The 72,089-nt window shown below is 36.0% G+C and overlaps 2 protein-coding genes, 1 long non-coding RNA gene and 1 other non-coding gene across 6 annotated transcripts; 2 read left to right on the forward strand and 2 right to left on the reverse strand.

Annotated features, from left to right (window-relative positions):
• Positions 1–20,367: 20,367 nt before the first annotated feature.
• Positions 20,368–20,473, forward strand: LOC127089641 (small nucleolar RNA R71). The gene has a single exon (XR_007791209.1). It is a non-coding gene; the product is annotated as a small nucleolar RNA R71 (small nucleolar RNA).
• A 12,652-nt stretch (positions 20,474–33,125) lies between these two features.
• On the reverse strand, positions 33,126–37,256 carry LOC127084684 (uncharacterized). 2 transcript variants are annotated; one of them, XM_051025178.1, is made up of 10 exons: positions 37,074–37,256; positions 36,554–36,751; positions 36,063–36,248; positions 35,312–35,438; positions 35,065–35,151; positions 34,770–34,963; positions 34,150–34,245; positions 33,960–34,053; positions 33,651–33,770; positions 33,126–33,480 (listed from the first exon to the last, which is right to left on the reverse strand). In XM_051025178.1, exons 2-10 carry the CDS (start codon positions 36,713–36,715, stop codon positions 33,377–33,379), a joined length of 1,170 nt encoding a protein of 389 aa, XP_050881135.1. In that variant the 5' UTR covers positions 36,716–36,751; positions 37,074–37,256; the 3' UTR covers positions 33,126–33,376. The 2 variants fall into 2 exon arrangements, with proteins under 2 accessions (XP_050881135.1, XP_050881134.1); XM_051025177.1 differs by having other exon boundaries at positions 36,554–36,723; positions 37,074–37,254.
• A 1,633-nt stretch (positions 37,257–38,889) lies between these two features.
• LOC127084687 (uncharacterized) lies at positions 38,890–39,987 on the forward strand. Of its 2 annotated transcripts, none has more exons than XR_007788771.1 (2): positions 38,890–39,067; positions 39,626–39,987. It is a non-coding gene; the product is annotated as an uncharacterized LOC127084687 (long non-coding RNA). The 2 variants fall into 2 exon arrangements; XR_007788770.1 differs by having other exon boundaries at positions 39,919–39,987.
• LOC127084685 (BTB/POZ domain-containing protein At1g55760) lies at positions 39,934–42,506 on the reverse strand. Its single transcript, XM_051025179.1, has 4 exons — positions 41,876–42,506; positions 41,531–41,679; positions 41,323–41,441; positions 39,934–40,812 (listed from the first exon to the last, which is right to left on the reverse strand). Exons 1-4 carry the CDS (start codon positions 41,992–41,994, stop codon positions 40,207–40,209), a joined length of 993 nt encoding a protein of 330 aa, XP_050881136.1. The 5' UTR covers positions 41,995–42,506; the 3' UTR covers positions 39,934–40,206.
• Between the last annotated feature and the right edge of the window lie 29,583 nt (positions 42,507–72,089).

Below are 72,089 nucleotides of genomic sequence, written 5' to 3' on the forward strand. Positions count from 1 at the left end.
ATCGGATACCAATCAATGGATTTATACCAATCTCCAAAGAATCAAGACATGGATGTCAGATGCCAATCTATCTGGGCTTACTCTAACCTCCAACAGATGATCATGGGAGTACAAATGCCAACAACATGGTCTTACAATTGCATCCTCACATACAACAATCAAACAGAAGCACTAAGCAAAGAAGACATAAGTGGCCAATGAAATGGTCTTACACTCAATCCCTTCCAAATCATAGGAACAGAGGCCAACAACTGGACTTATAACTGATTCCTCAATGGGCAAACTCAAACAAGTCACAAAGATATGAAATGATGATGCAATAGTAAACAATTAATGATGATAAATGCACAAAGGCAAACAGTCAAACATGTACATATGAATCAAGCAATCAATCAACCAAAGTCATTTAGCACACACTATAACCAAGCAATTAGGCTCAAGCAAGGGTTAGACTATAAAGTCAACTGGAATGGGGTAAATGGTGCTCTTAACCTTAACATTGAGAGTTAAGGTGAAGCAGATGAAAGGATATGAGGGGTGTGCCTCATTACTCTTATCCCTGGTCAGGGAGAGCATTGAATATCAGAAGGTGTGGGAGTTCAGAAAGTTGGAACTCTCTCCACAAGTTATTGACTCGATAGATCTTGGGGTAAGATCCACAATGCTTCAACATGTAATGTGAGCAAAGGGAAGACACATAGAATAGTAGGAGATGGACTGTACATCTCTTCTATCTACCAATTGCCTTATTTAAAGGACTTTTCCTGCTTGGGGACAAAGATAAACAATCACAAACATTGCCTTTTAAGGAGGACTTCAGACAGGTGCTTGGCCAAGTAACAAGCCAGGTCTTCTAGACTACATGGAGACAAGAGATTCTACCTCAATGCTAATGCTATCAAGCAAAGCAAAAGCAAGTTCACAAAGGAACTATAGCAACTAAGGTACCTGAAATCAATCAAATATAATCAGTATACCAATCACAAAGTCAAAACAGACAAGATAAGAACCAACAGTCAACACAATCAATCACATGTGCAAAGCACAAACTCAAATCAAATGAGCTAGCATCCTACAAAACAAATCAAGTTAGTCCATAACAATCAAGTAAACCAAACTCAATCAACTTGAATTAATCTCCTTAAAGCAATTGCTTCTTCAACCTGAAAATCAAACTCAAACATGAGAAGTAGACCACTAGGACAAAGCCTAGGGTCACAGGAGGAGAAATAAACCAAAACAGAACATGAAAGTTGATCAAAATCAAGATTAATCAAATAAGAACAAAGTCCAATTGGTCTCATATCAAAACTATTCATCAAACTCATTTCATAAGCAAAACATGTCAAACTAGGCAAGTTGGAAGCTCCATGAGGTAAACAGAATGATCACAAGCATATCAATACCAAAATGGCTCAATAAATTCCAAGAAAAATCATGCTTAAATAGAACACATTCAATGAGCAACACACCAAAATTCATTACATTTGGATAAAGGGAAGCCAATCAATTAAAATCAACAAGTCAAGGCATGTTCAAGCAAGCATATACAAGGCACCAAATCATACATCACCTTCAAGCAAGCATAAAACAGAAATGACATAAGATAAATGAGCCAAATCAAAGCCATATCACACTTCAAGATGTCTATGATACACATGCAAAATTTCAAGTCCATCCAATAAACACCAAGAATTTCACAAATCATATGATATCATGACTCACAAAAGATTCACAATTGGCCAAACAGAGGAGAAATTCTCAAACAAATTGAAATTGCACTCAAAAATTCCAGGAAAAATCACAAGCAAACTTAACATCCATAAGTATCAACATGCAAAAATCCAGATCAATTCAAGTTCAATAGGCATGGCAAAGAAATTCCACAAGTTGGACAAGAAATGGTGTGACATACATTGTCACACCTTCAAAGATCAGATCATATCTCACAATCCAGAAATGAAAAAATCACAAATTGTATACCAAAATGTTCATCAAAGTCTCTAGATTATGCATGTAAATTTCCAAGAACTTTGGATCAACCATCATGATTTCATAAAATAAATGGCAAGCTATATGCAAGAAATGACATGTGAGAACAAACCCTAGGCAATTATTTATTCCAACCATGCACAAATTCATTAAAAATCATCAAAAAATAGAAGACATCATAAGGATCATTGTGGAAAAAATCTCATGTTGATTGGATTATTATTGAGAGAGTTATGATTTTTTAATATGAGGAAAAAAATAAAAATAAAGGTGAAAGGAAACATGTTAACATGGAAGCACAATTGAAAATAAATGCCAAAAAGCAAATATGAAGAAACGCTGGAATCCGGATTCGAACTGCGTGCGTTTTCAAATAGGGCGCCACTTAAGTGAAACGCTGCGTTTCACTTAAGTGCGTGGCATGGCGTAATTGGTCACATGGTTCACAAACACCAAATTCATGCAAAAGCACGGGCAACTAGATCAAAGAAGTTCTGGAAAATAGAAACCTAATGTTCATCATCACCTTCATCCTGTTCATAATCGTCAAGATCCAAACTCCACAGAAATGCATGAAAATTATATGGATCGAATCATCTTGCATCACACATCACTAATCCAGCCTTAATTTCAATTAATTCTAACTATATTAAGAGCATCGATCAAAACAAGTTTCAACATCCAGATTTCAAATCCACATAACTTGCTCAAAACTTAATGAAATTTCACGATTCAAATTACGGAATGATCTACATGCTAGGATCTACAAAAGCCACATGATAATTGCAAGAATTGGAGGATTCGAGTTCTTACCTCTATGAAGATGCAGCAGCTGATTTGTTGGATTCAAAGCCTGGAAGGTGAAAACAGATGATCTATGATGATGAGGAAGATGAATGAGTGATGTACTTTAGCTCAACAATGCTCAGATTCGAAGAAATCTCCAATTGCCATGTGAATGCTCAAGCTTCAACAGTTGTAATCTTCAAGGGTTCTTCCAAGATTTGCTTCAACAGATCTTCAATACTTCCTGCAGATCATGATTAGCACAAGAACAAGCAAAAGGAATGGTGAAATTCGATGGAAAAGTTGAAAAAAGTTTGAGAGAATTTGAGAGAATTTGAGATGAAAATGAGTTTGGATCTGAAATTGTGATGTGTTGATGCAGAATTCTGTTATGATTAACACTTTATACTTCCTGTTAATCCAGTTTGTTAAACATGATTAGCAAAATGTAAATGGATTAGGTGAAATAAGCATGTTATGCCAAAATGTCAAAACCACCCTTATGATCATGTGCCAATGGAACAGTGCGAAATTCAATTGCAGCAAGTCCAAAATTCTGTTTTAAGGCCATTGCAATTGGTTTGGAGTGAAAATTATGCATAGTTTTCAAATTCACTTTTTCCCACCAAAATTCAAAATGAATTCACTTGAAAAATGCACTTTTTGTATGATGATTTTTGATGAAATGTAATGAATGATTTGAATAGAGGGGATTAAAAGAAATTTGCTCAAAAAAGAATCACATGAATTGGCCATTTGATGCAAAAGTTATGCCTTGTTGAAGTTCAAGATTTCTTGACAATGATTTGATCATAACTTACCAACCACAAATGAGAAATGGATGTTCTTGGACTTTTTGGAAAGGTGAGAGCAAGATCTTCAACTTTCATGTTGGACAAAATTTGATTTGAAGCTTTCTTGATGATGTAAAGTTGAGGAGAAGACCTTTCCATTTTTGGCAGTTTGAAATTACAGGTCACCTACTATTTTTGGAAACCTTTTGTCTGACCTCAAATCCTTCAATGATGATCTTTGAAATGTTATATGAGGCTTGTATGGACATGAATGAGACCTCTCAAACCATCTCCCACCTTCAAATCCCTGATTTTATGCACAGTTGACCACAGTTGACTTTGCTAGGGTTTTGGTTGACTGAACAATACTTTGATGAATTTCAAGCCTCTACCACTTGAGATCTTGATTCCAAATGATGTCACAACTCCATTGAACTCTTGATGGATGACCATGGTGCCCAAATTCTCAAGAATGGCCACCATCTATTGCACAATGGATGCATTTGACTGTCTTGACCTAATGTTGCTTCATCTGCAAGTAACAAGGTTAGATGACAATATTTTTGTACTTTTGGTTAGTAAACAAATGAAAAGCAATGATATACAAATGCAAAACATGCTTGGTGATCAAGAACCACTCTCAAAAGACAACCCACCCACAAGGAAGCAGGCAAGGTGCACAATGATCCTTGAGACAATGCTATGACATGATATGATGCCATGAGGGATCTTAGGGACAAAATTGGGGTCTTACAGTGTTGACCTAAAATTCCTCACAGAGTTGATGGTGCAGATACTCAGTAGATCTTTTCCTTTTCCCCATCCAGGGTCGAGCCTTTTGAGAAGAATGATTCATGTTCATCCTTTACCTCCCTTTCTCCAGTTGGTTCCCTCTTATGAGGATTGGATGAGTGTTGTATTGGTGATTCAGACCAGTGACATTTGTATCCTTTGCAATCATTTTGTTGGCATAATCATCATATATACATATACATATACATTCATTTCATTATTGCATCATTATTTTCACTTTGTGATTCATTATTTCTCTGATCCTCTGCTATGGGGGTGTCCTTTTCCCCATGCAGATTTAGTATTTATGTCCTCTTTCAATTATAAAGTGCCAGCCCCCTAAGTAGAAAGATTTTAACCTTTCTCATTCCCCGCTAAGTTATTTCCTCGTGGATGATTATTATTTCAGTTTCCTCCCTAGTTGATTATCTGGATGGAGCCACTCCCCCTGAGTTATGTCCTCATTGGGTTGAGTCTTTGATTGACTGTTTCTTTCTAGATCTTGCCTAGATAGATTCTTTTGCCCCCCTTGAAGGTCTATTACCCAGTAACTGGTAATATTCTTCCCAATTTGCAAGTATTTCACTTTTTCCCAATACCTGACAAAAGTAACATATTCTCCCCAGCGGATGCTTTTCACATTTCCCCAGGAAGTCTATCCTTGATATGTTCATCCTAACCGATGACAGATATTTTCTTCCCCTGCTTTAAGTCTATCCTTGATATGTTCATCTTAGCTGGTGACGGATATTCTCTTTTTGGTATTCTACCCAGTAAAAAGGTAGTTGTAATCCCTGTTTCATTCCCTAGAGGGTTAATCCTTGATATGTTCATCCTAACCGATGACGAATTTCCTCTTCCTTGCGATCTTCTTCCCAGTAACCGATTGTTGTAAATCCTACTTCCCCTTGCTGAGTCTATCCTTGATATGTTCATCTTAACCGGTGATGGATATTCTCTTTTTCGGTATTCTATCCAGTAGCTGATAGATGTCATCCCCACTTTTTCTGGCAGTTTATCCTTGATATGTTCATCCTAACCGATGAAGGATATTCTTCCGTTTAAGTCTATCCTTGATATGTTCACTTTAACCAGTGATAGATATTCTCTCTCTTTGGTCTTCTGCCCAGTAACCGGTAGTTGTAAACCATATTTTGGCTTTTCCCATCAGTTTATTCTTACCCAGTAACTGGTAATGAATACACCTTTTGTTTCCCTCATTGAGTCATCCTTGATATGTTTACCCTAACCGGTGACGGATGTCCTCCCTTCCAGATTTGTTATTACCTTATCCAATAACCAATAGTGGATAATACATTTTTGTTGCTCCTGTGTTGAAGATTATTTCTTCCCCTGTTGAGTTTGAGTGTGTATTTCCTCAGTGAGATCGCTTTTTCCTGCTTGGCTCGAGTATTTCATCTTTGTTTTGATCTACCCTTTTCCCCTGCAGGTGTTCTTTTCTTCCCCGGCTGAGTCTTTCCATTGATTTATTTTCATGGAATCTCTCGTGTCCCCCGGCAGTGTTAAGTCGTAGCCTGGCCTACGCACAACCTTTTATCCCCCCAGAGTCTCTGTCTCCCTAGTGAGTTTTCCTTATGGAATGTATTATGCTCCTGCGGACTTTCAATCTCTCCAGATTCTTTTCTCTCGTGGCAAAATTTTCCCCACAGAGGTTATTTTTAGCATTCATATCATATACATCATGAGGCCTCTTAGGGACCAAAATTCATTTCTATGTTATTAGTTAAGCCCATTCTACTGAGTCGATACGAAGATTTTAACCTTCATCTCCTCAGCTAGAACGTCCTTAAATAGGGGCAGCTGTAAGACCCTAATTTTGACCCTAAGATCCCTCATGTTATCTCATCATATGCATTAGCATTGGGATCACAACTTGGCATCCTCCTTACCCCTTATTCATTGGGTTTGCATTGGGAGAGATCACCAAGCACATTTGATTGTATTATACTTCTTTTTTCTTTATTTTACTAACCAAAATACCAAAGTATGTCATTGTATAGTTTAACTCTTTTGTAGGTAGTGTGTATGTTCATCTATGCTTTATCAAGCTCATATCTAGGGTTTAAGACCCTCAATGAAAGGAGCTCAATCAAGAATTGGTTTACTTTGGCTCTAAGTATCATATATTGATCCCCATGATCTTCACATGTTATTTTGATCAGGAAATCATCAAGAGTTTGGAGTTTGTTTGCCTTGGAAACCCTAATTTATCTGGGTATCTTGTGTGACTTCTTCAACAAGTTTCTTCAACAAATTGATCAAATATTTAAAGGGATATTCCAAATTTCATCATCTTATGCATATATGATCCTCCATGAGTCCCAAAAGTCAAGAGAATGACAAGCTAGCAAGATGGTTCATGGTGGTTGATCAGAGGAAGTCAACTGGTCAAAACAGGGGTTCCCTAGACCCTATATCCTACAAATTTTGTCATATGAAAATGATTCCAAGAGAAAAGGTACTCTAAATGATTTTACAAACAACTTTCATGTTGAGTTCAAGAGCTAATTTTGCTTGTAAAGTCACTTTTTATGGTGAAAGATCATAGGTCATTTTGTCTAAACCCTAGTTTGGAGGTCAACTTCCCAAGGCCATAACTTGCTCAATTTTTATGAGATGAAAGCCATTAAAATTTAATGATCCATTTTAAGATAACTACTTCAACTTTGATGTTTGGAGGAAGTTCAAATTCAATTTGCGAATGCATGTGCCAAAAGGAAACATTATAGGTCATTTTGGACCATTACCATTGAACATTCCTCAATTTCTAAAATGCATAACTCCTTCATGCCAAATCCAAATGAGGTAAAATTGGTGACCCAATTTAAGATATTTGAAAGAGCTACAACTTTGATGAAGGAACGTTTCTTATTTGAATCCCATAGAAAAAGTTATTCAAGCTGAAAGAAGTGAACATTTGACTTGGGACTTCGAAAATTTTCAAATATGTTTGATTTCCCAAACTTCCACCTCAAAATTAATCATGATCCAAGCTTCAAATGAAAAAGTGTTCAACATGAAAGTTGTTCCCCTTGATCTTACATTTCCTAAACATCCAAGATCATCTCATTTGGACCAAAACTGTAGGACTTGTGTGTGGCTTCATTATGGGAAGTGTTTTGGCAAGTTTTAACTTCAAATGATCATTTGCTTTTGCATGCTTGCACATTATGAGTTCAGTAGACTTTGTGCATGATTTGGAGTTAGATTACATCACTCTCAAGGCCCAAATGATTGCCCATGCACCCATGCAAGTGAATTACTATTTTTGTCAAATTTTCAAGTGGTGTAAATATCAAACACAATGCATATTTAAACAAGCTTAAGGCTTCAGATTCATCATCAACACCTTGCCCAAGCTTTACTAGACCTCTGCAAACCCTCACTGCCATAGAATTTTCTTAGACTTCTTTGAAATCGAGCTTGAACTTCACCATCTGTTTGGAAGTTCAAACTCCAGAAATTCACTTCCATTTTCAGTTCATATAGTTTCTGCAAGCAAGAGAAGGAGAAAGCAATCAAATCCATATCAAGATCAAGTCAAATTCGATCAACTCGAAGGTGAATTTTCAGAAACTTCCACTCTTCGATTCTCTCTTATTTCTCCACTATTCTTGTTGATTTTTGGTTGTCTAAAGTCTTACCAATGTAGGCAACGAGATTGAGTTGCTTTGAGGTCAAATCGAAGAAACTCAGATCATGATCCTCAAAATTCAACTCCTTGTATCTTTTCATATGCTTGGAGTTAGACAAAATTGAGGGCAGATTTGAGCTACTGGGCATTTTTTTCTTTAAATCCATGTCTTGCTTTTTCATTTTGGTGATGGTTGAAGGTGGACCAGTGCGGTAAGGTCCACCGGAGAAGAAGACCGGAGCTCTGGCTCCGACGATGTGTTGACAAGCTTCCCAACCACATGATCCATTCATTTTGTTTTAATCTTGAGTGTTGGTTGTGATTACCACACGTGTTACGCAATTGACTGATGACCACATGGAACGCGCGCTTTGGACCATTTGATCTGCCACCTCAATTAATGAGGGAGATCAAATGGTCCACGTATTTCGTAATATCTGAATTTTTATTTTATTTGCCTTATTTTCATTAATTTATATTAATTTTAATATTGATCCAAAAAATATGGGACTTTCACCAAAAAAATTCAAATATTTTTCTCTTTCATTTTCTGAATTAAAATTATTTTTTGGATCAATATTAATATTTTTCATGATTTAATTGTTTTTGTGCATATTTTTAATTGTTTAAAAATACTTCTGACTTTTCAAAAATAGTGAAAAAAATTCTCCAAGGTCATTTGTCCTTGTTTGAACTATGATAAATCTCTTGACCATTTATTTGGTGTTTTGAAGAGGTTTTAGGTTTTTGATAAAACATAATTTAATTTAATGTATTTTTAATTGATTTTTAATTTGGTTAATTGAAAATAAATTGTGTTGAGTCATTTTTATTGACGTGTGGAGTTTGACTATTGTATTTGGGCCTTGGTCAAGGTTGATTTGACTTTTGTTGGATTAAAATCTTTGGATTTAGGGGATTGATGAAATGTATATTTCATCTCCCAAAATGAATGAATGATTTTAATTTGATGAAATTCCTCCCATGACCAATTTGTGTTTGTCTCTTTTCCCATCCCTCTTCATCTTCAATCCCTTTCTATCCCACTCCTCTCATTGGCCAATGACATCTCAATATCCTAAGGCTAATTGGTTCATGAACTAATACAAGTATGGATGAGATTAGGTCCACCCTTTGATCATTTTCTTTTTGTGTGTGGTATGTTTTAGGAGTATGGTTCATTATACCATATCTCTAACATGCATTAACACCAAAAATTTGATTACCCGACCTCAGATAGTTGTGACTTCTATGTAAGTTCAATTACGATTGCTTAACATAGCGCTAAATTTTGACACAAAAGGCATAGCATTCTAGTAAGTGAGATTATAAGTCTCCCTCCTTTCATGGTATTGTGTGGAAACTTGGCCTTTTTTCCTTCCTTTGGAAGATGTCTTGGTTCAAGGATCCATGCTTGTGAATAGAGGGTTGAGTGTTCTCCAAAGAATGACTTAAAAAGTTGAAAAGCAAAACTCCACTAACTTCTAATCAACTAACACTTGACTAACTTTTAATTTCAAGTCATTTACTTTATGCAATTTAAATTCAAGTCATTTATCATTTGTCATTATACATACCATTTAACTTGTTTACTTTAATGTCATTTTCTCTTTTCTCACTTGAGCCATGAATTGTGATTGTATATACTTGTTTATGTATTTTGTTTGTGTTTGTGGTCTTAGGATCTTAAAGTACATGATAAACAACAAAAACCCTAAAAAATATTTGTGTGGACTGTTGGATAATGATCTGAGCTTTTGACTTAGAATTAGACAACACTCCCTATGCAAAAGGACTTGGCCAATGCCAACTTTTCTGAAACCAAGTCATTGTGAATTGAACTTTCATGTTTTACAAGTATTGAGATCCCTCTGAGTTCATATGCTACAAGGTCTTGATGCAAATGTTACTTTCAAACTGTGTCTAATGCCTTATTCTGAGTCATTCAAGGAGTATGTCATCTGATACATGGGAGCTTAAGAAAAATACTATGGAGTTGCTAGCTTGAAGGTGACTATCTTTATTTGATGCCTTGCTCTTCATCTTGCTACTTATGTATTGATATTGCTTGATTTAAAAGTCCAAGGGAAAAATGGGTTTCTATATTACATTCTTGTCTATTAGATTGTATCTCATTGGTCAGATCTTTTCAACTCTTAACTTTTAAATTCTTGCTTAGGATTAGTCTCTTCATCTCCTCCCACTTCTTAAATTTCAAATCTCTCCCCCCTTTTTAAAATCTTCTTTGCTTGTGATTTCTAAACTTAGACTTTATTGCAAACTAGAAACTTTGGCCTTATGCCATTGCATTTTTTAGCTCTTTTCTTAAATCAAACTTGTAAATAAAGTTAACCATATTGACTTAAAATTTTAAAAGACAAAAAGAACTAACACTCATCAAACCTTTTTTGGCCTTTTGTGCCTCTCTTAAACTTAAATTTTTGTTAAAATCAATTCACTCACTTAGAAATTGATACCACGAACTATGAGGTTTTGATCCCTCATTTTTATGTTGGTACGTTGGCATAAGTCCGAAGGTCTTGTTAAACACAAAAATATAATTAACGAATTCATTTCTCATCCCCTCACTCTATTTATTGCAAACATCTTTTATACCAAAAAACACATACGCACATAAAAAAGGGCTCCCTAGGAGTACCTAGGACACTTTGGGTGCTAACACCTTCCCTCTGTGTAACCAACCCCCTTACCTGTAATCTCTGGCATTTTATTAGTTTTGATTTGAAAACTTCTTATCTTTGGGTTTTGTTCGTACTTTTCCTTTTTCCTTTGGAAACAATAAAAGCGTGGTGGCGACTCTGGTTTTATTGACGTTAAATTTATCCATAACTTAATAGTCATAAATTTACCGCTACATGGGGGGCTAATGTAGGGTTAATTGTATGTAGTGAGTGAATGGGGAATATGATGATGTTTTTTAAAGTTAAGTTGCTTTAGTGAGAGAATGAGAGGTTGAAAGTGAAGGAAAATCTTAGTTTATGGTAAGTTAATTTGTGTGGGTAGGAGTTTATTTGTGGTTATTGGATGAGCTCCACCACTAATAAGTGGGTGAAATTTTTAAAAATATGATTGTTAGAGAAGTACGACTGTAACCCATAATTACTAGCCGATTGGAAAGGTGTTTTGGGCATTGGGTTATTACAGGTGTAACATCCTATTACTGGCATGTCGTGATAATCCCAGGATTTTGGGTTTTTAGAAAGGCCATAATTATGACCATAATGCTTGTTATAAGTATACCGTAATTCTGAATGTGTTCTTGGTAAAACCGTTTGTCTTTCAAGGTCAGTGGGCTAGTCATTCATTTGTACTCCTCTTCTTCAATTTTTTGCATATGGTGGCTCCGCTTACACACCGTTCCTTGCAAACCTTTGTGATCACTTTTATTTTTCCTACAAAACAAATAAAACACGAAAAATATCAAATAAAAACATCATGGATTGTCTCCCATACAACACTTATTTAGAGTCGTTAGCTCGACTTTACTTTTGCAAATATTTTAAAGGGGTTCTTATATAGTAATGTATTCCCCTTTTTTTATTTCCTTCCTAGTCACCTAGTGTATAATCTTTTTCCATTCACCGTGAACAAACTTTTGGACTCACTTCAAACTTCAACTGTTGCATAAGGTGTCACCTTTATTACTTAAAAAGGTCTTGGCCACTGAGAACGAATTTTTTCTGGGAAGATTGTCAATTTCAAGTTAAACATCATGACAATATCTCCTTCTTTAAAATTCCATTTTATTTTTCTCTTATCATGTCATTTCTTAGTCCTTTACTTATACAACCTAGCGTTTTCATATGTGTCCAGCCTTAGCTCTTCTAACTCGGTCAGTTGTAACTTTCTCTTCTGACTGGAAGCCTTGTAATCTAAATTAAGGGCTTTGATAGCCTAGTAGTCCTTATGTTCTAATTTCACTAGTAATTGACAAGATTTTCCATGCACAAGCCTGAACAAAGTCGTTCCAATTGGCATTTTATTGGTTGTTTAGTACGTCCATAGTGCATCTTTAAGTTTGGTGGCTTGATCCTTCCTAGAGAAGGAGACTGTCTTTTCTAAGATGTTTTTTATCTCCCTATTAGAGACTTTAACCTGACCACATATCTGCAAAGGATAAGGTGTTGAAACTCTATGTTTTACCCCTTACTTTTTCAGCAGGCTTTCGAATTATTTTAAGATGAATTATGCCCCTAAATCACTTTTGAGTTATGACCAATTTAGGTACCCCAAACTTTGGAAAAATTATCTTCTTAAACAATTTAATAACTATTCGTGTATCATTTGTAGGAGAGACAAACACCTAAATCCATTTTGAAACATAACCAACCGCCAGTAGAATGTATTGGTCTCCCAACGAGGAAGAGAAGGGTCACGTGAAGTCAATTCCATATAAATCAAATATCTCTACCTCAAGAATGTTATTCAATGACATCTCATTCCTTTTTGAAATATTTCAAGTGCATTGGCACTAGTCACATTTCTTAATAAATGAATGCACTTTCTATAAGAGGTTTGGCCAATAATACCAACCTAGAATATATTTGCAATTGTCTTAGATGTATTGGCATTCTCTCCATAGGCAAAAGCATGGAAATGGATCATGCCATTTTCCATTTCTTCTTCAGGAACACGCTTCCAAAATATTTTGTTGGCGCCTTTCTTAAAAAGCAAAGGTTTATCCCGTTAATAGTGTTTAAGGTTTGAAAAAACTTTTGATTTTATTGATAGTTCATATCCAGAGGTAAGAATACAACTGTAAGGTAGATGATAAAATCAACGTTCCAATTCACTTCATTTTGAATCAGCTCAAACAACTTATCCTCGGGAAGAGTCTTCTAGAGGCAACTCTTCCTTATTTACATCAGTTAACCTAGATGAGTGGTCTGCAACCACATTTTAAGTACCTTTCTTATCCCTAATCTCTAGATAAAACTCTTGAAGCAAAAAAAAAATCCAACTGATTAGTCTGGGCTTCGCATCTTTCATGCTCATAAGATACTTAATATCCGCATGACCAGAATAGACAATTATATTCGAACCTACCAAGTAAGAACATAACTTATCAAACACGAAAACTACAACTAAAAGCTCTTTTCCGTGATTGCATAATTTATTCGTGCTTCATCTAGAGTCCTGATAGTATAGTAGATAGGATGCATCTTTTTGTCCCTCTTTTGTCTTAATATTATGCCTACAACATAGTCGATGGCATTGCACATGATCTCAAATGGGATACTCCAATTTGGAGGTTGCATTATCGGTGAATAATTCAGTGCTTCCTTGAGTTTTTGGAAGGATTCTAAGCAGTGCCCATTGAAACTAAATTCAACTTCTTTCATGATCAGATCAGCTAAGGGTTTTTAAATTTTGGAGAAGTGTTATATAAGTCTGCGATAAAAACCGGCATGGCCCAAGAAGCTTCTTACTTCTCTAATAGATATGGCAAGTGTCACCTTTTCTATAACCTCTTTTTTTACCTTATCCACCTATTCCTTTTTCGAACACTAGATGTAAAAGTACTATGCCTTTCTTCACCATGAAGTGGCATTTCTCCCAATTCAAAACTAGGCTGACCTTATCACGTCTTTTAAGAACTCTCTCTAAATTTGTAAAACAAGTTTCAAAACTTGATCCATAAATAGAAAGGTCATCCATGAAGACTTCTATAATGTCATCTAGGAAGTCAGAAAATATCATCATCATACAGTGTTGAAAAGTAGTAGGCACATTACATGATCCAAAAGGCATTCCTATATAGGCAAACGTTCCATAAGGACAAGTGAAGGACGTAACACCCTGATTTGCATATGTTTATTTTTAATGGAATTAAGATTAATTTTTATTTAATTATTGGTGTGTTTGATGGTTTTTGGGGATTTTTGGAGAATATTGTGAATTAATTAGAATTTTAGTTATTTTTAATGATTAAAATAATAAAGAAAATAGGAAGTTGGAGAGTTTGGGTAGAAATTGAGAATAATGAGTTAATGTGGTAAGGTGGTGAGAGATTAAGGAAATGTTGGACCTAAGTATAATAATTAAAAGATAAATTAGGTTAATACAAACTTTAAGAGAAATAATGGAGATAAGGTTTTAGTTTGACAGTACGTGAAAATTAGAGTTTTAGAGAAAAGAGCATTTGAGAGAGAAGAGTAACAAGGTTTTTGAGGAAGAAGAATAGGCATAGTCATAGAAAGAGCTTGCTTACTGGAAATTTAAGATAAGGGGAAGAATTACTCTAATAATGGGTGTCAAATGCATAAAGGGTAGTGAGAGACCCTTATTCTCCTCTAGGTTTTTATTTCTTTCTATTATTGATAATAGTGTTTTATCGATATGAATTGGTTATGAATTTGTTATGATTGATGATATCAATATGAATTCCGTGTATTGTGGTTGTGTTATTCGTTGTTCATGATAATTTTCCATGAGTATGATTGTTGTTGAAAGTGGTGAATTTTGATTCCACGAACGTAATTTTGGATCAGTGAGTAATTGAAGAATTAAGTTGTTAATTGGTGTGAAATTAACATGTTCAATATGATATAATTGTTGTGTGTCAAATTCTGAGCATTTGGTTTTTTACGGAATCGAAATCGAAGGTCCGAAAGACCTTAAATGGTGAGAAGTTAGCAGAAAAACATTGTAGATTGATTTGATTCGAATCATGGGGTTACACTATGAAGTTTGATTCAAATCATAGCCTCCTGGTGGCCTTTTTCTAATTTTATTTGAATCACAGATTACACATGATTTGAATCATGAAGGCAGATTTTGTTCAAAATATTGTTTTTATCATAACTTGAGTTTCGTGAATCCATTTGAAGCGCGGTTTGAAGCGTTGGAAAGCTAACGTGTAGTGCTATCTCATGGTGATTCCATAAGAGACTGAATATATATTTAATAGCTTGAATAAATTATTTTCCTTAAAGAGTAATATTATGTGACGATTAATGATGATGAAAGAACTTTTAATTATTATGATCGATTGAATTGATGAATACCTCATAAGGAGTGATGTTGATGTTGATGTTGATGCATGAATGATTATTGATAATTGTATGTATAATTATGTAAAGTATTATAATTAATTACATAATTATGATCGGTAAATTATTGTTGTGCATAAATATTAATATGATATGTGAATAAGTATGTTGTTGTCATGCTTGTGTAAATTATGAAATGGTGAGTCATAATGTAATCATGAATATGTTATGTCATGTTGGTGGCCTTATTTGGCGTAATTGTACATTTTTTATGCATCATTTATGTGTGAACTTCAATTTGGTGGTGGATTTTGTTCCAGTGGTGGGATCGAGAGCGAGTAGCTGATTCCCGTATCATGGGAACATTAAAGCGTTGTTTATTCAATGGTGAGCAACACTACTAAAAATAACACATGTCATATCCGACGCAAAATTGATTTCACCTCGGTTACAATGCCGAGGTAACAAAGGATGACATGAAAAATGGGAATTTTACCCCTCGATTTCAAAATAACCGAGAGGTTAGTTTAAATGATCATGAGTTCGAACCCCAGGAATTGCTTTTTTTGTTTTCCAAACTAGCATCATATACCTCTCGATTTTATAACAAAACCGAGTGAAAAGATATATTTTTTTAAATACTCATTAAATTGTTTACACAGAATATTAATAAATTAATTTGTTTACAAACTACATTGTTTACACAAAATATTACATTGTTTACATAGAATATTAAAATAAAAATGTTGTTCTTCATCGTCATCGTTGTTGGTGAAAAAAATGTTGGATGTCTTAGATAAGAGAAAATGTTGGGGATCCTCGTTTTATTGATCTTGAGGAATATCAAATGTTGAATGCAATATATTCTCTATGGCTTTTTCATTAATTTGTTTCTGATATAAAACAAAAGAAAAGTTTGATAAATAAAATAAATATTTAGTTATATGATTATATAAGAACACAAACCTTGAATCCCAAATAATTTTTTGCACTTGCAATCCATCACTTGTAAAGTAAATGCAGTACTCTCACCAACCACATATTAAAAACTTAAACTTTTCTGATCTTGCAATCTATCACATTGATACAATACTCTGATTAAACATAGAGGGTTTCATAAATAAGGCTTTTAGGTTTCACGAGGATCACTAATGGCAGTATCTTGAGCGGTGATACTCATTAAATGAACGACAAAGATTTGTTTAAGGAAGGTGAAGAAACACACTTATATTTTACCTCAATAAAATATGTTCCAATAAAATATTTTACTTCGGTTATTACTAAAAACTGAGGTAAAATCTATTTCTTTTTAGATAAAAAGAATAATAAAATATGTTCCAACTCAAGTGTCACATACCTCTCAGTTTCTGTTAAAAACCGAGGAGAAAGGCTTTTGTTTTATATTTATATCGCTTACACATAGTAATAAAATAAATTGTTCAAATAAATCAAGAGTTTGACAATATTCTTGGAAAATAACATATCTTTTTAAATTTCTGATAAGTTATATGTTCCAACTAAGAGATTTTTTTGTTGTACTTGCAATCAATCCCAAACAGATTTCATTATCTTTAGCAAATGTTTTTCATGAAAAATGCTTTCACATGACAAAGAACATGAAAGAGAACATGAAATAGAAATAGATTATTGTTTTTAGGAATAAATTTCTCAATGTTATCAACCGAGGAAAGCAATAAATTTCTCAATGTTTTCTTTTATTGACAACATAGAAAGTTTATTACAAAAATACAACAACAACATAAACATCAATATGTGAGATAGATTGCAATGGCAGAAAAAATATTTTGTTCAATATTGAAGAAAATTGAACATTTTTTCTGTCTTGCAATCCATCCTAAATAATGATGCGTAAGACTTTGGAGCAGCTACATATAAGTTAGGTGTTGGGTAAAATTTGATTAACGAGTACTTTTATAGTAAAATATAATAATTTAATCCCTCGGTTATTAAATATAACCAAAGGAATAGATCATTAATTTATAAATTAAAAATAAAACAAAAAGAAAAACACCAATTTTAAAGAAATGAAAACATAAATTGTTGATGTATGGATTCGAAGCATGTCCAAAAATATTTTTCCCCTCGGTTTGGTATTTAATAAAAAGTAATATAAATCATGGCGCGTCTTGACCTTTCACCTCAGTTTTTGGTAGGGTTATGTGAAAGCTTTGTCACGAAATGTATTATTTGTAGTAGTGTAATCAGTAACGATTTTGATATGATCTGCTTCAGATGTGGAATTGGGAACGAGTAGCTGAATTCCATAAATAGGGATTCGGTGAATCGTTACTGTTTCTATGGTGATTATCAGTAACAATTTTGGCATGCTCTGATCTAGTGGTGTGATCAGGAGCGAGTTGGGCGTTAAGGTGTTGTCGTATTGCATATATACATGCATTGTGATTGAGTTGATATTGTTGTTATGATGAATGATATCTTTGGATTATGATCGTTGATGATGTGTGGGTGATTTATGGATATGAGGTGTTGTTGTGAATTGATTATATCAATGATTGTGATGTGTGATTTCTACCCTTGCTATGTTTTGCACCGTTAATTTATTTGAGCGTATTCTCACCTCTTTTTGTTTGTTATTGCGTTTGTGCTCCTCTGGGATACAGGCGATCAGGTGCAAGAGTAGATGATTGATGCTAGATGATGGTGATGTGCCTCTTTAGTTATTTATGATATATAACACTGGGGAACGAGTTGTTCTATGTTTTCTTTTGTTGCATGTCTTATTTCTTTTGAGGATTGTTGAACAACTTTCTCATTCATTGTTGTTGAGATTTATATGCTAAACTTATTGGTTTTCCGCTGCTTATTTCTGAAAGTTTTAATTGTGGTCTTATTTTATGATGAAGTATGTGTGACACTCTATTTGTTGAGTTATATCAAATTATTTAATTAAATGTTGAGTCGGGGAAATAGGGTTACAAAGGTTATTTCTCTTGACCACTTAGATGAATAAGAATTTGGAAAACTTGGAATATCCATCTAAATAGAAAAAATGGGAGTGTTTTGCTAAGCCCTTTAGCACATGGTCAGTAAGCAGGAATGGAAAGTGATCTTTTCTTGGAGCTTTGTTTAACTTTCTGTAATCGATATACATCGTTCACCCCGTTATAATTCTAGTAGCAAGTGACTCATCCTTGTCATTTTTAATCACAGTTATTCCCTATTCTTAGGTATTACCTGGACAAAATTGACCACTTGGTGTCTAAGATTATGTATATTACCCCAACATCTAGGAGTTTCATCACCTCATTTTTAACCATCTATATCATGTTGGGACTTAATCTCCTCTAATTCTCTCTATAAGGCTTGTGATACTCCTCTAGCATAATTTTATGCATCCAAATAGAGGGACTTATTCCCTTTAGATCGTCGATGGTGGACCATGTAGCTTTTGGGTATCTTTTTTGGATAACTACCAGTTGTTAAGGCTCACTCTTTCCCAGTTCATCCTTTATGATGACTGGATGGTTTAATTCCTCATCCAAAAACTTGTATATGAGAGTTTAGAGGAGTGGTTTCAACTTTATCCTTGGCTTATCCTTACTTTCAGTATGTGTTTTGAGCAATTTGAAGCATTGGTCTTGCACACCTGGATTTTTATCCAGGAGGATTTCATATGATTTGGCTTCATTATTCATAGGGTTAACTCTCTCAGCCAGACACGCCTCCAACCCATATGTAGAAAGTGGTTCTGACGAATACTTTGTAACACATTCGTTTGTGATATCAAATTGGCAACAGGAATCGATGATAGACAGGTTTTTCATAAATTTGGACAGGATAAATTATATTTTCTCGTCACCTACCTCAAAAGTAAGATTCCACTTCTTCACATCAATTATGGCAGCAACAATGGCCAAAAAGGGTCTTCCTGAAAGGATTGAGATATGAGTATCTTCCTCTATATCCATGACTACGAAATCGGTGGGTATGTACAGTTGACTGATCCTAATAGGGACATCTTCCACTATTCCTACCGAGTATTTTATGGATTTATCGGCCAACTGTATAGACATTTTTGTAGGTTTAACCTCGTCAAGATCTAGTCTTTCACAAATATGCAGGCGCATCAAGCTGACGCTTGTCCTGAGATTGCACAAATCTATGTCTATGATAGTGTTTTTGATGACGCGAGGAATTGAAAAACTTCTCGAGTAATTTAGTTTTTGAGCTAGCTTATTCTGGATGATGGCATTACACTCTTTAGTGAGCATAATTGTTCCATTGTTATCAAACCTGCACTTATTAGATAGGATTTCCTTCAAAAAATTGACATACGAAGGCATCTGAGATAGAGCTTTGGTTAATTTGGATGTTGGTATGGAGCTTCTTCAGCAACTCTACAAATTTCTTAAAATGCTCCTCAATTTACGCTCAGGGAATCTTTGTAGGAATGAGATTGGGGGCTTATACGGAGGAGGAGCTACATATGGCTCTTCTTTTTCTTTCTCAATAAAAACCTCCTTCGTAGGTGGTATTGGATATCTCACATCATCTTCTCATTCATCATTTTTATTATCAGCTAGTTCTAGCTCTTTATCGCTTCACAACATTGCAATGTTTATTTGTTGTGCTACCTAAAAAAATTTGAGTTTCTAACATTTTATTATGGGTAGCGATGGTGTCAACTTTAGACACAAGTTAAAAAAGCATTTCGTTGGTGTAAAGGTTCTGGCTCTTAAAGTCCTATTTTTTGTCGGGTTTAAGTCATAACAATGTTTTCCATCAGCATCTCGAGATTTGACTTTCAGGGAGTGAGGGCACCCTTTTGTCCTTGGAAACCAAGTGGGGGAAGCAGGAACTATAGGATTTTCTATGAATTATGGAGAATTGTTTTAGTATGAGAATTTTGGATGAATTCTTCAACCATGATTGTAGATGTTAGAATATGGATTTCTTAGATAGGAATAATTTGCCATATCTTAGGTGGGTTCGGTTAAGACCATTAATTTACATCTAGTCCCAACATGGCAATTACTCTGAAAATTTCACAATTTAGTGGCAGGAGTTGCAGGGGTGGTGCTTAAATTATAAATCTTCTAGTAAAGGGCATCTACTTTAGCACTTATATGGTCAAAGCCATTGACTTTGTACAAACCACCTTTTTGCATGGTTTTTTCAATAGGAGCATACTTGTTACCCCATTGGTAGTTATTTTATGCAATGTCCTTAATAAGAGCATAAGCATCGTCGTATGAATTATTCGTAAGGGATTATCCTACAACAACATCTAAGGTCATTCTTGTAGAGTAGAATAGATCATATATATAATGTATGGACTATGAGCCATTTTTTTAGCCCATGGTACGAACATTATTTCATTATTTCCTTAAATCGCTCAAATGATTAGAAGAGAAAGTCACCATCATTCTGCTAAAAGCATATAATTTGATTCTTTAGTTATATTAGTCTGCTTGGCATAAAATATTGTGCTAGAAATGCAAATTTTATTTCATTCCATGTCGTTATGGAATTCGATAGCAGGGACTGCAACCACGCTCTTCCTCTATCCCTTAAGGAAAATGGGAAACTCTTAATTGAATGGTGACTGAGTCTACTTCGTTCATTTTTATAGTATCGCAAAATTCAACAAAAACGGGCAGATGCAAATTCAAGTCATTTGTCGGTGCACTAGAAAATTGGTTTTGTTGTACCGTGGATAACAATGAGGGCTTAAACTGGAAGTTGTTAGCCTTTATGACGGGACGAACTATTTTCGAATGTGATTCTTTATTTGATGGATAATGTACTTTTTAAGAGGGTGATTAGTGTTTTCAATCATCGCTTAGATCTTTGTTGTAATCAGTGTCTATCGTGAAAATAGCGCTTGATTTCGTTTAACGATTCAACAAGATTCCCTAAACTATAATAATAATAATATCAAAATATTGTCTATGACAACAGCGTCAAAAACTTGACACGCTGCAATCGTATGACTATAACGAAGTAGTATAAAAAATTATTGTATCTCATAGACTAATTTCGAGTACCGAGTTCTATTATTTTAGTGTTTATCTAAGGCAATCAATAATTTTGTTTAGAATATTATTTTCATTTTAGTAAATAAAAATATTTAAAACATGACTTAGAGTTCATGATTCTTATCTCTAACAAACTCATGTAGACTCAAATCATTACAAAAAAAAATGAACTAAATTTCTAGAAAAATAGAAAAACTAGACAACGTCTACTTTCGTCATTGTGTTGTCTTGTTCTAGCCAAAAGGCTACCTACTTTCGTCAGTATATCATGTTTGTTTAGAATCGATTTTAAGCACATCTATAAAATTAGACTTTTTTTATCGATATTTGAGACATTTTTGTAACATCAACTCAATTGTCTGGTATTTCTCTATTGGATACCAATGCACACTCTTTCAACATGTGAATGGTATCTAAATTATTTTACTTTCATAGAGACATCTATGTTAAAAATCAAAAATCCAGAACAAGTCTTATAAACTTTCTCGTAACGAAATGATTGGAAATCAATAGGATGTATGTCACAAGATAGTTCTCATGACCCTAAACCTTAGAAAAACAACTCATGCATAATCATATTTAAAGCATGCAAACCTATGAATAAAAACATACGCATGATAAGAGATTATAATATAGATGAAATCAAAATCTATATTGCAGTGAAAATAGAGTAACATATGCTTTGGAGAGACTTGTTCAAAGCAACAACAACTTAGAAACTCTTACATGATAGAAATCAAGGAAAATGAAATTTGCTTAAACCTGAAATATGGTATAAAAAAATTGGTATATTGTTTAATGTTACAGCACCATTTTATAGGAATCTCGGACAATAATCTATAATATAAGAAAACTAAGGGATGTGGAGAATCCAATTTTACCCTCATCCTACAGTCTGCCATGTGTCTATAATGAGGACTTTTGATGTCCAAAAATTACTTTATCTAACTAATTGTCTCTCTGGTTCATTCCTTACCAATTGTCTCTTAGGTTCATCAATGTATCTCAATTTTTTCTCTTCTATCACTTCAATTTTACATATTTGCTCTCACTTTTCTCTTTTTTGAATTCAAATCCTTCTTTCCCCATTTTTATTCACTATATATCTTCTCTCATGCTTATAGTTTCGAATTTTATTATCTCTATCTTTTAGAGATGTTTTATCTTCTTATCAATCTTTTCCTAATTTTTCTCTCTTTTTCATATTTGTTTTAACTTACCATTTTTACTCACTTTTTCTAATTTGTTGAAACTATATTTTGACTTATGTTTTACATATCTGTTAATAGGTATTCATCTCCATCCAAAAGAACCAAAAGAACACTAGTAGGTAAAAATTATTCTTCTCTATCTAACTATAAAGAAAAAAAAGTATATAACTCTAATAGTCATTCTTATATTTCTAGATTTATCTTCTTCATGTATTTTTCTTCAACTTCATTACATCGGCAACAACTAAATCAAGGTGAAAACCAATCAACTAAAAAAATATGCAGAGATGGAAAGAAAGATAGGAAGGATGTATCAGAACATCACAATACCAAAATAGTTTGATCATTAGTTAAAGATTATTTTTCATTAATTGAATAACTTCGTCCATGAAAGATAGTTTAGGGTTTTTTGTAAATTTAGGATGTTCTGAGAAGGTTGGTTTTGAGAAGAAGGAGGATCGGAGAGGAAAAGGAGTTTGGTTGGCTTTCATGTATTAAGAGAATTAGTTTTGATGAGTTTCTGGATAAGGGTGGATGGATTTTGCAGATTTGGGTGGTTAAGGAGATGAAGAGAATATGGAGGTATGAACAAGTAATGGATTTTCTGGGAAATTTGTTGTTGATGAAGGAGGTAATTGAAAAATGGGATCATTTAAGTGTTGTTTGAACAATGGATAGAAAGATTGTTGATGAATATCAGGGCTATGTTTTTTTTAGGGATGAAGGTGCGACGAAGGTTTAACCAAATATGGGAGTTGGAGGAATTCTTGGAGAGTTATTGGTTATATATTTGGAGTAATGAAGGTGATATGAAAGTTGAATGGAATCTCGTTTTTGGATTAATTTTTAAGAGTGTTCTTGATTTTTTTTTTAAATGTTTGAAGTTTTTGGTATTTTGCTTTGGTATGTGTGCTTGATTATGGGTTTGGGCGATGAAGGTGGGATGAATTTCTTGATGTTCTAGGTAAAGGGTGGAGGGGTTTTGGTTTAGAAAAACATGAAGAGAAGAAATTTGAGTGAGGAAATGAGGAATCTATGAAGAGTTTTGGTATCTTGAGCAAATGATAGAGAATATGAAATCTAAGAGGGGGAATTTGAGGATGACACGTAGAATTTTGTAAATGAGGAGATAAGGACCCCATTTTAGAATCTGTAGACTGTGGAATAGGCAAGCGGAAATTATAAAGCAAATTTTCAAGATATCACGTGAGGAAGAAGAAGAATTTTTTACCCAAATATCCTTGTTTTTCAAAAAGAATCCTAAAATAGCCTTATTTTTAAAAAAAATCTCAATCTACTCCACTTTGAAGAGGAGGCGCCAGATGAATTGGCGCCAGCTCTTAAACTTAGAGAGGAGGCACCAATTGGATTGGCTAGTGCTCCTTGTGTTGCCAATCCAATTGGCGCCTATGTGTTAAGCTTTAAAGGAGGTGCCAATTGGTTTGAAACCTGTGTGTGTTTTCTATTTTTATTTTTTTTGAAAAACATTGTACATGATAAATAAAGTCGAAATCAAACCAATTCATATTAATATTAATGCCCGTTTACAAAAAAAAAAAGACTAATGTCGATGACCGGAATCACCTAACTGACTTTCGGTCCCACATCCCCTAGCTACCCGAACTCGTGGCCCTAACCCACGTTGATGATTCATCCCAGGTGTTTGAGTATCTGAGGGCCCAGGAACATCACCATCAACTGCAGGAGATTGCCTCAGATAGTCAGACAAATCAGCGTAGTCTTGTGTATGCATTGAAGGGGTATCGCCATAGCTGAGTTCATGACCCATGCCAGAGTAGTTGGGTTGTGTTTGACTTGTTGGAGGGAGACATGGACGATTGAAGGGAAACATTGGTGTGAATGATGCGTCGAGGAAAGGTTGAAATGACTAATGTGGTGTTTGGTAGACATATGGTTGTTGAAGGTTTTAGTTTTAAGATGTTTGGGATTCTTGGCTATGGTAGGAGGATGGACGGTTGGTGTTAAATGATCGTTGAGTGTTTTGCCTAAGGCGACTATGGTAGGGCGATGTGTTGGGTGCATAGCGATGTTGGGTGTCTTGATGATGATCTAGTTATTAGTGTTGGTACAGGGTACGCTCTTGGTATTGTGGTTGGGTGTATGGAATGTTAGGGTTGTATGTTTATGTGTTTGTGGATCGGAAAGTTTGATGGATAAGGGGTTGTGAGTAGTTGGTCTGACAATGTTGTTAGGGGTTAGATGTTGAGTCTTCTGGTATGTAAGTTGCCTGGCGTGGGTCGTATAGGTACATATCCTCGACGATAAACTCAAATTCAACCGATCTGTACCAAGCCATATAATTACGACTTAGTTTTTCTTCAGTTGTCGTCACAGCGTCTATTAAGACATGGTCTTGGCGCTGCTTCCATTTGCGACACTCAGATCTAGCGAAGCTTTGCCATGGGTTAAAGTTCTATTGGTCGTTAACTTTGTGTAGATGCCATTCTCCTAGGTTTTCTGGGGGATCTGAGATGTGTTAAAGCATAACGAACTGCAAATTAACACGATCAGTATTGTGCATCTCCACAATGGTGAATCTTATGATCGATGTGCATGCAGTCCAAACGGTTGCGTCTTGTTCGTTGATTTCATGGTCATGATCCAAATTTAGATATGGAAGCCAAATGAAATGAAATGAAATGTGAACATATGTTAGATTATAAATTTGGTAGAAGAAATTAACAAATTATTACGAAATAGTTAGGTTAATGGCCATACATCTGTCAGTCGAAGGTGATCCAAGAGATTGTGATACTAGGTAATAAGTGTCTAGGACATCTGTTATAACTCATACCATGTGCCGACCATCTGCACCATAAAGGTAAAAAATATTATTTAGAGATAATAATCGGTAAAGTAAGTAAATATATTCCATTTTTAAGAACTTACTTTTGTGCATACGGGAATGTGAAAGGGTTGTTGTTGATGGGCACTAGGGACGGTAGTCTAGACCAACCCCATGCTTGGAGCAAAACAACACATCCAGAAAAGGTAGATGTGTCTTTGTGTGAATTTTTACACAAAGAGCTATAAAGATAAGTCAAACAAGCGGATCCCCAACTGTAACTTCATATTCTATCTACATGTCTTAGTAAAGGTAAATACATAACATGCATACTAGAACCACTACCTTCGGGAAATAAAAATGAACCAATTAAAAGCATAATGTAACACCTAGTTTTTATTATTCAAGCCTTTTCGGTAGAATTCTCATCTAACTGTAAGTTGTTATAATATGCCTTAAGACATGAAAGGAGTATACATTGACCTCTCGAGTTATCATCTAACAAATCAGCATCCAAGAGATACATGCAAATTGAATTCACATAGTTGGTTTTACCGTTTACTGCCTTACCTTCGATAGGCAGTCACAATGACATGTAGACGTCCTCTAACGTCATTGTACATTCACCGGTTGGAAACCAGAATATGTGTGTCTCGGGACGCCATATTTCACATAACGCAAGAATGAATTTATTATCCACCGACCAACACATTATTTTGCTTATATGTCCAAAACCGGCGAGTTTGACATACGGTTGAATCATCGGGTCCATGTGTACAAATTCGTGGACCCAAGTTCGAAACCTAGAAACATCCTATAAAAGAAACAACAAAATACGTTATTTTATAAAAGATAAACAACAAATTAAGTATCGTTATTAAAAATTATTCTAGACAAATAATAGAAGAATTAAACGCTTACATAAGTTGTTATGTTTGCAACTGTGCCTTTGTGCGATTCACCCATTGTAAGGAGAGACATCTTGTCAGAGTAAATGCTGAAAAAGTGGTTGTTACAGATGAAACAGTTGTTGTTATTGAGGAAGAAGTGAGTGTTGGTGAGGAAAAAATGTGAGACTTTCTTGGCTATTTATAAGGTGTGACATGCAAAAGTATGAATGCATGGATAATGGTGATTGCATGTGTATGTCAAATGGTTTTGCGCCCATGTGAAATTGTCACATGCTAACGCCAATCAAAGTAGTGCTTCCCCTAGGCTTTCATGCATGCTACATGTTAACCTAGCTTGGCGCGTGCATGACTCTGCATGCTTAGTTACGAGGTCTACATGGAAGACAAGGTGGCGCAAATTGGACTGACACCCATGTATAAGCATTACAGGCTAGCGCCAATTGGACTGGTGTTAGGGCTTGCACGATTGACACATGACTTCCCTCTAGCTTGCATGTTTGACACATCACTTATGTCTTGCTTGCATGCTTGACACATCACTTACCTCTAGCTTTGCATGTTTGACACATCACTTACCTATTTAAGTGTCTTACTATCTACATCCAATAATCAACACAAATCCATTTGCACCAAAAAATTACTTTGCGTCTGCACAAGAAATATTACAATGTCATTTGCACCAAAATATACTATCAATGTTCACTGCAATGGTGAGACATATGAGTCTGAGTTATACGGGTTTTATTTTCGAAACACCGATATTATCCGACTTACGATTAAGAGAAAAATCAAATTTCTTGCATTTGAAAAAATGAATTGAATCATGCTTAGGATCTGGTCTTGTGTTACAGATCACGTATCAAAATCCAATTTTTTTTAGAACAGTCAATACAAATTTTTCCCGCTGAAGGTATGGGATGATGAAGATGTTGAATATATGTTTGTTAGTCACCAACATTCTGGTTGCAACTCTATTGAGTTATATATTACTATTCAACCAAGTATACCATCTCAGCAATCTCAGATAACTAATCAAGTTGAATCTGATGAATTTGATTCAGGAAACTCAGATGACGCCAACCCAGAAGCAGAAACAGAAGTCAACATCGTTGATGAAGAAGAAGAAGAGACTGAGACACAAATCGATCATATGTTGAAAACAACATTGAAGATGATGATCAACCAACGCCATTACCTCCAAGTCATGTATATAATTCGCCTCAACATATGACAAACATGGATCTGCATGACGATGAAACATCCAACAGTATTTTTTATAACCCTTATCCACGATCAGAGGGTGAGTTAAAAGTGGGAGACATGTTCCGCACTAAAGAAGAATGTGTGCGAGCTATCAAAAAATTTAACATGAATAACTCTGTAGATTTCACTGTGAAACGCACTGATTCGAGAAGGTATGTCATCGATGTCGTAACATCCTTTGCAAGTTTTGGTTGGCTGCGTCTCACAAAAAGAGAAGTGAATCTTGGGAGATAGCTTCTATAGACCCACATCACAGTTGCATTGCAACTAATGTTGAACAAGATCACCATAAATTAAGCTTTGCATTGATATGTCAAAACATTTTGTCGCTAGTTAACAAAGACCCGTCAGTGAAGGTGAGTATAATAATATCTCATATCGTCACAAGATATAATTATACTCCATCTTACAAGAAAGTGTGGGTTGTGAGGACAAAGGTTGTTGAACAGGTATTCGGCAACTGGGAGGATTCATACAAAGAATTGTCACGGTTTTTATGGGTCCTAAAAACATACGTACCAGGAACTGTTGCAATTATGGAGACATTGCCAGCATTTACGCCAGACGGAACCTGTGTTGCTGGAAATAGAATCTTTCACCGCCTCTTTTGGGCGTTTGAACCGTGCATCAAAGGTTTTGCATTCTGCAAACCTATGATTCAAATTGATGGAACATGGTTATACGGAAAATACAAGGGTACTTTGCTTATGGCTGTTGCACAAGACGGCAACAACAAAATCTTTCCCATTGCCTTTGCTCTGGTTGAAGGTGAAACCGCTGGTAGTTTGGATTTCTTTCTTCGACATCTCAGAACACATGTCGCTCCACAAGCATATCTCTGTTTGCCATTGAGAGTGCTTACAATAATCATTATAACGGATGGCATGCTTCTCCTTCTACCCATGTCTATTGCATTAGACATATCGCACAAAACTTCATGTGTGCAATCAAAGATAAGAACATTCGCAAAAAAGGGGTTAATGATGGGTATGCTCTAACTCATTCGTCATTTCAATATTACCGTGATGAAATTAGATTGTCTAATGCAGATGCAGGAAGATGGGTGGATAACATATCAGTAGAGCAGTGGACAAGAGCATTTGGTGGAGGTTGTCGATGGGACCACATGACAACAAACCTTGTGGAATGCATGAACAGCATATTCAAAGGCATTAGGAATCTACCAATAACCGCTTTAGTCAGAACAGCCTATTATAGATTGGCTTCTACCTTCGCAACCAGAGGTGAAAGATGGAGTGCAATGTTAATGTCGGGTCAAATATTCAGTGAATGTTGTATGAAAGTGATGAAAGAGGAAAGTATCAAAGTTAGCACACACGCGGTTATAGTCTTTGACCGTCATAGGCAAAATTTCAGTGTACAGGAAACAATGGACCACAATGAGAGGAGGCCAAATTTATCCTATGTTGTCAAACTAAACAGAAGTTGATGCGATTGTGGAAAGCTCCAGGTCTTCCGTATTCCTTGCTCCTGTGTCATTGTGGCATGCGCACATACTTGCCAGGACGCTTACAACCATCTATCTGATGTTTACAAGGCCGTTAACATCATGAATGTGTATAATAAAAGCTTCTCAGTGCTACCAATGGAGGAGTACTGGCCTCCATATAAAGGTGAAATAGTTTGGCACAACGATGAGATGCGAAGAAAGAAAAAAGGACGTCCAAACAGCACGCGTATTAGAACATAAATGGATACGAATGATAAAATGATAAGACTATGTAGTATATATCGTCAACCAGGACACAATAAGAACAATTGTCCCAATCTAGGAGCAACATCTGCATCATAAGATAGTATCTCCTTTTAATTTTTGTAACCTTGGATTTGTATATATCATTATCTTTTTGTTACAACAAGGTTAACAACAAACATCACTACAATATAAGCAAACTTAAAACGGAACATTTCTAACTGATTACAACAATCAAACTGATGTCATCTCGTCCAAACATCATTTCCCTAGCATCCTTATCAGTTTTGACTCGTACCCAACCAAATATACTACCGAGTCTCTCAATACTTCTAATTTTTTTCCCTTCTGGTATTTTTCCATCTAACCAACGAACCATCTCCCTCTTCAGTTGATCGAAACTACAAATGTTCTAGAAGAGCATCAACATCGGAGGTTTGTCTCTCGAATAAATCATTTTTCCATAGCGGCGACGAACACTAAACATGTTTGCAATATGATGAAATGAGATGTGAAAAAATGATTCACACAACACCTCTATTTATAACACAAAATATTGCACATTACAATAAGGCGGCAGACTAATTGGCGCATCATCTTCCAAATAACACATGGGCACCAATTGGATTGGAAGCACCATGTGTTGTAGTCATTCCAATTGGCGCCTCCACTAAATGTTTAAGGGTGGGTGTCAATTGGTCTGGCGCTTATGCCTTACATTTTTTTTTTAAACTGGGGTAGTTTGGGAATTATTTTAAAAATTGGGTAATTTTGGATTTTTTTTTTAAAAACTGGGGTATTTGAGTAAAAATTTCGAAGAAGAAGATGGATGAAGAAAAGGAGATTATTTTTCATTAATAAAGGAAAGAAAATAAATATATTTAAAAAATAAAATAAAATATTAAAAGAATTATTTTTAATATATTAATTTTCTTATAACTTATAATTTAAAAAATAAAATTTATAACTTAAATTTTTTTTTTCCAAATCAGAAGAAAGAGAGAATTTAATGGTGTTTGGTTTTGTTGCACTCTTTTATATATTTTTTTTTGTTTGTTTGTTAAAATTATATGAAACGAGAAAAATAAAACTATTAATTAAAATATTGAAAACGGAAAAGTTATAATTAATTTAAATATTTAATCGGTGTTGTTTTTATAAACAAAAATAATTTATTATTGATTCAAATATTTTTTAAATAATGTCAAATATAAAATAATAGGATTTAATGGTGATCCACTGACAGTGTAAAAAAGTTTTACACTGTCATCCAATAAAAATATATCATTTTGTCATGTCATACAAGTATTTTAAAATTTTCAATCTGACTTGACGGGATGCATGGTCGTCATTGGTTGACAGTGTAAAATAAATTTACACGGTAAGTTCATCACTCATTTTCTCAAAATAATATGGGCTTTAAATGCACTTTTGATACTCTTAATTTGTAAGTTTTAAACTATTGTTTTCAATTACAAAATCAGCTATTCAAGTCCCTTAATTTTGATAGCCTTTGAATTTTTTGATTCCCTTCAATTTTGCATACGTGGTAATGATTAGAATAAAAAAATTATTTTAATCAAATTAAATAATAACTTTAATTAATTTTAGAAATTAAGTTAAATTAAAAAAAAATTGAGCATAAAATACCTAATGACAAAGAATTTGGTATTGATAAGCTATATATACATTTAGTTTATGTTTTAAAAAATCGATGTGGGATTTAATATAAAACATTGCTCCTTCTTCTTAATATAATCTCTCTTACTTTTTTTCTATATATTTTTTCTAAGCACTAGAAAGACTTCACTTCTTTTTCAACTTTCTATACAAACACAACACAGTAATTGCGTTATCAACATATGTTTGGATTCGTGGGTAATGGCTGCACTTTTGAGAAATATGCATTCATATTTTTCTCATGTTTTCTGCAGTGTCACTCTACTTTCTCTTCTGTGTTCTGTCTCATGAACTACAACTAACACTGCTACATTGAATCCAAGTTGAAAAAAATGTGGCACTGCTACCTTAAAGGTCTTTGGGATACATTGACAATCACAATAAGTAATACCCCTTGCATACTTCAATTGAAATCAAATCAATCTTGATTTTGAATTTGAAACTGATTTTTATTAGCTCAGATTTCTATTTAAAACTTACTCCTTTGTTCTTCCTATATCACTTACCTTGTTTTAATTGATTAACATGAATTTTTGTTTTAAATGTATTGCATTAGTGGAAGAAATGTCCTAGCAAATCAGAACTGAAGTCTAGCTTATTCTATCTTTTAGTTTTTTTCATTGATCTCCAAATGCTTTCAAAAGCACATCATGAACGCTTTTGTATTTGATGTACTATTTATACAGAAAAACAATCACAAGATATTTGATCAGTGTAATCAGGTTTTGATGCCTATGAGTTGTGCATAACTATTATTCATTTACCATAGGATACTTGTGCAAAATTTTGCAAAAGAAAAATAGCTGAAAGTGATAACATGAACAAAGGACTCTCATGAATTATAAGAACACTTATTATCAAAATAAAAGAACTAAAACCATATGGTTAAGAGAATCCCACATACACAAGTTAACAATAATTAGTCAATTTCCATGCCTCACATTGTAGTTACATAAGATAAATAAATGTATATATAGTTTTTCAATATCAAACATCAAACTCTTTGAGATCACATCAAAATTAAGTGAGCGATCAATTGTTTAAAACACAAAGGATTAAAAATGCATTTGTCAATAATATATTTATATACGAAATAAAAATTGACGATTGATTCAAATAATTTAATGACTTAATATTTAATTTTTATTTGTCAAGTTATTGATATTTTTGAAGATGATCAATTATAGAAAACAAATTTTGACCAAATCATAATTTATCATTATTTTTAAAATATCAAATCTTAACTTATTATTTTTATTCACATTTTTTAAAATTTGATGTTTACTTGAAGTTTTAATAGTTAATTAAAAAGATAATATTTATTTAAAAATTTAATAAATTTTGTTTTATCCTAATATGACAATTATATGAAATGAAAAAAATAAAAGTATTGATTAATAATTTTAAAAAGTTTAATATTGATTCAATTATATAAAAAAAATTATATTTGTTGATTCAAATATCTCTATATATAGAAAAAATTATATTTGTTGATTCAAATATTTCATATATAGAAAAAATTATAGACATGATTTATTATCTCTTTTAAAAATAATCAAATTTTTTAATTAAACAATTTTGTCTTTCTATCATTTCAGTTTTATTATATTTTAAAAATAAATACGCAAAATATATAAACCGGGAATAATAAAGTTATTGATCAAAAGTTAAATAATAACTGGAATAAATTTACTATTTTTTTAATTATTTTTTTAAACAATGCTAAAACAAAATTAACAATTATATAAGAAAAAGATATATTATTATTTCAAATATTTTTATTTACAGAAACAATTATAGAAAACGATTTATTATCTCTTTTAACATATCATATCACTACATGCGTAGACCCGGATATTTTATTAATTAACACTAAAATGACTTAATCACAAAACAAAACGATTTTAAAAAAACGGATGAACTCCAAAAGTTACCACGAATCAGGGGAAATTATGGATTATTGGCCGGCCACTTCATCTCAACCAACAATCCTTATGCCATGAACTACAAACTCATAGCAACTGATTCACTTCAAAAACCTAATCATCTCAAACATCCTATTCATTTGGTATAGATTGATATTGTTCCTTTTTTATAGTACAGGGGTGCTAGGATTCTCATTGGTGAACAGTTTCCCGTTACAACAGGTTCTATTATATCTTTCAAAGTTGATTCTGATGTTCTTTCTTGGGATGGTAAAGAGCCTATTCAAACTGAAGCTGAGGTTGGCGAAGATGCTAAATTTCATGTTAAAGTAAGAAAATCAACTAGTTCAAGTAGTAAGATTTTTTCTAGGTGTTAACTCTGGTGTTTCTTTAACACCAAGAGGGTCTAGATTTAATCATACTGATTTTTATTCAATGGTAAATTGAAGGTACGAGAGTCCTAGATAATATAACTTGGGAAGTTTGGGTTGACTTTTGATGAGGAAAATGGTATTGGTAGAGTAAATGGTGGAACTGGGTGCCCTATCCTCACAGTGCTGGAATTGCTTCTCAAACTGGGGTCATTCAATGCATTCATTCCCTTATCATAAAATCAATCATGTTAGGCCAATAAGTTTTGGACGGTACAAACAAAACTGATCATGCCTGTGCAGACATGTCACATGCACATCCAAACTACTTGAGTTCATATCACAAGTTATATGTTTGTTCATAGAAAATCAAATAATAACTGAATTGATCATGTACAACATCTTAATTTTTCATTCATTTAAGAACATTGCAAAAAGAATAATCAAGAAAGCTCTGTAATAACTCGTTCACACTTATCTTCCAGAATCTTCACGGCTTCGGTAAATAGCACATCAGGGGGTAATGCTCCAGTTGATTCAATAGTAACTAGAAAAACAAGTAGAAAAAAACAGGTGTAAGATATTTCAAAGATTATATAAAACAATAACCCATAACAGAACTCTGTCAAAACCCAAGATTTAAGGTTGCCGAAAATTTGATGTCCAGAAAACTTCAAAGTTCTAATGCCAATAGTTCGTATACGACATAACACTTACAAATAAAATGATCTTTGACACGACGCAGTGCTACGCGATCCTCCCATTCTTGCCCTCCTCTGATACATTCCCTACACAAAGTGCATGCTCGTGCATTGACTACAGTAGCCCTTCTTCTACCTATGCACACAACAGCAAAATCAATCAATAGAAAGCAAGCCAAAAGAAATAGGAGCTTGAGATCCAAGTGATCAACATAATTCAAAAATCATTTGGACATAATCAATCTCTAACCGTTAGGGTTCAGAACAGAAAGATATAAAAATCTAATAGTAATACTAGGAACGTAAACAAAAAACACTGAATTACCTTTTCCAATATCTTCAATATCAAAGACTTTAGCTGGACATTTACTTACTAGTTCTTCAGCCAGGTCATCCTTAACATCTTTCGTGAGTACAACCTAGAGAAGAAAAACCAAGCACACAAATGTCAGATTTTGTCACTTCTTCAGTCTGTTTATGTGTGAGTAGCAAACAATATCAATGATATTTCCTACCTCAGGAAGCATCCGATACCAAGCAGTGGCAACCGGAGACCATTTTGCATGTGTCTTGCCAACGCCTTTAACAGCATGAGCTTCAAGTTCAATTTCCTAGAAAAGCATGTGTTTAATAACTAGTAAGTACAATAACTAATTAAATGACTGAAAAATCAAATATAACTCATACTGAGGTTGTCAAATTCATTAGACCACGTAAATTCATGGAATTTCCATAAGCCCGGCTTGTAAATCCGTGAGAGTACGTAACACAAATGATGTTTGAACAACTAACATAGTATAAACACATTGTGTGCATAGTAAATATTCATCCAGCTGTACCATCCCAATACCATAACATATAGCAGAGTACATACAAAGTATCACTATTCAAAATTAAGGGAATTAACGGAAAAATACATGTTGGAGTTGGATTAAGCTTGGTAGAGTTAGGTTCCAACTCAACAGAATTTGGTTCATTAACCTTGATGGCGTATTGGGTTAATAGCAAATTTTATTCCTTTTTTCTAGTTCTCAAGTTCAACAGAGCTACAGCTTAGTTCTTGGTATCAGTTTCTTCATCACCAAAGTAGACGATGCAAGGTGGTGTTAGGAAAGAAAGAAGAGGGAGGGGTTACCTGACCAGGTCCAAGTTTAGCTAATATAATATCCAAATTATTAGGAGCAATTGGTTTTTTGGAGAATCCAGGAAGTGAGCTTTGACTGCAACTAAAAGATGTAAATGTTTTTGCCTTTGAATCGGCATTTGTTTTGGTATTATCAGCGATAAGCTCACTTCCGTTAGGCAACCACTTCAGTGCATCTGATTTCACTGCATTTATATTGTAATACCATCAAACAGGGAGTTAACTAGCTGAAAAAGATATCAGTAACAGCACAAACACTATCAACCAAGAGTTTCAGGTCATTTACCGGTAATACGGGGATGACCCTTTTTACAACTAACATGAAGTTTGAAAACGATGGTGTTCTTTTCACTGTTTTCACCTCCCGCATTGTCTATTTATAAGAAAAAGAAAGAAAATAATAAATATTCAACCTTACCATATAAGGTATGATGTCCACCAAACAACATGCATAATATTTCCAATCATCACACAAGAAAGTCATATAAACAATGAGAAATACAATACTGTAAGTGTTAGCGTAGATATAAGACCTGGATATTCAAATAGCTTGGGATCAGCATCAATTGGAATGAGACCCAATCTATGGGAAAGAACTTCATCTTGTATAAGTGATGTATTGTTCGCAATATATACTCTTTCAATAGCCATTGTTGGAACCTAGATTTGAAAAGAAATAAAATTTAAGGAGAAAATCAAAATTGACTACCTCCATTATTGGTTGGGAATACACCCTTGTTAAAAACTAATAACCAACTCAAAGCCAAAGTACAAAGAGCAACACAAAGATGAAAATGCAATTACTATAAGATGTTATGCATAGCCGGAGTAGTTCTAGGCTGCAAGCTTTCAGATTTTGAGCAAATCATCAGACCTAAATGACTTCACCCCACGTTTTTCCATACAGTGTGCCTTCTATGACTTACGACAAATTTAATTTTAAAGAGAATTTTCTTCTTGTTAAAGGTGGCACATCCGGTTAAAAATAATTGCATAAGCAACCATCTCCACAAAATAGTATTTGATAAACAATGCAAATTCATTTGGTCATCTCTAAACAGCCCGTTGGAAAAACCCTTCGGAATCAAATATCAAATACTCTTCCATCTACTTTGGAATCAAATATCAAATACTCGATACAAAATGAACATTCACAAAAAATAGAAACAAACTAGTGTTTGATGTTATGCTAAAGCAATTAAACTTAATAGATTCCACTGTATATTCAAAACCAAATATGACATCACATTATTGTAAATAATGGGGGAAGGAGAAATATATCACCTCTGCTATAAGAATTCTTCGAAAAGCATTGGCAATTGCTGGATCAATACCAATCATGTCAAACTCAATGTCATCGTCTGTAAACCGCTTCACTTCAACCTTGAAGTTATTACAGAAATTATCCAATCGTACACTGTTATCAACTCCTAATGCTGCATAAACACCAGAATATTGTAGGGTATCTGTCTGCATACACCAAAACAAAACAAAAAAAGTTAAGTAACAAATACCAAACAAAACAAAATATCCAACCATTTATAAAAAAAACAAAAAAAAAGCCCTTAATTAAGTCGAATAACAAAACATGTATAGCTACTATAAATTTTACCAATACTAAACCTTATAAGAGTGAAATTACAAATCCTACCTTTTAAGTCATTAGAAGTTATGCAAACTGAGTGTCCGGGATTATGAAAAAAAGGTAAAATTCAAAGGAAGAAAAGAGAGTTGAATAGTAGTAATAATATTAAAAGGGAAAGATAGATAGATACATGCTGAGGAGCATCCATATTGCAAATAACGCGGGTTTTGAGAAGTTCAAGATGTGTAGGGAGCTTTGATGGAACATTTTCCAAGTTCATTATGTAATCAGGTATTCCTCCATTATGTTCTTGATCTTCAATCTCCGACATTGAGTCCTCTTCGTCCGACATGGTTATCTCTGTGGTTTGGCAACTTTGGTTAAAAATCTAGAGATGTAACATAAAAAAAGAAATGTCAATTCATTGTATATGGAACAAAGTTAATAAACCTACAAAAGTAACTCTAGTCAGTTGTTAACTGTTACTACTCCTAATACAATCTATGAGCATAAAGTTTAGTCAGAAAATCAGCAATTGATGAGTGAAAACCTAAATCTATATTTCTATACTAAAATTGAGAAAAACATGAAAACCCCTATCATCAAATTAGAATCATAAACACCAATAAAAGGCATTATATATATTCAGTTACGAAAAATTGGAATGGTGAAGGTTTGAAATCGAAGGATAGAGAAACCGGAAGAATTACCGTATACGGAGGAGGGATGAGGATGAACCGGCGGCGAGGTTGAAATTTGCAAGGTTGAGCGAAAATAAAACTCAGACTTTGCTCGGTTTTGTTTTGATTTTGGTTGAAACTTTGTTAGGTTAAAACCCTTAAACCCTAGTCTGTGAAAATGTTTGGACATGTACATGGCTTTAGCTCAATCTCACCCGTTAGATCAATCGCACGCTGTAAATCTTGCCATGTGTCTATTTTTGTTATTATTATTAAAATTAATTTTTAAATAAAAAGTTTATTTGCAGTTTATATAGCATAATAGTTTATTAAAATAAATATTTATGAATGAAATTTATAAATTATTTTTATATGTGTTATAAGATGGTTGGAGAGTTCATATGTATAAGATTACTACATACTCCCAAAGAGACAAATATGATTATATTATGAATTATTGGATAAAAAGGTTTAAATTTTTGGATTTCTGAATTTTTAGAGTATGGATTGTTATTATGTATGAATAAGTATAACTTGTGTTTATTTGTTTAGGTTTTTGATTTGGGGAAGAGATTCTTGATAAGGTTCTGAACATACTCTATGCTAATTTGGAATACCTCAAAGTTCAGGGTGATCTGCTTGCTATATCAACTATAGTGAGATTGAGACTTATTGTAAGTTCATATTTCATTTTAATATGATTTTGTTTTAATTAACATTAAAAGTTTTTTTGATTTTTGTGGTTGTTGCAATCGCAATAGATCGTGATTGTGAAATTCAGTTGCTTGGAGCAAAGGAGTACCAAACTTGTGTGTATAATATTGACACTATTGATTTGAAGTAATCATATACATGAAATTTCCAGTTATAAAAATATACATGATACTTTGGGTAACTACAAGACTTATTGTTAAACTTGTTTTTTTTTCCAACTTCACGGAATATTTATTTGTTGCATATGGAATAACATGGACTATTTATTTGTTGCTCTTTGGATTGGATTTTGTGATGGTATGTGAACATTAACTGTTCTATCAAGTAAGATATTAACAAAAAAAAAATAATGTTTCGTATCTAACTTGCTCAGACAATTACTATGCAAATGAGACCTTTGTAGTAATTTTATTGATCTATCTTACATTTTTTTTTTGTGCATAATCACAATATTGCATAGGAGCAAAATAATGGATTGATTATTGATATGTTTATGTATTTATGAGTAATTGACTGTACGATCTTTATAGATATTGTGGATATATATATATATATATATATATATATATATATATATATATATATATATATATAATATAAAGTTTTATAAATTACTAAACACAAAAGGTAATATTGCAAAAATTACGGAATAAATAATCCATGGTCAAAAATTACTAATTACATAAACATTGAGACACAAAAGATGATGCTACCCCATAAGCCATGTTGAATCCATTTTTCTTTTATTTCTTCCATAGATGACAAATAAATGAGTAAGTACAGAGATATTAAAGACCAAGATATTGTATGGAGATGTATTTTTAAATTTCAAAAATATATTTTTAAATATTTTTTAGGTAAAATAGAGACGTCTTATCTGCAACGTGTAGTTGTGTGATTTTAGGTCCGTTCTGAGAAGTATTTCCGAAATTTAAAGGATATTTTTACATGTTTATAAGATGTTTTTATCTTATAAGATACTGTTAGAAATTCCCTAAATTTTTTAGAATTTTATGATATTATACAAGTGAAGAAGCATAAAATTATTTTAATTGACAAGTTTTAATAATTCAAAAAAAGACCAAAGTAATAGTAATAATTAAATAAGTGTCACGTATCATATCATAAAGATCCTAGTAATATTCCATATTCTTGCCAGAGCATATATCAGATAAAGCATAATGCAATTGCTTGTAAAATTCACATGTTCCTTCTCTTTTCTCTTCCAAGTTCTAGCTAAACTACTTCTATTGAAAACATGGATTGATTTGATCATTTGATGACCCTTTCCAATACTCTTACTGTTAAAGGTAAATTGTTCATCAATTTTATTGTTTTATGTACTGTTTTGTTCTTCCAAGTTTCAAGTTCATCACAATTCACACCCCTTTTGCCTCTCTTTTTTTCATGTGTTATACTTGCTGATTTTTGTTTTTGATGCTAAACTTTATGTGTAATTCAAATTAAAATATGTTGCGTTTTGTTTCATGTTATGTGACCAAAAGGTCACGGTTGAAGTTACCATGTTAATTACAAGGCAAGAAACTTTATATTTAAATCAAAGTGGAGGTATCTTTCTTCTTTGCCATTATATGTGTTTAGTTTTGTGGGAGACAATGGAATGGTTTTTCTTGCCTTTGATATCAAGAGATATTTCTTTCTCCTTTATGTCTGATGAATTAAGAAAAAGTCATCTTCTCATCATTCCCTTCAATTCAATTTGTCTCACATTCTAAGGATACTATTAAGACCTCTGAGAATTATATTATAGGGTAGTATATGTTTATAAGTGAAATACAATTTTCATTTTATAAATCGGTTTTATAGGATTGAGTTAGTCTCACTCACAATTTTTAAAATGATATCAGAGTCTATTCAAGATCTATTGGACTACCTACTAGACCGCTACCAGGTTGTTTCCAATATCAGTTCACCTGTCTTGAGGTTTCACAGCGATGTAACTTGGAAGACAAGTTTCAAATTGCTTTTATATTATGTTCAAATCAGAAGACAGTTTTAGTGCAGGTTTGGATTCACTTTAGAGTTTCGACACGATTAAGTTAAAATCGGTATACAGATGGTCAATTACACCTACAAGTAATCAAGAGAATGATATTTGATTATATCAGAATGTACTAACTTCTAAATATTGTTCTGTTAGGTACAATACTACAAATGTAAGAACTCATAATCATTTCCATTCACAAATATATGTGCTTTTTTTGTTTAATTTACATGTTTTTTTTTTAAACAATACACTTGTGGTATATATTTAACAGCATGATATAAATATGTACAAGGAAATAAGGAAAAAAAATACAATTGAGCAAAAGAATTAAGTTCATCAAAGCAAATCCTTCACATTTTCACAACAATTTCAAATAATCTATTTCTTTGGTATATTTAATAAGACAAATCCTTCTTGTTCTTCTTCGAAGTTGCAAGATCTTCAATATCCTTTCCATGCTCCAAGAACTTCGGCGAAGACTTCAGAAATGAGATCCCTGTCTGCATTTTGGAGGAACGTATTGAAATCATCCCGAATTTCGAATATTTTACCAAATTTAACAAGATACTGAATGCAGCTCATCTTCAGTTTCGTCAACCGATATAGCGACGCGTTTTGGAGCCTCTCGAGTACATTCTTCGTATCAATATCTTCAAGAAGACTCTCGTGGATGGCCTCTCTCAAATCAGATATGTCGTACTTATCAGCTGCGTGTAGAAGGGCCAGCCTATGAGTCAGAAATTCTTCGTTTTTGATGATCCCGTAAAGATAGTTGAAAAAAGCCTGACATGTTTCGATTGACATGTCTGTGATGTTTATGGTCGACAACTCTTTCTCTTTAAGATCATGCGAGAACATGCTTTGGAAGACAGGTGATCGAGATGCGAGAACAGCTCTATGAACTCCTATACTTCCATCAGAAGCATTGATGGTTATGTCCGTGTGGATTCCTTTTCTTAGCATTTTACCAAGCGACCCTAGCGCTTTTGCATTCGATCTCTCTTGCGTAAATCCTTCACCACCCCATATAGAGCATGGTTCTCCACCCTATAATACATTGATTGAAAAATAACATTTCAAATAAGGTAATTGTGTCTAATGTCTATTACACACATGTACTGACACGTGTAGTTACATTCAACTATTCTCATTTTTACAATGTTGCGATCCTTATGAGTAATTAAAACCTCCCCTACTAGGTGTACTAATCTATTATCACTAATCATTTTGCTTTATCAATGGTGATTATGCACAAAGGAATTAATTAAATGCTCATGGTTATAAAAAGTGGATAACTAAATCCAATTATTACTCCAAAGTGATTATAGCTAAACTGTCTCATTCCAATTGTTTCTAAATGATTATCATTTTCAATGAATACCATAGAAAAAGCACTGATATCCGAAACACGACCCCGGCATTGATATGATGGGCACAAATGAAAAAATTAAATGTAATCAATCACAAGTGTCAGTGCACCGACACCGACACGTTTTTTTTCCAGAGATGTCAATGCTATGAAAATCAATAAGAAAGAAATAGGTATTGAGCACATACATCTGGGGATGCAATCTTCAAATCAAGGAAATCAACATCAATGATGAATTTTCCAGACAGTGGAACCTCAAGTGACCAAACAAAATCCTCGTTGCTCTTGATCACTTTGTCCTTTATCTCTGCATCATATCAAAAAAGAGAAATGAATCAACACAAGAAACTGTTGAAACAACAAAAAAATTGCAAAACACAGAATCTAAAACACTACCTGGATGTGTGAGAGCTTTGCGATCTCCAAGAGCAGAACTAATCACACGCATGATAAAAGATGCAATTGGAGGATTGTCTCTTGTGACATTGGATATTTCAGGAAACAATTTAACAAACACAACCTTGTGTTTCTCCACCGACAAATACCTTAATTTCACACAAAACAAAAACACAACATAATAAGTCACACACTCACAAAACTCATAAAGGGTCTTGCAAAAAACCAAACTTTATGACAAATCAAACATGTTATAACATAATCAAATCTATTTAGCCATGTGGGCTGTTTCAAATTTTTCATTACTATGATTAAAAATGAAAACTTTTAGAGAGAGAGAGAGACCAGTTCCAGTTTCCAATCTTGAAAGGATCTGATTTGCGATAACTGCAAGAAGCCAAGTTTTCGATTCTCCATTGAGCAAGACGTGGTGTTGTATCAACTTTGTAAAGAGAATCACTCATTCTATTGGGAAAGGAAAGTGCAACTGTGATTTCATGGATGCAATCCAATATACCTTCCAACAAAAACTCTCCCGGCTTTCCCAGGTTGACTCTTTCTTCCACAATACTCGTTACTCTTCATATGAATCGCTCTCTCTCCCTCTCTCGCTCTCTCTCTCTCTTACTTCCACTTCATCACTACTATACTATATTAAAGTTTTAAAAATGAAAACTTTCAATATGGGGTTTGATTGTTTTGTACTTTCCTTCAAGGGTTTTCAACAAGCAACAATTTTGGACTTGCTTTTACTCTTTAGATATTGAAGAAAAAGAAAACATTTTTTTTGTGAGAGAAAGAGAGAGAGTGGTTTTGTTTTGTTGGTTATGTTTTGGTTTATAGAGAAAGCACTTTTATTGGTATGGGATGGTGATGGGCCATAGGAAAGAATTCTATTGGTTGGTTTGGTTATAGCAATTCTCTTACATTAGATTGCTTGTGTCAATAGGGAACAAGAAGGTGTATGTGTTTGGTTTTTGTGTAGATTCATCATGACTTTTATGGTTATGTCTTTTGGAAGGGAAAGAATATTCAATTTCATTTTTTGTGCTTTGAAGCAAAGTATATGTTCCTTGCAAAATTTGTTTAATTTTCATAAACTATACTCTCTCTATGTCACAATTCACAATATCAATGTTTCTTAACTATATTTTAGATATATTGATTCTTTAACTATTATTATTTTTATATCAAGAATTAAAGGGAGTATTAGTTATTAATTATAGTTAAAAGAAAAAGAATGATTGAAGAAATCCAAGGTTAATACACTTCATATTTTCAACTTGATTTTTGATTGAAAAAAAAAGATAATTTGGTTTAGCCTATAAATGGCTAAATGTTATTTGTTAATGATATTTCCCAAAGTGATCACCTTCTTGTTTATATCCAAGTGTCTAAAGTGTGGTCACTTCATATTGTGATATTTAATTTGTTACTTTTCATTTTGTGATATTGTTTTATGTGTGTATTGACTCTTGTTTAGTTTTAATATCCTTTGTAGGTATGTCATCTACATGGCATGATACATCATTGTGTAGCTAGATTCCATTTGAAGTAACAGTAGTTGCAATTTGCAACATGGGCAAAGGTGTATTGCAGAGTGACTTAAAAAATCATTTTATGGAGAATAAACCCATTCCTTTTCCTTGCTGCTGTTTCAAGTGGAGGCGTGACTCACTTGCAAGTTGACCTACTTACCATTATTATATCTATTAAATGATATATAGACCATTTTTACATTGAGTTGTTATATTTTTTATTTTAAAAAATCAATTATTTATATGAAAAAACTTATAAAATTGCGGGTGTAACTACAATCAAGCGATAAGATACACAAGAGAGTTTGATATATTATGATCTATATTTGACGGGGTATTTATAGACACGGTTACTTGATCCATGAATTATTGTAAAAATCGATTCTCATGTTTGTCAATCTTTTCGCGCCCCTGACTTTGACCTAGTAATAGGAGTGAGTTGGATGAGTCCTCCTCAAAAATAGGAGATGTGGTTAACCTCTGAGTCTTAAAGTTTTTCAGTCATTTCTAAGGTTGTAATAAGTTTGGTTTGCATAGATTTTTTGTCAAAAAAATATTCGAAACAATGATATCTTCGTCAATTTGATTTGATTTGATTTTTAGTACTTTTCAAAAATGGAACTGAACCAAACTAATTGGATGGTTCGATTGATCGCTTTACATCACTTTTTAAGCATTATATTCATATGTGTATTATCCGCTATCATATTTGTCGGTGTATTTTCAGTTATTATCTTTTCAAATAATACATTTCATATAATATATTTCATCTGTTTCATGCTTTCCTTTTCAAACAATTTACAACTTGTACTTAATCTACACAAAATATTGATATGATTGTCTCTGAGTGCAACTTCTGTTAGATGTATTTTGTATGATGTCAAAACTATGATATTTTAGCGTTAACGTATATTGGACAATATCCTCTGATTCTCTATGTGCACCTCAGCATTATGAAGCATAAAATTATTTAGAAACAACTTGGAAAAGGTCGCATACATCAAACATGTATAAAAAATCAATTTTTGTAAAAAAAAATGCATTATAGGTCGATACATGCAATTAAAGGTCGACCTGTGGAAAAAAAATCCTTGTTATAGGTTGACACATGCATTCTATAGGTCAACATGTATGCTGCAGTACTAAAGTATGTAGCTTCTGTCTCACGTGTTGAGTCTTTAGGTCGACACATAGACAGCGCATAACAGTCATAGATCGACACATGACTTTAGACAGGTTGACCTATGCATCCAACAAAACGACACATAACTTTTATAGGTCGACCTATCCAATGTAATTTTTCAAAAAAATCATATTTTTTCAAGTCATTTGCATTCCTTTTTTCCTAAAATCACTCATGCATATAAATACTTCATAAATGCATCATTCTCTAGTAAGGTTTATAGAGTGAGTAAAACCTACATGAATCCAGGATTTCAAAGTATCTCATCATCTTCAATTCAATCTATGCATACTGTAATACCCCGTATTTTCTTAAATACTCAAATTCCTATTAATTGAGATTAACTGAGTTCCTATGGGATCTAAAAGTTATCAGTTGGGATAAATAGAGTAAATAGTGAATTCAGATTTCCTTAATTAATATTATTTAGGGTTGACCTTTTATTAATTGGGACATTGTGGTAACATTACTAATGGGTCAATTGCTCTAGTAGAACAAATATTAAAAATGTAGTATCACTTGGGATATTTGTTATTACTAATAATCTTTTCTAACCACATATTCCTAGTGGCAAATGGTGGCCACATGTTTATATCCTATACCCACCAACCTTGTACCACTCCATTTTTCTCTATGTATCAGAAAAGTTAGTGGAGAGAAGAGGAAGCAATCTAGTGGAGAGAAGAAGGAGGAGAAAAAACTTGGAATCCATCATCATCACCATCTCATCTCACCATCTTCTTCGACCTCCTCTTCCATTCCTAAGGTGGGTTCTAGGTAGAACTTTAGATTTAGAAATTAGGGTTTGATAAACCATGCAATTGATAGTAAGATAGATGATATTATGATGAGTCTCTCCATGAATCATGTGAAACTCCATTGACGATGCTTCTATATGTGTTCTTGTATTTGTTGGATTCTTGGGATATCATGATGTGGTTGTTGCTTTGATGTGTTTTCATGATTATTATAAGAGATTGGTTGCTAGAAATAGAACCATATTATACAGGTTAAAAACAATGTTGTTGTGCAGAAGAAATTTTTGATTTGTGCAGGGACCAATCGATTGGTTCTTGAGTTTTTTCCAGACCAATCGATTGAATGGAGTTTCTGAGTTATGGAGGAGTGAAAAATATTTGGGACCAATCGTTTGGTCCTTAGTGACAATCGATTGTATTGTCTTTCTGTTTTGAAGAAAATGAAATTTTTCTGCAGAGCCAATCGATTGACATTGGACTCCAATCGATTGCATGAACTTACTAACTTTGAAAATTGGAAATTCGTTCAACTGTCAATCGATTGACACTCAGCATTAATCGATTGATCCTTTGCATTCTGTGAAAAACATAAATGTGAGATAGACCAATCGATTGGGCCTCTCTAACCAATCGATCGGTGCATGCCTAAACCTTCAAATTTCATTTCTTTGATGTTCCTAAATGTATTGCATCAACTATTAATCACTTGTCATCTTATACTTGTATTGAATCAATGTTAAATGTGAAAATTACATGTTGAATCAAGTGAATTAACCTAGGGATTATTTTTAGGCTATAAGTTAGACATATAACTTAGATAACAGTAGAAAGCAACATTTATTCGTAGGATACCTATGTGAAAGTCGTAAATGAATGGTTGTTATAGTTGAGAGTGAGACACTTTGTATGGAACATGCATTGTTATTACTTGTATATAGGTGAATGAAGTCATCAGTGATTGATGAATCTAGTTATGTTTTATGGAATTACTCACGTATTCAGAATGTTTTACCCTTGACGGTGTACATCCTTATTTGATATGCTTATATGAGTAAGCAATAGAATGTGACACCAATGATTCGTGCCTCAATTGGGTTTGAGCCCCAACCATGGCGGACATGGGGGATGGGTGGACACTAAAGTAGGTTAGAGGCTCATACGGTAAAAGATACCCTAAGTGGGTTAGAGGCCCATACGGGTGACGGTCGCTTGGATTGAGCTTGAGACTCATAGAGGACCCAATATCCACCGCGAAAGTCAAATCATATGAGCATGCATGAACTAGGCTTGCCCTATACGTAGGTCCGCTCAGGGATTGATGTTTTGTGAATCTGAATAGTGACTTATTTGAGTTGTGAGAACTCAGGAGCATGTTGCCATTTATTGCGAGACTTTTTCCCATCGCTTAAGTTTTCCTTCCCTTGTTGATTTAAGTTGGATATTGATTAGAAAATCCTGTAGAGTCGAGTGGACCCATAAGATAGGGAACCTACTGAGATTATTATCTCACCCCATGTTGTTAATTTTTTCACGTAGTTCTGATCAGGCGAAGGGTAAGGACAAGATATAGTGATGTCCTTGCTTACCTGATGTTTTAGATGGCTTCTCCGCTGTGTAGATTTTTTTTAGATCATTCTACAATGATCTAGTTCCTAGTTTTATGTTGGACACATTTGTGTATACTTAGTGTCATGTAGTGTTTTCTTTTGGGCATGTAATATGTACATTGTTGCCCCTAGGCGCTTATGTATTTCAGTACCAGTATTACATTATGTATAATATGTATTATAGACATATCTTATATGTGGGTGTTACAATTGGTATCAGAGAAGGTCGTATCCTCGACCTAGCCATGAGATATTATAAGTATTCCTTTCTGCCTCATATGTGGGTTGCCATCATTGTCCTTGATGTTATATTCATAGTATTGAGCCTAATCAACTTAATTCTATTTATATGACATCCAGGATCGTGGCTGACAGGCACAGAGGTTGTGGTAGACCCAAAACTCAGAATTTAGATTCAGAACCACCAAGTGGTAGTGAAGGTTTTCAATGGCCTCAGTTTGTGCAATAGATGCAACAACAACAGAACCAATTCATGCATCAGATGATACAACAGTTGAATGGTGGTCTTCATCCTCAAGGGGTTCTACAAGAAGTTGCAGGTGGTAGTTTCCGAGATTTCTTTCGCATGAATCCTCCTGAGTTCCATGGTGGATTAAATTCTATGAAGGCTCGTGAGTGGGTAACCAACATGGAGAGGATTTCTCAGATAGTGCATTGTAGTGAAGAGAATAAAGTTGTGTTTGCTTCTCACATGATGAGGGGTAATGCTATGAGGTGGTGGGAAAGTGCTTCGACTCTTATGACCAATCAAGGAGTATCTAGGGATTGAGAGCATTTTAAGACTACTTTTCTAGATAAGTATTTTCCTAGCTCTTTAAGGACTCGGAAAGAATTTGAGTTTCAATAGCTTAGACAGGGTATTATGTCAGTAGCTATGTATGCTGAAAATTTTGAAGATATGGCTGCTTATTCTAGACAGGTCGTGTACGCACCAGATGAGAAGTGGAAGATCGATCAGTTCCTTTTTGGTTTAAGAGGTGAAATTTCTCATAGTGTTTCTCAGAGAGAATTCACTACTTATGATGAATTGCTAAGGTAATATTATGTGGATGAGAATAGTTTGAAGAAAGTTCAAGAAGAAAGGGATCAATATAGGATTGGACAAAAGGGTTAGGGAAGGACAGGTAACGAGTTTAGGCCTAGACCTCAATCTTTCAAAGGAAAACAAGTGCAACATGCAAGACCTAACCATCCTCCGCAATGTCAAGTATGTAAGAAGTCTCATTTTGGAAGATGTGTTGGAAGTGTAATTAGGTGCTTTACTTGTCAGAGGGAGGGACACATGGCTAGGGATTGTCCTCATAATAAGAATCAGATGCAAGGAAGAAACACTGGTCGAGTTTATACTTTGGATGCAAGGAAGGCTAAGAGCAACAATGCTTTGATTGTTGGTACGTGTCTCGTTAATGATCATCCCTGTTTTGTATTGTTTGATTGTGGGGCAACACACTCTTTTGTATCAATTCAGTGTATGAAGCATTCTGGCTTGTAAGCAATTCCTTTGTCTCCTCATATGGTGGTTACTACCGCCATGGATGATGTGGTTGAGACACCATTAATTTGTGAAAATTGTTCGCTTTTGGTGAATGGTAGAGTTTTCCAGATTGATCTTATTTGTTTACCACTTAAGAAGGTTGTTGTGGTCTTGGGGATGGATTGGCTTTCCGCTAATTCGATGTTTATTGGATGTGAAGAGAAGTTAATCATCATTCCATCTAGTGAAGCTACTCCAAAGGATGTATTAACTATTATCTTATAAGGTACGGCTGGCATGGTTAATTTCTTATTTGAGGAGGAAAAGTCGGTTCTCTTTGTTCTCACCAAGGAACCTATCGACAATTTGAAAGTTACACAAATTCCCATCGTTTCTGAATTTCCAGAAGTTTTCCCGGAGGATGTCACCTCTCTTCCTCCTGAAAGGGAAGTGGAATTCTCTATTGATCTGATACCTGAGACTGCTCCAATCTTCGTTTCTCTGTATCGTATGGCACCACTCGAGTTTAGAGAGTTAAAGGATCAATTAGAAGAGTTATTAACCAAGCATTTCATCTGACCTAGTGTCTCACCATGGGGAGCTCCAGTGTTACTAGTGAAGAAGAAGGATGGTAGTATGCGATTGCGTATTGATTATCGCCAGTTGAATAAAGTCACCATTAAGAACAAGTACCCCCTGCCAAGGATAGAAGATTTGATAGATCATTTGAAAGGAGCATGTGTGTTCTCGAAGATTGATTTACGATCGGGCTATCATCAAATCAGAGTTAAGAATTCGGATGAACCAAAGACTGCATTCAGAACCCGATATGGCCATTATGAGTTTCTTGTAATGCCTTTTGGTGTGACAAATGCCCCTGTTGTTTTCATGGACTATATGAATAAGATATTTCAACCTTACTTGGACCGGTTCATGGTGATCTTTATTGATGACATCCTTATTTATTCTCGTACTCCACAAGAGCACGGAGAACATCTAAGGACCGTTCTGTCAGTACTGCAAGAGAAGCAACTTTTTGCCAAGTTAAGTAAGTGTGAATTTTGGATGAACAAAGTGAAGTTTCTTGGTCATGTCATATCACAAGGATAAGTATCAGTAGATCCATCTAAATTTGAAGTGGTTATTAATTAGGAAAGATCGAAGAATGCTTCCGAAGTTAGAAGTTTCTTAGGTTTGGCAGGTTACTATCAAATATTTATTAAAAGGTTTTCTCAGTTAGCTTTACCAATGACTAGACTTACCCGAAAGGAAATTTATTTTAAATGGGATTCGAAGTGTGGGCAGAGTTTCATGAGTTTGAAGGAAAAGCTAACAACTGTTTCTGTTTTAATCATCCCTGGTCCTAGTAAGTCTTATGCAGTATTTTGTGATGCCTCTAAGAAAGGATTATGAGGGGTGTTAATGCAGAGTGGTCAAGTTGTAGCATATGCCTCTCATAAGTTGAAGACTCATGAAGAGAACTATCTAACTCATGATCTTGAATTAGCTGTTGTTATTTTTACATTGATGGTGTGGCAACATTACTTATATGAAGTACGTTTTGAGATGTCCAGTGACCATAAGAGTTTGAAATACTTATTTGACCAGAAAGAGTTGAACATGAGACAGAGGAGATGGATGGCGTATTTGAAAGATTTTGATTTTGAACTTAAGTATCACCCAGGGCAAGCGAATAAGGTTGTAGATGCCTTAAGTCGGAAAGAGATGCATAAAGCTAAGTTAATGATGTCAGAATATGCATTGTTGGAAAAACTCTGAGATCTTAACCTTCAGTTTAATTGGACGCAGAATGGTGTGATAATGGGAAATTTGAATGTTACTTATAACCTAATGGAAGAAATCCAGCAAGGACAAATGATAGATGAGAAGTTGCAAGAGATGTCGACTCAACCAAGTTTCACTCAATCACCAGATGGATTTGTTATTTTTAATCAAAGGATTTGTGTCCCAAATGATGCCAAACTGAAAAGAAAAGTCTTAGAGGAAGCCCACAAGGGGGCGTTTACCATACATCCAGGTTCATCGAAGATGTATCAAGACTTAAAGAAGGACTACTGGTGCCCTGAAATGAAAAAGGATATTGCAGAGTATGTGTCAGAGTGCATAGTGTGCCAGCAAGTAAATATTGAACATCAGAAACCGGGTGGTTTATTGCGACCTTTAGAGATTCCAGTTTGGAAATGGGATAGTATTTCAATGGATTTTGCAGTAGGGTTACCTCGGACCCAAGGTGGTTATGATTCAATATGGGTGGTTTTGGATTGGTTAACTAAGTCCACACACTTCTTGTCCGTGAAAACTACTTACAAGGCAAGTCATCTTACACGGTTGTTCATTTTAGAAATCGTAAGACTGCATGGTGCCCTAACTAGTATTATGTCTGACAGAGACCTAAAGTTTACTTCAAGATTTTGGAGGGCATTTCAACAAGTTATGGGATTGAAGTTGTGTTTGGGTACGTCTAATCATCCTCAAACAGATGGTCAAACTGAGAGGACGATACAAACACTGGAGGATATGTTAAGAGCTTGTGTACTTGAAAATGGAGGAAATTGGAAGGAGCTCTTACCATTGATTGAATTTGCATACAACAATAGTTATCATGCAAGTATCGGGATGGCTCCTTATGAAGCCTTGTACGGATGGAAATGTAGAACACCTTTGTGTTGCACAGAAGTTGGTGAAGAAAGAATCTTAGGACCGGAGATTATTGAAGAGACTACGAAAAAGATAAGGATGCTTCGTGATAAGATAAAGAAAGCACAAGATCGCCAAAATATCTATGCAGATCACAGAAGAAGACCATTAGAATTTAATGAAGGTGATCATGTATTTCTAAAGGTGACTCCGAGACTGAGACTGAAGGGACTGTTTAAGTCACGGAAGTTAAGTCCGAGATACATAGGACCATACCAGATTATAGAAAGGATTGGTGAAGTAGCTTACAAATTATCCTTACCAACTTTTCTATCAGAAATGCATGATGTTTTTCACGTATCTCAACTTTGAAAGTTCATTCCAGATTCTCTACAGCCTATGCTTCCATATTCAATAGTAGTAGAAGCAGACCTAACTTTCAAACCACTACCAAGTCGTATTGTAGGGTGGGAAATTAAGGTATTGAGGAATAAGGAGATCCCTCTTGTTAAGGTTCAGTGGGATGAATCACATCCGGGAGATGCTACATGGGAACTGGAGTCTGAAATGTGAGAAGTTTACCCTCTTCTCTTCCAGGTAATATTTAAATCCGGGGATGAAATTTATTTAAGGGGGGAGGATGTAATACTCCATATTTCCTCAAATACTCAAATTCCTATTAATTGAGATCAACTGAGTTCCTATGTGCTCTAAAAGTTATCAGTTGGGATAAATAGAGTAAATAATGAATTCAGATTGACTTAATTAATATTATTTGGGGATGACCCTTTATTAATTAGGACATTTTGGTAACACTAATAATGGGTCAATTGCTCTAGTAGAACAAATATTAAAAGTGTAGTATCACTTGGGATATTTATTACTACTAATAATCTTTTCTAACCATATATTCCTAATGGAAAATGGTGGCCACATGTTTATATCCTATACGCACCAACCTTGTACCACTCTATATCTCTCTATGTATCAGAAAAGCTAGTGCAGAGAATAGGAAGCAAGCTAGTGGAGAGAAGAAGGAGGATAAAAACTTGGGATCCATCACCATCTCATCTCACCATCTTCTTCAACCTCCTCTTCCATTCCTAAGGTGGGTTCTGGGTAGAACTTTAGATTTAGAAATTAGGATTTGATAAACCATGGAATTGATAGTAAGATAGATGATATTATAATGAGTTTCTCCATGAATCATGTGAAACTCCGTTGATGATGCTTCTATATGTGTTCTTGTATTTGTTGGATTCTTGGGATATCATGATGTGGTTGTTGCTTTGATGTGTTTTCATGGTTATGATAAGAGATTGGTTGCTAGAAATGGAACCAATATTATGCAGGTTAAAAACTATGTTGTTATACAGAAGAAATTTTTGATTTGTGCAAGGACCAATCGATTGGTTATGGAGTTTTTTCCAGACCAATCGATTGAATGAAGTTTCTGAGTTATGGAGGAGTGAAAAATGTTTGGGACCAATTGATTGGTCCTTAGTGACAATTGATTGTATTGTCTTTCTATTTTGAAGAAAATGAAATTTTTGCAGGGTCAGTCGAATGAGATTGGATTCCAATCGATTGCATGAACTTACTAACTTTGAAAATTAGAAATGCGTTCAGCTGTCAATCGATTGACACTCAGCATCAATCGATTGATCCTTTGTATTCTATGAAAAACAAAAATGTGAGATAGACCAATCGATTAGGCCTCCCTAACCAATCTATTGGCTCATGCCTAAACCTTCAAAATTCATTTCTTTGATGTTCCTAAATGTATTGCATCAACTATTAGTCACTTGTCATCTTATACTTGTATTGAATCAATGTTAAATGTGAAAATTACATGTTGAATCAAGTGAGTTAACCTAAGGATCATTTTTAGGCTATAACTTGGACATATAACTTAGATAACAGTAGAAATCAACATTTATTCGTATGATACCTATGTGAAAGTCATAAATGAATGGTTGTTATAGTTGAGAGTGAGACGCTTTGTATGGAACATGCATTGTTATTGCTTGTATATTGGTGAATGAAGTCATCAGTGATTGATGAATATAGTTATGTTTTATGGAATTAATCACGTATTCATAATGTTTTACCCTTGACCGTGTACACCCTTATTTGATATACTTAGATGAGTAAGAAATAGGATGTGACACCAATGATTCATGCCTCAATTAAGTTTAAGCCCTAACCATGGAGGACATGAGGGATAGGTGGACACCAAAGTGGGTTAGATACCCATACGGCGAAAGATACCCTAAGTGGGTTAGAGGTCCATACGGGTGACGGTCGCTTGGATTGAGCTTGAGACTCATACGAGCATGCATGAACTGGGCTTGCCCTAGATATCTACCGCGAAAGTTGAATCATACGAGCATGCATGAACTAGGCTTTCCCTAGATGTAAGTCTGCTCAGGGATTGATGTTTCGTGAATCTGAATAGTGACTTATTTGAGTTGTGAGAACTTAGGAGCATGTTACCATACATTGCGAGACTTTTTCCCATCGCTTAAGTCTTTCTTCCCTTGTTGACTTAAGTTGGATATTGATTAGAAAACCCTGTAGAGCCGATTGGACCCATAAGATAGGGAACCCACTGGGATTATTATCTCACCACATGTTGTTGATTATGTTTCAGGTAGTTCCGATCAGGCGAAGGGTAAGGACAAGATAGAGTGATGTTTTTGCTTACCTGATATTTTGGATGGCTTCTCCGTTGTGTAGATATATTTTTTTGAGATCATTCTAGAATGATCTAGTTCCTAGTTTTATTTTTGGCACTTTTGTGTATATTTAGTGCCATGTAGTGTTTTCTTTTGGGCATGTAATATGTACACTGTTGCCGCTAGGCGCTTATGTATTTTAGTACCAGTATTACACTAGGTATAATATGTATTTTAGTCATATATTATATGTGGGTGTTACACATACACACAATCAAACTACACATAATCATTTTTTGATTGAGTGTCATTTAGATTAGGATTGATAACGTACAATTAGGTTTGTTGTATCGAGAATATTGGGTTGAGATCTTTGAGGGATTCAAATAAGAAAATTGAGGTGGGGTTTTCCTTCAAGATCTTTAGGGTTTGAAGGTTTTGGACAAGATTGTGCAATTCGGATCTGATCGAGTGAAAGCCTTGGGACTAGGTGTGTCTTGTAAGGGAGTAGCATGAAATGGTGGATCGTGTTGACAAATCTTGGGTTCGACAAGTGTGCGTTTGGGATTAATTCAGCCGGGTAAAAGCCTTGAGACAAGGAGGTCATGTAAGGAAGTAGGAACAACATGTGAATTGAAGCGACATTGTTGGTGACTTGATCAATCTTTGATCAAGGTTTTTTGGAGATGCTAGAGTCAATAGCAAACTTAGGGTTTGTGAGATTTGATTTCTCATCTCTTATATATATATATATATATATATATATATATATATATATATATATATATATATATATATATATATATATATATATATATATATATATATATATATATATATATATATATATATATATATATATATATATATATATATATATATATAGTAAGATTTATTATAATAATATCTCAATTCGAATTCGAATTGAGTGTAGACGTACTCATAGCGAGGTTGATTGGGGAACTGCCTAAACAAATCCTTGTGTACTCTCTCTCTCTCTCTCTCTCTCTCTCTCTCTCTATATATATATATATATATATATATATATATATATATATATATATATATATATATATATATATATATATATATATATTATTACTTTGATCTCTTGATTAACATTGTTTGGATAATAACTTTTGAAGCATTTGTTAAATTTGTGTTGTTGTAGTAATCACATACCATTTGGTAGTGATTAGATTTCCAATAATTACAAATATTATACAAATATCCAAACTTTGTTGATTGTACGCAAAGTGTTTGACAAATTATCTTAACTAGTTTTTTTTGTGCTATTATCATTGGAGATAAATCTTTACTATAGTGGAGCAGTTGCGGAGCCAGATAAAAAATTTTGGGATGACCGCTAACGTAAAATAAAGATTATAAATAAAATGTAAATAGTATTTTAAATAAAACATTAAAGTTAAAATAAATACAAAGTTAATTACTAAAAATTTAAATTACATGACTTAAAACTACCTTAAAGTAATGCTTTACACGTTCCGAGTGACTTGAAATCGTCAATAATTGACTCCGAACTAATGCTTGCACTAATCTCCCTTTCAATATATACTGTCATGCTATCTCCAAGAAACCCATCATCCATCTTGTTTCTCAACTTAGTCTTAATAATTTTCATTGCTGAAAAAGACCTCTCAGTTGTGGCCGTAGAAACGGGAAGAGTCATGATAAGACGAAGTAGTCTATCAATCAAGAAGTAAGTTTCAGCCTGTCCAGATGCAACCAAACATGAACATAGTTCTTGAATAGTTGATAAATTATTCAAGTTTGATGCTTGACGAGCAACAAATAGAAAATGTTGGAGTTGAAATTGCAAATTATTCTTCTATTGATCACTAAAATCCATAGGATAATATTTTTCAACTAAAGAATAAATAGTATCAATGCTAAAAGCTTTATATCCATCCTTAGGAGATAAAGAACAAGAAAGAGTTAACAAATCCATTGTCTGCTCACTGAATCTGCTATTCAACTCTTGTAACTGTTTGTCAATGGTAGTGAAAAAGATTTTAACTTTAAAGTAATGTTGAATTGCGACTTGATTCTCTTCAAGACGGGAGCGTCCAAATCCTGTTGTTGAATGAACATCATTAAGATCAGGAATCTCAATACCATGCTCTTCACAAAAAGATATCAGTTTAGTAAACAATATATTACAACAATTTTCTCTCAAACCTTAAATAAGATGTTTTGTTGAACGAACCAAGTTCATAGCATTAACTACATCTTGATTTTTTTTGTAAGGCTTGACAAAGCATATCTGTTATTCCCATGATTTCTTTCATCAAGTGCAAAATAAATATAAAATCAAATGCCTTCAAGTAATTGTAACAACTATATGCATCCCCACGTGTAGCATAACTCTGTCTATCTTTTGCAAAATTTTTTAAAACTAAACAAGTTGCTTCATACATGTTTATCAAGCTAGAAATTGAATCATAATGTGATCCCTAACGAGTATCTCCAGCTCGTTTCAATGTACCAACTTGATTTGCACCTTTACCAGTTACAATCTCATCAATCTCTAACAAATAAGAAATTTCTTCTAATTGGGCAGCTTGTAACTCATCATGACGCTTTGTAGAAGAACAAACAACATTCACAACAAAGATGAGCTTCTCAAAAAATTTATGAACAGGTTTGACTTCTCTTGATGATGTAAATAATGCAAGTTGCAATTGATGAGCAAAACAATGAACATAGTATGCATAAGGACAATCCTTCATAAAGAATGCTTGTAAACCATTCCATTCTCCTCTCATATTGCTAGCACCATCATACCCTTGGCCACGAATGTTAGAAACATCAAGGTTATGTCGAGAAAGTATATCACATATTGCTTCCTTAAGAGTTAAAGATGTGGTGTCTTTAACATGTGCCACATCAAAAAATCTCTCTTGTATTAAACCAATTTTATCAATAAATCTTAATACAAGAGCCATTTGTTCCTTTTTTGACTCATCACGAGCTTCATCAACAACGATACAAAATTTGGAATCACCAATTTCCTCACGAATACTCTTTTTCACCCTACTAGAAAGAATTTGCAAGAGCTATTTTTGAATTTGATGTGAAGTATACTTGCAATTTTGTGGAGCATTTTCCAACACAACTTTTGCAACTTCATCATTGTAGAATGCTAAAAGTTTCAATAACTCAAGAAAGTTACCTTGATTTCCTTATTTTCTACTTTCGTCGTGACCCCTAAAAGCACAAGCTTGTAGTGTTAACCAACGAACAGTGTCAATTGAAGTCTTGAGTCGTAACCGATTATTCATTCTTTGGCTTGAACTTTGCACTTGAATAACATTTCTAATATGACCATCTTGATTCAACAAGTCTTGACAAGCTTTCATTGCATTGTTGTATGGTGAGCAAGGATCCTTCCCTATGTGTTTAAGAAAGGAACAATGTTTTCCATTTCTAACTTTCTTCAAATTTCTAAAACCCGTAGAAATAAAGACAAGTGATCCGGGACGTCCATTTAGTTTTTTGCTAAAAAGGTAACATGGTAAGCAATATGCGACATCTTCAGATGGTGAATATTCTAACCATGATGGAAATATGCTAAACCAAGTATGTTGAAACCTTCTCGGATGATCCTCGTTACCGGACAAAGGATAGTTTTCTAAATGAATTTGATATGGACCCTATTTTAGATAAGCTCTTCGTATTGCATCCACTTGATTTGGTGGATATTGCCAAATCGGAGGATGCTTTCTAGGATCGCGTTCCAAAGAATTTTCAAAACCATGATGCTCTTCAATTGTTGGATTCTCAAGAACTGTTTCAGATTCGGATGTCGAGATTATATATATCAACTATGTTGATAAGGGTGTATGGGACGTCATCATCAATGGTCCTAATGAAATTACAATGACAATTGGTGAAGGCATCATCGTACCAAAACCAGAAGGTCAATGGAATGATAATGATAGAAAGTTATGGTCACATGATTGGAAAGCACAAAATATTCCCATATCCTCTTTAGGTGTTGATAAGTATTATCGTGTTTCTCATTGTGAAATTGCCAAAGTTATGTGGGACACATTAGAAATTTCCCATGAGGGAATTAATGAGGTCAAACAAGCTAGAATCAACACATTAAACCATGAGTTTGAACTCTTTCGTATGAAGCATGGTGAAACCATTGCCGACATGCAAAAGAGAATCACATATCTTATTAATAGATTGAATGCTCTAGGTAATCATATCTCCAATGCTATTGCTACTAACAAGGTTTTAAGATGTCTTAATAGGTAATGGAAAACCAAGGTCACCGCTATCAAAGAGGCGAATGATCTTAAATTACTTGATCTTACTAATTTGTTTGGTAAATTTGAAGAGCTTGAGCAAGAACTCACTTGCTTGGAAAAACATGAAAAAGAGTATGAAAATATGATGAGGAAAGAGAAAGGTAAAGACAAGGTGGAATAGAAGAAGTCAATTGATTTAAAGACTTATAGTTTCAAGTCCTCAAAGAATGAGCCTAGTGAGTGTGAAGAAAGAGATGACAAGATCTCCGATGATAATGATGTTGGACTATTTGTCAAGAGATACCAAAGGTATATTCGGAAGACTCCGAAGGAAACTTATCCAAATTTAGAAGGGAGTCCAAGTCTTCAAAAGATTGTGAGAATAAGAAAGGTAAGTTTAGAAGCTCTTGTTATAATTGTGGTGAAATTGGTCACTATAGATTGGAATGTCCCATGATTAAGAAAGAAAAAGAAAGAGGGCATCACAAGAAGCCTAGTAAATCTAGAAGAGCGTATGTAGCTTGTGAGAGTGCAAGTGATTCCTCAAGTGATGAAAGCTTAACTTCAAGTGTAGAACTGACCCAGATTTGTCTTATGGAAAATGGAAGGAAGAAGAAACAAGAAAATGCTTCTAAACTTGAGCTTACTAGTGATTTAACTTATTCCCAATTACAAGATGCTTTTGATAATCTTCATTGAGAAACATTAAATTCTTTTAAAAAGCTAGCTTCACATGAAAGTATATTTTTGTAATTAGAAGATAAGGTGTTAGAATACGGAAGTAAGTTGGAAGCTATTAAAAGATCTATGATAGATATTCAAAGTGACAAGAATGAGGGTGAAGAACCTTCTAGGTTTTGTAATACCCCAAAATTTACCCTTCATTTTTCCTAAAAAAAATAATAAAATTTTTTTTAATTAATTAGTTAATTAATTAAATAATTAAAATAAATAAATTATTTTGGACTTGGGTCTCCCTCATTCCAAGCCCACAAGTCCACGAAAATCAGCTATAAATATAAGAGTTTCAGTAGGGTTTCAGACACTTGGAAATTCCCTGAGAAATAGACTTGGAGTTCACGTGGAGTTTCAAACCTAGGAACTACTCTGCAGCAACCTTCGGGCAGCCCTGAGAAGTTCATTCCGCCTCACGCAAACCCTAAACGTTGCTTCGCCAATCCGGCCTTGTCTTCCAATTTTAACAGGTCTCTCATCAGGTATGCCTCTGTTCCTATTACTCTATGCCTCGGGTTGAATACTGAATATATGAAGTAACCTCAGGTTTGGCCCACAGGGTTATATTTGTGTATGAATATGTGATTTATGCCTTGACTGTTTAACAATTTCGTTTATGAGGTGAATGCCATAGGATCTGGAATCTTTAACATCGTGCAGGTACCAATGGGAAATCCAAATCCCGCAGGTGCTCGCTAGCCGCTTCGCTAGGCGAGCACGCAGCGAAGCTTCGCTAGGCTTTCGCTAGGCGAAGCAGTCGCGAATGTGACAGTATCTGCTTTTATTCCGTTTTGTTCTAACCTGTTCTTTGTGTTGCCATGGTCTTGTTATCTTTTGATTTCATCCTGCTTGCCTAACCCCTTTTGTTGAGTTTTTGTGAGGGCTCACATATTCTCGCAGGGATACCCTCCGGAGGTTTATTCCGATTTCCCGTACTGATTGGTTTTCTTTGATGGCATCAGCTTGGGAGAATCTCAGGGTCGCTTATCCTTTAATTGCTGTAACTTCGGATCTTGATCCGTGTGGTATTTTACTTCTTCCCTTTTATTTCTACTGTTTCTTAGCTGGAAGACCTCGATAGGAGGCAATGTTTGAGCCCCTTGGTGGCATTTTTTCTATTTCAAGATATATGTTTTGTGTGATGTGATTGTTTCCCCATAGGATGCGAGGCTTCGCATAGTCTCCCGTTTGCATGCCAATTTAGGTAGCACTGTTCCTCCGCCTAGGACTTCCTTTTTGCATGCGCGTTCCTACAACGCAAACAAAACCTAAAACCCAAAGCAACACGTTTACTCCTTCTACTACAGGCGAGTAAGTCTCCAAAGGTCGAGCATCCGGTAGATTGCGTAGTAACGTTGTTCACCCCGTAACATAATCCATAACCCCATAGTTAGTCGAACTACGGCTTGCTCTGATTCTCATTCCAGATGAGATACGTAGGCATAAGACGCGATGTCTTAGCGAGCACAATTACCCCCAACCCATAGGTCAGCCGAGCTACGAAGACTCTGATTCTCATATTCAGATGAGATACGTATGCAGTGGATGCGACATCCGCGCGAGTCATTTCTCTCAACCTTTTTAGTAAATAGCACATTAGGCAAAACCACACCCTTTAAACAGAAACCGCATAAGTGGATCCCGTAGAGTACTACGGATGCGTAGGGGTGCTAATACCTTCCCTTCGCATAACCGACTCCCGAACCCAAGATTTGGTTGCGAGACCTTGTCTTTTTCTTTCCTATTTTCAGGTTTACTTCGAGCGTTTCCTTTCCCTCCTTTGGGATAAATAACGCACGGTGGCGACTCTCCTGTCTTTTTTCTTCGCCGGTTGTTTTTTTTTTCGCACTGTATTTTTTCAGGTTGCGACAGCTGGCGACTCTGCTGGGGACTTTAGAAGTTGACCTCTTGCTGGTCCATCTTCCCTAAGCGAGTCCCTCCTAGCTTGTGTGTTTTCTTGTTTATTGAGTGTTCATTCTTTTGTGCAGTTACTTATTTGCCTAATTGCATTCATGTACATATGTTTGCTGTATCTGCTGCTGTTTGTTTGTTTGTTGGGATGGGGTGTTCTACGAGAGATAAGCCCATTACCCAGGCTTGAGTGTACACACAGGTTTTAGAGTGGATGTTCATGAGGCTTGCGTGGCATGTTGCTGCGTTAAGTCGTTCGTGAAGAACCACACCCAGACGAGGTTTCTCTTGGATATACTATGTCCTACGGATGTTCCGTAACGACATAATATTCCCCTAGAAATTGTCGACTCTGGTGACCATTTCCCGAGAACTCAGTCGAGGCCTCTCCTCCGAGACGTGATTATGTTAGCTCTGGTGGGCGCATTCTCGCTGATCAATCTGAGGACCCCGAGACTGGGAACTTGCTTTAGGATGTCCTGTTGAGGGGAGTCAGTGGAGGTCTTTTATCCCGTAATAATGCCAAACCTTCAGTGGTAAACGTATTATTCGCGACTGAAGGGCTGAAGTTGACGAACTTCTGTTCTTAGAACCTACCAGTGAGGGGCGGGCTAAATTCAGGAAACCTTAACCTCCAACCAACCCGGTTTTCTGGAGCGGAGCTTTGATCTCGTATTATATTCCTCAGTGGTTTTCTCTTCAGACAGTGCAACCTGACAAATGCTCAAGCAGATACAGCAATCCTGATTGACACGCCGCTGCATTACATTCACATCATCACATCATTCTGCATTCATATCATTTAACACATGTTTATCCATTTCTAGGGGGTTTACATCTTCTTCTTGATTCCGGTCGGGTTTTTTTTCTGGTTCTCTTAAGATGGATATTGGCAGAAAGAGACTCGTCGCCTACAAGTTTCCGGTGGTCTGTTTGGAGCCCATCCAACAACTGATGAAGTTAATGGATCCTGGTTCTCTAGAAGGATTCCGAGAGGATTACGGTTTAATTCTAAGTTTCGTCGCGGTTCTTTCCAAAGATCAACATGATGCTCTCTTCACACTACTGCAGTTCTATGACCCTCCATTAAGGTGCTTCACATTCCCGGATTATGTTTTGGTCCCTACTTTGGAAGAGATTGTCAGTTTTCTCAGAATTCCCATCAAGTCACAGTTGCTATTCTACAGCTCGGAGTGTCTGCCCGATCTCAGCATGGTTGCTTCAACCACATATTTGAGGGAATCAGTTTTGAAGGCTAATATGTGTCAGAAGGGAGAAGTTAACGGTTTTCATCTGAGTTTCTTATTGGGAGAAGCAAAGAAGAAGCTTGAAGATGGTGACCAGAGGGGTTTCAATGCTGTGTTGGCTCTTTGTGTGTATGGGATTGTCTTGTTCCCTAATGTCGCCAAATTTATAGACGTAGATGCCATACGCCTCTTCGTGTTGGGAAATCCAGTGCCGACCTTGCTGGGAGATTTCTTTCATTCAGTGCACCACAGGAATAAGAATAGAAAAGGAGGATTGTTGAATTGTTGTGCGCCTTTGTTTTATAAGTGGTTCAGTTCTCACCTACCCAAGTCAGGAGCATTCATTGATGTCAAGGACTCGTTGAGTTGGTCAAAGAGATTGATGGGGTTGAGAGCTGAAGATATTTCTTGGTGGTCTGACCGGAGTTTGCTTCGGGCAGATATTATTCACAGTTGTGGGAACTTCCCGAATGTTCCGTTGGTAGGAAGAAAAGGAGGAATCAACTATAATCCTTCTCTTGCAGTTAGACAGTTTGGATATGCCTTAAGAACTCCGCCGGTGGAAAAGGATGTGGAAGAGTCTCTGTTTTTCCATTCTTCGCCTGATTTGACGGTATCCCGTAAGGCAGCTGAGGCCTGGCTCAAGGTGATCAAGAAAGGAAGAATTGTTCTTGGGAAAGGAGATTGTAGAGCTTACCCTCAGTATGGAGAATGGCTTCAAGGAAGAATCGAAGAGTTTGGTCTACCGTTTCCTATTGAAGAACCCTTGTATTCACCTACTCTCGAGCAGTCAGCAACGGTGAGCCGAGAGGAGTATGACAAGTTGAAGAACACCACGGAAGGACTTCAAATCGAGAACTCGGAGTTAAGGGAGAAATTGCAAGACTGTATGCATCGATTCCATGAGTCAGAATATCAGAAGGAGGAAGCCGTCAAATTGCAAGAGGAAGCCGAAAGGAAATTTGCTGTGGAGGTGAATTTCTTCAGGAAGACAGACGAAGCCTTGAGATCATCCAGTTCTGAGTTGAGGCGAGTCAAGCAGCAGTTAATGGATGCTCATGGTAAATTAGCTGGGTGGCAAGAGCGATGGGATGCATTTTCAACTTCTCGGAAGACAAAGGAGGAAGAGACGGTGGCTGAACTGACTGGTCAGATAGAGAAATTGAAGACTTTGCTGAAGGGGAAGAACCATGAGCTGCTGTGTACCCGATCAACTAATGGTTATATCACAGATCAACTCAATGAGGCTCAAGGATATATCGAAGAACTCAAGACGCTGGCAAGTTTGAAGAAATCCAGACTTGAAGAGGTATTTGGAGAAGATGATGGGAATTACTACAGAGAACACATCAACGAACTGGATAGGATCATTCGCAAGAGGAATCTGCTTATCCGGCGTTTGACAGAATCTCCAGAGCATCCTGACACGGTGGCGCTACTGGATGAAGTGAGGAACGGTCCTTATGGGTTGCATACAGGAGGCTGATTTCTGATTTGCTTGTTCCTCTCTTTACTTACTGCTTTGGTGTTATGTAGTGATGATCCACAGGCTTGTTGTGGAGATCCTCCTTTGATGTATTTTTGGCTAAGACCCTTTCCTTGAACTCATTTGTATGATGGTTTCCCTTTATTACATCTTGATCTCAGAAGTTTATCCATGACTCGGCCTTCTTGCACTACCCACCTGATGTGAGACTGGAATCAAGGGGGTAGAATACCTTTTGGAATTGATAAACATGTCATTACATTTACATATTCATTGTCATATCTTGCATAACAGGTACCGCTGCGGTGTTCTCATATTGTTTGGTGTTCCATTAGCAGGATAGCTGACTCAGGCATTCACCGATACGGTACCCGGAGGAATCAACAGAGAGCAATGGAAGGTGTACAAGCAGAGCTCGCTGAGATGAGGGCCCGCATGACCCAATTCATGGATGTGGTTCAAGGGGTGGCTCAGGGACAACAAGAGCTCAGGCAGATAATACAAGGGAATCCCCCTGCTCAACCAGAGACAGTGACTGATCCTCCAGCTGGAGAGGTTAACGGACCCAGTGGACCAGGGCCTATCCCGATCCCGCACGCCAACCCCGGTCAACAACCCGTTCATGATGATCAGGACGATCAGTTTCCCCCACTTCAGGAAGACTTTGGCATGGGTCATGGTGTAGACCCCATGTTCAGGAGATTGGAAGAGAGGTTGAAGGCAGTGGAAGGACAGAATCCTTTGGGAGTAGACGTTGCTGACTTAGGGCTGGTCCCAGGTGTGAGAGTGCCACCGAAATTCAAAGTCCCGGTCTTTGACAAGTACAAGGGCAACTCTTGCCCCAAGACTCACGTGCAAGCCTATTTCCGTAAAATGGTTGCATACTCTGATGACGAGAAGCTACTTATGTACTTCTACCAGGACAGCCTAGCTGGGGCATCCTTGGAATGGTATATGAGGCTGGACAGAGCCCACATCCGTTGCTGGAGGGATTTGGCGGAGGCCTTCGTGAAGCAGTATCAGTATAATGCAGACATGGCTCCGGACAGAACTCAACTTCAGAATCTGTCTCTTAAAAGCAATGAGTGCTTCAGGGAATACGCTCAACGCTGGAGGGAGACAGCTTCCCGTGTTCAGCCCCCTATGTTGGAGAAAGAAATGGCCAACATGTTCATGAATACGTTGCCTGGACCTTATCTGGAGCGTCTGGTGGGGTGCAATGCTTCCAACTTTGCTGATGTGGTCTCTACCGGAGAGAGGGTGGAGAATTACCTGAAGACCTGCAAGATCCAAAGTGGAGGAGGATCCTCATCAGGGGTAAAAAAGTCGTTCGTTGGAGGGCATAAGCAGAGAGAGGGGGGAGTGAATTCTTTGGCTTCCTATCAGAACAGAGGTGTTAGAAGGAATAATTTTCAGAATTATCATCAACAACCGTATGTTGCGGCGGTGACCATTCCAGCTGCAGTGCCACAACAACCACAACCACCGCAGCGTCAACCAGCTCAGTACCAACAGCAGCAACAACCGGGTAACAGACCCGCTTATCAACAGAGACAAAGGATGATGGATCGGCGTTTCGACACCATTCCAATGTCGTACGCCCAGTTGCTTTCTAGTCTTCAACAACTACAGCTTGTGCAATTGCGCACTCTGGCTCCTCCTGTTGGTAGACTTCCGGTGGGTTACGACGCCAACGCTAGGTGTAGCTTCCACTCTGGGGCACCCGGCCACAACATTGGGAACTGCAAAGCTTTTAAGCACGTAGTTCAAGACCTCATAGATTCAAAGGCCATCGACCTTGCACCGGCTCCGAATGTCGTTAACAATCCCATGCCGCAGCATGGTGGTGCGAATGTTAATTTGGTAGAAGGAGAAGCCAAGTCCATTAAGGATGTGTTGAAGTTGAAGACTCCAGTGTCGGATATCAAAGGATGCTTGCTGAAGGCCGATGTTTTCCCCGGTTGTGGGAAGGGTTGTTTGGATTGTGCTACTCAGGGCGAAGGTTGTTTGAAGCTACAGCAGGGTATCCAGGCCTTGCTCGACAAGGGTATCCTCCAGGTTGAAGATTTGTCTGTCCGAGAGTCTATGGAAGGGGTTGAGGAAGAAGGGTTTGAAGGTGCTACTGAAGAGTTCCTAGATGTTGTTCCTGCTGATTCTGCAGTCCATGATGATGTATTTACTCTTTCCAATACGGTTGACTCTTTTGTATTTGAACTTGATTCCGATGTTTCGGATGTTTATGCTCCAACAAATGAGGTTTCTGAGTACGACTGTGACATTGCAACTATAACTATTTTCTATCCAACTAATCAGATCAGTGTGCCAGAAGCGCAACCCGCGCCACCAGTGCGACGACCTACTATGACCATCACAACCCCTGGTCCTTTACCCTTCACCAGTGAAAGGGCCATTCCGTGGCATTATGGGGGGAGCGTGTATACGCACGATCATAAGGTGGAACGGCCACTAAAAGTAGAAGAGGGTCAGAAGCCTGAACTTGAAGGTCCCGCAGTGGATAATGTTGGTGGAATCTGGCGATTCACCAGGAGTGGTAGATTGCTCTCACCACCGGTTACCCAAGCTGATAATGCTGATGCTGTGGCGAAAACCAAAGGCAAGCAATTCGTGAATGAGGGTACCTCTGCACCCCAAGATGGTTCTGAGCCCACTTTTGCAAAGGACGTGGACGAGTTTCTAAGAATCATAAAGAAAAGCGATTACAAGGTAGTCGATCAGTTGATTCAGACTCCGTCCAAGATATCCATTCTCTCACTCCTATTGTGTTCGGAGGCACACATGGAGGCACTTCTGAAGGTTCTTAATGCTGCATATGTACCTCAGGAGATCTCAGTGAACCAACTAGAAGGGATCGTTGCCAATGTCCATACAAGCAACGGGTTGGGTTTTACTGATTCTGACTTAACACCAGCTGGACGCAATCATAACAAGGCTCTGCACATCTCATTGGAATGCAGAGACACCATGTTATCTCATGTTCTGGTGGATACAGGTTCCTCTCTCAATGTGCTACCCAAGAGGGCCCTGTCGAGGTTAGAAGTAGAGGGTTTGGTCTTGAAACCTTCAGATCTTATGGTGAGAGCCTTCGATGGTTCTAAGAGATCGGTGTTTGGAGAGGTGGAATTGCCAATTCTGATTGGATCACAAACCTTCAACACTGTCTTCTACATGATGGATATCAGTCCTTCCTACAGTTGCCTGCTGGGTCGGCCTTGGATCCATAATGCTGGGGCAGTCTCTTCAACTCTACATCAGAAGATTAAGTTTCCGGTCAACGGACGAATTATCACCGTCTGTGGTGAGGAGGACATCCTGGTCAGTAACCTGTCTACATTCAAGTATGTAGAAGTAGAAGGTGAAATTCATGAGACTCTATGTCAGGCTTTTGAGTCAGTTCAAATCAAGGATGCAGCTCCGGTGGAAGAGGTTAAAGCGGGTGCCTCTATCTCATCCTTTAAGCAGGCACAGGCCGTGGTGGATTCAGGTGTTGCTCCCGGTTGGGGACGTCTGTTGGAATTACCAGTTAAGGAAGATAAGTTCGGGATTGGATACCAGCTGTCATACCCCAAAATTTGCCCATTAATATTTCAAGACATTTCAGGGCACTCCGACTCACTTTATGACACTTAAAGGAACAAAGACCCAGCTCGCGAATGACCCAAATTGGCCTACTCGCTACACGCTCACCTAGTGATAATATGAAAGTGGTTTATTTGGAAGCGGAGGAAAAGGGGTGCAAAAAGAAAGAAAACGAACCAAACAGCAAAGCCCAACCCAAAGTACAAGAACACGGGTGTGGCATCTGTGACGAGCGTCACAGAGGCTGTGACGAGCGTCACGCCTACCCCTGTGACGGGCGTCACACATGGTGTGACGAACGTCACACCGTTCCCCTACTTTTTGGGCGCAGATAATGCTTCGGAGACTTGAAGGTCCGTTGGGCCCTAGATCCACGCGCGCGTTGAAGACCTTTTTGGCAGCAGGCATGACCTAATGACAACAATATAAATAGCCACCTTGAAAACCTAAAAGGGGAGCTTTTTCCGAGATTCTTTTTCCTTTGCCGTTTTCGCCTTTGCCTTTTTTTCTTCTTTTCCAGCAGCTTAGGCATTGTGTTTTACAAGTGCTACGCTATTTCTTTTGCAATTCCGGATTCCCTTTTGGTATTTAGTTAATTCTTTTCGTACAATAGTTTCTACAACGGAAACTATTGTGTGCCTTTTACCGAATCTAATCTTACGGCGGCAGCAAGGTCACCTCCGCTCAATTCTATCCGATCGGCCAATTCAAGGTTGCGACTCAAGTGCAAACAGGTTTGCGTTACTATTATCACTTTATGTTCCTAATTCACATGTGATATCATAATTGAGATTCATAAATATATTTGAGGCTTTGCATGTAACTTAAGTCTGCCTGGATACTCTGAATTGTTGTAATGGATGCCGCTGTTTTATCATAACCATGCTTTGTTTACCTATTACTTTGGTGCAACTCTCGATTGCACCCTGATTTGGTATTCTAACCTGTTTGCTGAATTTTGCAAAGGTTCATATGTCCCAGGAAAAGATTGCTGTTTAGGTCTCCCACTTTATTTGTGGGATACCTTTGTGGAGACTCACCCTAAGTGGTCTAATTAATTTTAATGTGTTCATTTTAATGTCTTAATTTTAATGTATTAATTTTAATGTATTAATTGTAATGCATTGATTTTAGTATGGACTTAATTACTTAATTGACTTTAAAATATGACCTTTAAATAAGTGATCTTGGACCTCTCTTTGCTGCCTTACGGTATTACGGTATAATGGTCATGTCCCGCGAATATGGGGATACCCTTAGCAAAGACCCTTCGATTAAATCATCATAAAATAAATCATGGTCCCTCGGATGTTGCCTTCGAAAATACGATTTTGTCCCTCGATGTCCCTTCGGAGTAGCCTACGGTTAAATGATGATCGTCCCTTCGAATGCTAAGGTATCCTTACAACTGTTGCCTTCAATGACCGATCGATGACCCTACGATGACCCTTCAACATCCCCAGGATAAAACCACTTACTTCTCAATAGTAAGGACAGTTTTACCCTCATGAGGATGGGAAATGCCCGGAAAGACCTCGGACAGGTATAACCTTAATTGCTCAGTCATAACCTAAAAAATATACTTTTCGCACCTCGCACCTTTCAAACGTCTTCTTTTGGAAAATCACCACTTAGCATACATCCGTACTAGGATCATTGCCGAGTTATATTTTTCTAAACTATTTTCTAAATTAAACGAGATAACCACTTTGTATACATTCATGCAAGAATCATTACAAAGTTAAATTCTCATTTTCAAAACATTTTTCATACATTTCTCAACCACTTTTTTCAAACAAAGAAAACATAAATGATTGAGCAATTAAGAGCCCATGGATAACCATGGATACGAAGGGTGCCTAACACCTTCCCTTTGTATAAAGTACCTCCCGAACCTAAGAATCTAAATTAAGGTCTTTCCTGTTCTTTTCCGCCTTTCCTTATGGGATAAAAGAAAAGTCGGTGGCGACTCTTGCTAACCGCGACATTGCGATTACAAATCCAATAAAGTCAGTTCACCGTATGACAGAACTGGCGACTCTGCTGGGGACTACAAAGAGAGGTCCATCTTAAAAAAAAAAAAAAAAAAAAAAAAAAAAAAAAAAAATCATTTATGTTTTATTATTCCTTCTTTTAAGGGGGGCTTTGAGTGAAAGATCCTACACCCGGATCTAGTGTACCTTAGGTAAGTAGCAATAGATCATCGCGACTATCCGGCGTATACTGGAATGGTTAAAATGATAGCTACGGTTAATGTGACACTTTGGTTGTCCTGATGGTCCTCATGTTATTTGAGGAAAAATTTGGCTTCCGCGTGGTGTCATCAAAGCATTAACCAGACCTTTAGAACCCTAATTGACTTATCCTAGCCATTAGAAAGTAGTGAGATAACTGACTTCGGTTCCGATTGAGGTTGGTTGATACTCGATACTACACTCTTTGAGATTGGACTTTAGGGAAGCTTCGGTCAACCACTTGGTGTTGCACTGAAGTGGACCTAAAGAAAGGTCGATGATCTGAGATCCTTCTAGAACCCGGTTACTATTCTAGGACAGGTTGAACCAACCAAACTTCAGTGGGGAGGGTACTTACCTATGGAACTCATGCAAGCCTTAAAACCTAGGAATGATGGTTGTGTGACTTGCTTGTGCTTGTTATTTATTTAACCTCATAACATCATAACATCATAACCTCATGACATCATAACATCATCATACTAACCATTTCAAGGACTTAGGAATTTAGCTTTGCTCTTTGAACAGGTTATGGCTTCCAGGAAGACTATCCGGATCAATCTTGTAGCAATCTCTCCTCAACTCAAGGATTTGGTGTCAGAACTCCCCGATCATGCTCAGTTCAACAAGAAACATGGTCATCTCCTCAATCTGGTTACCACTGGTTTCAAAGAAGATATGATGAGAGTCCTATTCCAGTTCTTCGATCCTAAGCATCATTGCTTCACTTTCCCAGATTATCAGTTGGTACCCACGTTAGAAGAATTCTCCCAGCTGCTTGGGATACCTATCCTGGATCAAATACCCTTCAGCGGTTTAGAAAAGATGCCAAAGTCTGAAGAAGTTGCCGCAGCTTTACACATGACGAAATCTGACATTGAGACCAATTGGGTAACAAGAAGGGGAATTAAAGGTTTACTCGCCAAATTTCTGATAAGTAAGGCCCGAGAATTCCTAAAAGTTATGAATGTTCATGCTTTTGAAGATGTTCTAGCATTGTTAATCTATGGTTTGGCGCTATTCCCTAATCCAGACCAATTCATAGACATGAATGCTATTAAGATATTCCTCACTCATAACCCTGTGCCTACCTTGCTTGGAGATGTCTTGCATTCCCTTCACACTCGTACTATGAAGAAGCAAGGGACTCTCATGTGCTGCGTACCATTGTTGTCTAGGTGGTTTATTTCGCACCTCCCTCAATCAGTCTTGAAGAATGATCAAAATCTGAAATGGTCTCAAAGGATAATGACACTCTCCCATTCAGACATCCGGTGGTGTTCTAACCTCAGAGAAAATGTTATCATCATCGACCGTTGTGGAGAATTCCCTAATGTACCCCTCATGGGGATAAGAGGAGGTATTACTTATAATCCTGCCTTAGCCCTACGTCAGTTTGGGTATGCCCGAAGAGATGGTCCACATGAAATGATTATTCAAGGTACAGTGTTCGACTATGACAATGACCCTCAAAATCTCCGTCAAAAGTTTGTACGAGCTTGGGGCATGGTGAAAAGAAGCAATTTAGGCAAGAAAAATTCTATTCCTATGGAGCCTTATCTCAGATGGGTCCGCGCCAGAGCTCGTGAACTTGTCATGCCATATCTTGCAGTCGGACCATTGATTGTTGAATCGGAGGTCGAAGGAGGTACTTCCCAGATCATTTCTTACCCAGATATGCCTACTGATGCTGAGGAATTGAAAAGATCCTGGACCCAGTTGAGAGAGGAGAGAGATACTTTCGAAGCTCAGTTCAATGCAGAAAGGAAGAAAGTATTAGAGCTCACCAGTCAGCTTAATGAGGAACGAAGACTCAATGCATATCTTCGCCCAAAAAGAAGTCGCCCCTGGGAGATTTGAGATGTCATTGTATTTTACTATTATTCCTTTTGTAATGAACATTGATTAAAAAAGTAGCAATAAACATTTCTCTCTTGTTGGTGATTTATGCAAAGTTAAATTCCAAAAGTCCTTGAAAACATTTCATGCATTGCATCACATAACATAACATTGCATAACAGGTATTCTAAAGGACCATATTCTCACGGTCTGCCTCTTAAACAGAAAAATGGATCTCGAGCAAACTGTCAAAGATCTCCAGACTCAGAATGCTCAGTTCAAGGAGATGATGCTAAGCTTATCCAAGGGGCAGGAGGAACTGAAGGCTCTTTTGGCCGAAAAGAAGAAGGACAAGAAAGCTGTGAGCTTCATTAACCCGGGCAGAAGGCGTAAAGGACAGGCTACGGGAATCAAATTTGGAATCCCGAATGGTCCAGAAGAGGGGGCGGAAATTGATTCAGAGGAGGAGAATCCTGATTTCTCTAACCCTGAGGATGAAGATGAAGAGTATGAAAATGAACAGTACTCTCCAAGAGATGATAAGTACAAACTGCTGGAAGAACGCATGCTAGCCATGGAGGGTCAGAAGACACCTGGTCTGGATTTCGAAAGTCTGGGTCTGGTCTCCGATGTGACCATTCCCCGCAAATTCAAAATCCCCACTTTCACTAAGTATGATGGTGCGTCTTGTCCTCAGATGCATCTAAGGGCCTATGTGAGAAAGATTCAGCCGCATACCACTGATAAGAAACTGTGGATCCACTTCTTCCAAGAAAGTCTGTCTGGCACTCAGTTGGAATGGTATTATCAGCTCGAGAGCTCTGACATCCGCACCTGGACTGATTTAGCAACGGCTTTCTATAAGCAGTACCAGTACAATTCTGAATTAGCACCTACTCGGCTACAGTTGCAGAACATGGCCATGGGATCTAAAGAAAGCTTCAAAGAGTATGCTCAGAAATGGAGAGATTTGGCTGGCAGAGTCAAGCCCCCTATGACTGACCGAGAATTAGTAGACCTGTTCATGGGTACCCTGACTGGCCCATTCTACAGCCACCTACTGGGGAGTTCTTCATCAGGTTTCACTGAACTTATACTGACAGGCGAACGGGTGGAGAGTGGCATTCGGAGTGGGAAGTTACAGGCAGCTATTTCTACAAGCAGCAAAAAGTCCTACCATGGGAAGAATGAATCGAATGCGGTGTATGGTCAGAAGAATCATAATAAGAAAAATGGTGACCACGCCGTTGGAGCAGTGACGATCGCAGCACCGCCATCTCAGAACTTCCAACAAAGACAAGACAGACCAAGAA

The sequence above is a fragment of the Lathyrus oleraceus genome, chromosome 5 (assembly GCF_024323335.1).
Source record: "Lathyrus oleraceus cultivar Zhongwan6 chromosome 5, CAAS_Psat_ZW6_1.0, whole genome shotgun sequence".
NCBI lineage: Eukaryota > Viridiplantae > Streptophyta > Magnoliopsida > Fabales > Fabaceae > Lathyrus > Lathyrus oleraceus.

What these genes read in the sequence shown, in the direction of transcription:
- LOC127084684 (XM_051025177.1), bottom strand. Translation starts at nt 37,239, where the DNA reads ATGTACATGTCCAAACATTTTCACAGACTAGGGTTTAAGGGTTTTAAC. An exon ending in TCATCCCTCCTCCGTATACG is followed by an intron (nt 36,724 to 37,073) that starts GTAATTCTTCCG and finishes GCCAAACCACAG; the next exon opens with AGATAACCATGTCGGACGAA. An exon ending in TGTCAAAGATCATTTTATTT is followed by an intron (nt 33,481 to 33,650) that starts GTAAGTGTTATG and finishes TTGTTTTTCTAG; the next exon opens with TTACTATTGAATCAACTGGA.
- LOC127084685 (XM_051025179.1), bottom strand. Translation starts at nt 41,994, where the DNA reads ATGAGTGATTCTCTTTACAAAGTTGATACAACACCACGTCTTGCTCAA. An exon ending in CAAAGCTCTCACACATCCAG is followed by an intron (nt 41,442 to 41,530) that starts GTAGTGTTTTAG and finishes GATATGATGCAG; the next exon opens with AGATAAAGGACAAAGTGATC. An exon ending in TGAAGATTGCATCCCCAGAT is followed by an intron (nt 40,813 to 41,322) that starts GTATGTGCTCAA and finishes AATGTATTATAG; the next exon opens with GGTGGAGAACCATGCTCTAT.